The sequence below is a fragment of the Aythya fuligula genome, chromosome 1, assembly GCF_009819795.1.
Source record: "Aythya fuligula isolate bAytFul2 chromosome 1, bAytFul2.pri, whole genome shotgun sequence".
Taxonomy (NCBI): Eukaryota; Metazoa; Chordata; class Aves; order Anseriformes; family Anatidae; genus Aythya; species Aythya fuligula.
The window spans coordinates 93,767,816-93,838,911 of NC_045559.1; the positions used below are offsets into that span (position 1 = coordinate 93,767,816).

At 39.1% G+C, this 71,096-nt stretch overlaps 3 protein-coding genes and 1 non-coding gene across 5 annotated transcripts; 2 read left to right on the forward strand and 2 right to left on the reverse strand.

The window, feature by feature from the left end:
* Positions 1–1,763: 1,763 nt before the first annotated feature.
* On the reverse strand, positions 1,764–1,870 carry LOC116485220. The gene has a single exon (XR_004252822.1). It is a non-coding gene; the product is annotated as a U6 spliceosomal RNA (small nuclear RNA).
* Positions 1,871–7,162: 5,292 nt separating this feature from the next.
* Positions 7,163–14,074, reverse strand: CGGBP1 (CGG triplet repeat binding protein 1). 2 transcript variants are annotated; one of them, XM_032191978.1, is made up of 2 exons: positions 14,022–14,074; positions 7,163–11,824 (listed from the first exon to the last, which is right to left on the reverse strand). In XM_032191978.1, exon 2 carries the CDS (start codon positions 11,792–11,794, stop codon positions 11,291–11,293), a length of 504 nt encoding a protein of 167 aa, XP_032047869.1. In that variant the 5' UTR covers positions 11,795–11,824; positions 14,022–14,074; the 3' UTR covers positions 7,163–11,290. The 2 variants fall into 2 exon arrangements, with proteins under 2 accessions (XP_032047869.1, XP_032047859.1); XM_032191968.1 differs by lacking the exon at positions 14,022–14,074 and adding an exon at positions 13,460–13,746.
* Positions 14,075–14,320: 246 nt separating this feature from the next.
* Positions 14,321–46,453, forward strand: ZNF654 (zinc finger protein 654). The gene is made up of 9 exons (XM_032189951.1): positions 14,321–14,474; positions 25,283–25,428; positions 29,937–30,018; positions 32,067–32,202; positions 36,098–36,300; positions 37,053–37,192; positions 41,599–41,740; positions 43,284–45,585; positions 46,016–46,453. The coding sequence occupies exons 1-9, from the start codon at positions 14,355–14,357 to the stop codon at positions 46,021–46,023; spliced, it is 3,279 nt and encodes a 1,092-aa protein (XP_032045842.1). The 5' UTR covers positions 14,321–14,354; the 3' UTR covers positions 46,024–46,453.
* Positions 46,454–51,784: 5,331 nt separating this feature from the next.
* C1H3orf38 (chromosome 1 C3orf38 homolog) lies at positions 51,785–58,257 on the forward strand. The gene is made up of 3 exons (XM_032194793.1): positions 51,785–51,947; positions 53,544–53,764; positions 56,696–58,257. Exons 1-3 carry the CDS (start codon positions 51,815–51,817, stop codon positions 57,269–57,271), a joined length of 930 nt encoding a protein of 309 aa, XP_032050684.1. The 5' UTR covers positions 51,785–51,814; the 3' UTR covers positions 57,272–58,257.
* The last annotated feature ends 12,839 nt before the right edge of the window (positions 58,258–71,096 follow it).

Here is a 71,096-nt window from a genome sequence, read left to right on the forward strand (position 1 = left end):
GAAACAGCTGCGTCTAACTGACCTAGTAATTTGTGTCTTTAAAGCCAAATATTTGGGTTTTCCTTCCTAGGCAGATGCTCCAGATGTTCATTTAACCTTTCCTGCAAGTATTTATGATGTATTTTATTCATAAAAATGCTATTTGATGCTATAGGTTTGCACAGTCAGTCATGCATGTCAACTAAGCTTCACATAGCTTGTTCAATTTGTTTATGCAATTTTAATGGTGCCTTATAACAGATGTTATTTTGATAACTGTATTGTTTGATACACCTGAAATGTACCAAGAGCATCTGAGTGCGTCCATGCCAGTAGCTATTATCATATGTATATGGCTCCCTTTCTTTCAATAGTATCATTTATGTCTCCTGTATGAGAATAGCATGGAAGAACTTGAACCAATATAACCTCTGCAATAAAAATAAAACTGGGAATAAATTGGGCCCAGTGTAGTCCTCACATCAGTCTGAATTAGGAGAACCTTTCCATTTAAAAACTATGAAGGTTTGAATTTGAAAACAGGATCAAAATTAAGACTGAGCTAAGCTAAACAACCAAAGGTATTCTTACTTATCTGGTAAGGACAATTTGACTGCGAACTGCATCTGGTTTGGAGCTAGCTGAAATCCTGGATTTCAAGTAAATGCTTGAATGCCGTGGCCCCTCTTGCAAGCAGAGCCTCTGGTCATGAAACAAGATGCATTCAGTCCTCAAATACAAGAGTTCTGGTCTATCCAGGTACATAATATTTCAATTGCTGTCATAATCATCTCTAATCACATTAGACGTCTCAGACATAGCAAAAAAAATAAGACAGAGATCATCTCCAAGGTACGTTAAGCATTGCTTTGGTTTCTGTTTTTTTCCCCTCAATGTTTAGTAACTACAAATACGTTAAATTATAAGACCTCATCTTACCGTAAACTTGATAGTTGCTTTGAGCCAGCATTACTAGAAGGATATAGGGTAAGATACTTTTTATCAGCGTGACTGGAGACTTCATTCTCTGGGCATGGTAGATGAGAGGTTCCTGTAGGTTTAAAAAATGCAGTTCAGATGGCCCCCTTGCATCCTGTTAGGTTTGAGCTGATTCCCTTTTCTAGCTCTTCTGTCAAGACAGTGCAGAAGAAAGGGGTGGGGAAGCAATATAGTATGCAAAAATCTGATGGGTTAGGCGGTAGGGTTTTTTTTTTGTGGCTGAAATGTGAACTGCTTGATCATTTAACAACATATCAGAAGCAATCTGCAATTCAAGGCAAAGCATCTTAGACTGTATGCAGAGCCAGAGAAGGGCGAAACAAATAGAGCCAGTGATTTTTAGTTTTAAAAGATGCTCTGCACTTGAGACTTCGATTTTGCAAGCAACAATATACCAGAAGTAGAGTATGCATGGTAGTATATTAAACTAGTTCAGTCTTTGTGTATTACTCTAATTCAGTCTTAGTTTGATAAAAGATTATCAAATGAGGAAGCTGAGCTGTTAGATGTCAGAACCAGATGTCTGAATGGTTTTAATTTATATAAATTTATGATAGCCTACACTATGAGAGATTGAGTCAACTATTTCCAAGCCTTAGCATGCTCATGATGTTAAAGCCAAGTAATGAGGGTTTGGATTTTGTGTGCTCTTTTTCAGCACTCCACACTTTTCTCTCTAAATATTTATAAAACACCTGAAACTTCTCAAAACTTCTAAAATTACCTAATGCGGAGGTTCTTCATAAAGTTAGAAGCAAACAAAGGTTGAACAGGAATGTCACATACAGCAATTGGAATGCTTCATGAATTTGTATGTCATCCTTGTGCAGGGGCCATGCCAATCTTCTCTGTATCATTCCAGTTTTAGTGTATGTGCTGCCAAAGCGAGAACCACTTCTGCTTATAATGCAAATACAACCACAAATAGAAACCAGGGAAGAAAATACTGCAGTTTTAAAATCCCATGTTAACATAGATGTTTGTTAGAACATAGTGTTTATAAGTGCCTGGTCCGGTCCATGATGTTCATGAGAATCATACTGATGGCTGTGAGGAAATAGCCTTACAAATATTGCAAGCAGGTGTAATTGAAAAATCTTTACGAAAAAAAAAATGGAGTGTAACTCCACCCACACAGCAGGAGTCCACTGAAGAGAAAAATACTAGTAACGCAGATCACAGTTCTGAATAGCAAAGACATCTAGTGGCTGAATCCATAGCCAGCTTGGACAGCAGAACTGGTCATTAAGGGATGTGTTTCTGTCAGTGTAATTTCTGGTTGTCTTAATGCTGAGTTAGGGCAAATTTTTGCCAGGAATTTCATATCAGTAGTTGATATCTAATTTTTGCTTTCTCATTAGAAAGATTAAAGTTTAATCAGGGAGCAAAACAATCATGTAAAATAATCACTCAAAAATAGGCAAATAATGCTTAAATTTCAAGTTTGTTTCTTCTGTTTTGATGAGAACCAGGAAAGACCTTGAGGGACAGGGAAGGGGATTCATTACTATGGTTCAGATACTTATCTTGATAAATAGCCCTAGGGCATTTCTAATGTTTTGGGTTTTTTTGACCCTTGTAATCTTTTTGGAGTTTTAACCCTAGCTTTAGGTAACTCATGCTTGTGGTTTGATCCCTATTTATGCTATTAAACGTTTGAGGGGCTTCCTCAACTGCCTGAAGAAAGTGGGAGGGTAATGTGAAGGGAAAATTGGTAACCGGCTTGGGCTGAGACTTTTGCTACTGACTCGTTTTTCAAAAAGGCAAGGCTTTGTCTGTTCTCTAGGGTGTTTTGAGATTAGATCTCGATATGCATAATTGCTTCTTTGTAATGTCAGTGTTTAGAAATGTAAGATGCGCGCTCCTGTAGAATATCCCATGTTGGAAGGGACACCCAGAAGGACCTTTGAGTCCTACTCCTTGGTCTCCAAAGACACATGGTCTGGGGGACCACCCAAAAATCAGACCATGTGTCTGGGAGAATTGCCCAAACCTTGCAGGAGAGGTGAAGATGGTCTCAACTGCAGGAAGGAGCACGTGTTTCCTGTACCATATGTAGGTGATTTATGAGAATTTGTCACTTTGTATTATTAATAGTAAATATCTTAGGCACTCATCTATATTTTTGGAGCCCTTTTCTTGAAAATATTTTGGCAAACGTGACTTCTATTATCACTGCTTACATTGCATTATTTTTTATTTCCTTTCTGTTGAAGAGTAGTTTTTATTTTTTGTTTGGTTGGTGTTGTTATTGAGATTCTGCCTAAAGATGTCAAAGAACTTGATTTTTATCATATTTCTTGTTAAGACTTTCTTACCTCCTTGAGACATTCCTGGAAGCTTTTTTTTTTTTTTTTTTTTTTTTAAATGGCAATAAGTTAGAAATAATATTTTTAAAACATATATTTAAAAAGTAATTTATATTCTAATTTTTAAAATAGTCCCTTAATTTGAGGCACTACAGTACCAAGTTCTGCTTTAAGCACATTTCAGAGATTTTGCTGTATATAAAACACTTCACTAAGCAAATATAACTTAAACATAAAAATATAAAAAACTATACCATAGATATAAAAATATAAGGTAACTATTTACAAAAGAAAGGAAGGACAGTCCTAATCTGACGCTGTAACAAGGAGAGGGAGGAGCTTATGTGTTTAATTCAAGACGTGATTGTTTGAAGATGGATGAAAAAAATGTCACTAGATGGCACTGACTTCCACTGTGTGGTAACTTTGCTATATGCAAATCAGACCTCAGCTGAATCCTAGCAGATAACACATCTTTCAAGAAGGAAGATATTTCAGTGCAATACAAATGCAACAATTGACACAGTTGTGTGTGTGTGCTGAACACTTTTGTCAGAAGGGTTTCCAAGAATACAGAGTCAAGTTTGGACAGTCTTAACATCTGAGGATTGCTGTTAATAGAAACTTTCTTCACCTGATTCAGTCCACTTGGTCGTGTCTGTTTCTTCTTTACTGTACATAAACGGGGGAAAATACCTCAGTTTTCCTTCTGACAAGACAGTTTGTGTTCTTGGTTTGTTTTTCCCTTTTTCCAGGTAGTAAGGCATTGGCCTCTGATCACCTACATGGCATTTAGATAGTGGTCTCCAGTAAGTCTGCTGAAAATTACCTTCATAACACTATATGAAGAAGCTTTAGTATCTTCAAGAAATGAAATAATTTAGTCTCTCAGCAAACTTTTTCCATCCAGCTACTTGTTTGTTGCTAATGATATGCAGCTCGCAGTACATGTCTCTGCAGCCTGTTCCAATCTCGTATTACTGCAACTCACTGCTAAATGAGGGATCGGTTACTTCTTTTCTTTACCAGCTTCTCCCTTTATCACAGTGAGGCTTTCTGCATCTCCCTGCTCTTCCTGAGCAATTTCAGTTTAAGCAGATGAGCTAGGTTTCAATAAATTGGCATGTGTGTATCTTGGGTCAGGTTCTACAGTGCAGGCTGAGCAAGGGCCTGTTGGCTTTTGGCAAGGGGTGTCAGCTCTTTGTTCAATAAAGTGAAGGTTAAGAAACTGCTCAAGGTTTTGTTGTATGTAAAATGCCTCAATAAGGGTAAGCGCGGATATTCCAGCTATTGGATGCATTTTATGGTAATGACAGGTTTCAGAAATAAGGGGAGAGAGGAAGCAATTTAAGGCTAATTATGAAAGAATTAATGTAAGGAGGTCTCATTTACTGAAATATTTACTGTAGTGAAATCTAATACTGAATATGGGAGCTATTTTGTACACTGAAGGACAGATTAAAAAAAAAAAAAAAAAAAAAAAAACTCTTGAGGCAAGCAGTATATAAAGAAACCCTAACAGCCTCTAAAGGTCCCAATTATTTTTTTCTCCAGCTTTGAACAGAAATGCTGAATGATACTCTCTCTCCCCTGCATTGCTATAAGATACTTATTGGTTAACTGAAAAAAAAAAATTCCTTATTTTCCTCAGGAATATAGTGGTTCTTATGGAAGGGAAAGATCAGATCAAGTATCCACTGAGTGATGGTAGGAACTGCCTAATGAATGTGTGCTGTTATTTTAGTGCATGGAGCACATGATAATACAAGAGTACTGGTTGCTTCACTGCACTTAATTAGCCCTCTGATCTTACATCCTGTCCCTACCTGTGCAGTACTGAGCTGGAGAAGACACAGAGCAAGTACTGATATACATCTAAATAAGGAATTTAAATTGCTTGGGTCATTTGGCTCAGCTGATGACAGGCTTTATAGACCAGCTGAAACCAGTAGTCTTCCTTATGGCCTCCTCCAGCTCTAGCTGAGATCTTCTAACAAGATGGATGTTATTTTGCAAGACTAAATCTTTATTTTTTTTTCTGTTCTCTGAAACTGAAAGTGAGCATGGAGTTGGGACACTCAAAAGCTCATCTCAAAGGTAGAAGAGACCACAATGGGTATTTGGTAATCGTTTATAACTTCTATTTTATACTAAATTTTCTATTTTGTACTTAATACAATTCTATATTGTACTTGATCTGTAACACTTAGGATTGGTCTTGAGGCTGCCCTCTCACAAGCCTGAGTGACAGCTGCAGAAGCTCTCTATCCCATCTGAGTCTGCACCTTGTGCTTGTGAGATGTGCTACCCCCTGCTTTTGAATACGAAAGTAGTGTCCTTACCACTGGAAGACCCATAAATTCCAAACCCCTTGTAGTCAGTGAGAAGTTGCGGGATGGGCAGAAGAAAATCCTTACCTGACTTAAGCAGAACTTCCATAGACGGTCTATCCTCTAGTCTCTGCTGTCCAGCCTATGTAAATGACAAATGCCCAACCTAATTACTTTCAGGCCACATTTCTACTGTTAATTATCGTTTATGTAGTCCTACTGCATCTTGGATATGGGTTAAACCATGTGATTCACTTAGGAAAGTAAACTGTCATTGTAAGAATTTAGCAAGGCTGAGTTAGCAAACTCTAAATGAGTTTGCTAACCTCTAATGAGTTTGCTAATCTCAGCTGATTCTGCAGCAGCTTCCACACACATTGTTACTGATGCATTGATTCAGCAACTGTATGTAACCTTCTTTCAGAGAGGAATTACCCATGCAAGAAAACTTTACGAAAGGGTATGTTTACTTCTCTTGTGCTTTTCCATGTGGTATAAGGGCAAGAAAAAGTAGCCTGATCTAAAGGGGCTGACATCTGAACATGATTGAGAGTGGGAAATTAATGATTAATAAACTCATGAACCAAGAGGCTGCAAAAGTTTCTCACTGATCTATCATGAGATTTCATGCCAATCAAGAATTCAGGAAAAGAAACTTGAAAATAATCAACCCCCCACTTGATTAGTTTGACAGGCTGAAGTTTTTGCTTTTTTTAAGTCTGTAAGGGAGTCAGAGATCAAATGCTGACGTTTTTGCAGATAGTTTGGAAGGACCTGATTCTTCCATGTTGCAGAAGCCCTTACTGAAAAGATCTGAAGCATTAGGCAGCTTCAGGATGCTATACCTTCAGATCGCTTACTGTAATTTCAAAATGCATAGCAATTATTGCACTCAGCATTCACTTGCCACCGGAGGTGTGATTAGGGAATTTCTGTCACAAGAAAAAGTCACATACATGACTGGCAACAGGGATTCTGTACATTCAGTCCTGAAACATACTTCAGTGTGATTGTATAGATGCATCAACAGTCAACCTGAATCAAAACAGAGTAAAAGCTAGAACAATGGCATGGGCGCATCTTTCCCTTGCAATGTCACCAACCATTTCCACTGCCTTGCATTACTGTTATATTTGAACTGCCACAGTTTCTTTATCTGCTTTCTTGTTGAAATAAGAGATCATGCATAAATTCTATGAAAAAGGAATTCCTTTATTTTTAAAAAAGGACCATTTTTCCATTACCAAATGAAAACTTTACAAAGTAAAGTATTTCTCCTCCAATAGTATTTTAATATAAAAACTTAAATCACTTTCTCTGGTCTTTCTGCTCTAACAGGAAGCCCGGTGGCACTGCAGGAGACTGAACCCAGATAGTTTCAGCCCCACTCTAGTACCTGATCACAGGTTCATCACTTGTTTCAGTAAAACCAGTTCTGCGGCCACTTACCAGAAGCAAAACATCCTTTAACATCAAAACAAAAATACAGCATCTTCACTAGCCCAGAAGAGACTAAACTCTAATAGCATTATTACAATGAGAAGCTTTGTTAAAAAAAATTTATTTTGAAAGTTAGACACAACCTTAAAATTGTACAAAGACAACAAGCACTCAAATTACACAAAAAATTAGCAGTGAGTACAATGCGAACACAGTAACAGTGAGTCTTGCCTCTCTTTATATGCAAATATAAATAGAGTTAATCCTTGTCAAACTTCCAGCTTTTTTTTTTTTTTTTTTTTTTTTTTTTCCCCTCCTGAAAACCAGCTCATTATGCTGCAAAACCTAGCAGGGAGCATTTCACTGTTCAGTTCAACAGTTCAACAGAATTGTTAAAAGGGGCTCTGACTAAAAATAGTCCTTCTATCATGAGAATATCCCATACTTTGTAGAACCAAGTTTCTCTCTCAATTGAACAACAGCTTTCCCTTTCATTATGTCCAATGTGTCACCTCCTCTAAGGACCTGCCAAATTACAGGCTTCAAGTGTTTCAAAATACTAGAACTCACGTTTGTTTTTGTTTTTTTCAAGAACATGCATGCTGAAACTAACATGGTGCATACACATAAGTAGTCACAAAACAGAGAATGTTCCTTTTGTCTGGTATTTTACTCTTTGAAAGTATTGTTCTGAGAAAAGCACTTCAGAGACATTTTAGCTGTGAGTTGGCTAAAATAATGGAAGTACATGATCAGAGTAGGGTTTTTTTGTTGTTGTTTTTTAAATTACGCTTAGTTTCAAATATATTAATAAAATCACCTGGAAAAAAAAAAGTATCCCTTATAGCCTGTCCCTTTCAAATGCGCATATGACAAAAAGTAGAAGCTGCTAACATCCTCCCTTTACTTTTGAGAGTATTCTTTATATGAAATAAATGGAAAAATAACACAATGTTCTTGCAGAAAAAAGCAAAACCCCATAGAGATTGTTAATCAACGTAACCACAGCCTCTGTGGTAGGAATTTGTTATTACTTAGTTTTAGACATACCAGAAAACCTCGGCTGTAAGTCTTCCCTAAGATCAATACTAATTAAATCAAGGTTATGCTTTATCCAACCACGGCCACAGCAGCAAAATTATGGTATGAACTTGACTATTTGCAGGACTCAGTTCCAAGACTGAGTGGAACCATTTTTACTTTAAAAGAAAACAACTGTAACTGTCTTGTTCACGATTCGGGCTATGTCCATGAATATAAACTCACTTATTATTCTTTCTAGCTTACCTAGAACTAAATTATTTTCAATTGTTTTACCTCGTTATATATTGCATATAATCTGGTAATCTTGACTTTCACGAGGCTTCACAATTTTTTTTAACGTAAATATTCCACTAGTAAGACAGCACTGTCCTACAAACTGCTGTGCATTGCAATTCATTTAGTTCCATTCAAAATCCTGCTGATTTATTTCCAAGCTCTTATAAGTTGGTAGCCTATGGCTACACTGATAAGGTTCCTTACCAGGCTCATATCCTCTCCAGTAATTCTGCATTAAAAATACATTGAAGCTAGAGTAATTTCTCAAAATACTTACACAATTGTATTCTGTATGCAGAACCTAAATTTACAGACTACTTTGTAAGTTGGGAATAAGCTTTTGATAAACTAGGTGGTCAAATACTACTTTGCCTTATTGAGGATGACTGACTATTTTTTTTTATCAAAAGCTGTCGATACCACTACCTTTTATTTTCAATTTATTTCTTTATTTTTAATGTAATGGGAGGAGTATAGGTAATGTTATCATTAGGTTTTTCAAAATATCTGTCAGTTTGCGGGTCCAAGGAAAAACATACGTTCAATTCTGCCTGACATGGTTATGGGGTGTAGCCTGGAAAGTCCCATGTTCACAAAGACTGAGCTAACTAGCTCAAATCTGTATCTTTTAATCACACCATTCTCTCAACACTTTTGTTTAGTGGAAGCCTGTTTTCTCTACACTTCTTTGTTTCTTGTTTGCTTCAATTCTAAGATGGCATTCGTAAGGTGAAAAAAAAATTAAAGCAAGGATATTATTTCACTGTAATGAGACAGCAGCTGTAAAAGAACACGTTAAATTATTGTCAGGACAGAAAAGGCTATTGGCAGTGTACCTTTCACTTGGCTTAAGAAAATTTATAACAGTTCTAGCCCAAGGCAGTTCATGATCTTAAGCAAAACTCAAGCTTGTGCAATAGCAAATGATATTTGGGAAGGCATATTTTAATACCTAGGATTAGAGAAAAAAAAAAAATCACTACTGTTATTTGCCGGAAGTTCTAAACCAGCAACCAGTATCACTGACAGGATTTCTGTGACCACATCAAGTCCCACTACTTTCAACAGGGACAAAAGGTGCACTGGGGTACTGAATACCTGCGTGGTGGTACATGTGGATAGGCAGCCTTCTGCTTTTTACTTTTGTCCATTTGTTCAAACTCTTCACAAAGCAGGAGACCTGGCTATAACCTAACACCATCTGCATTCCTTCAGGAGCTAATTGCATAAAACCCAGCTGTTACTAAGTATTATAAGTTTCTTTTAATCCAGCAAAGGAGACTCTCCTCTAGAAACAGCACGGAAACAAAATGAGCAGGTCATTTTGTCTCTTTTAGCAAATACTTAGTGTTGCTGTAAATATCCTGAATAAAAGAAATAATGAAAAACAGATGCTGTGAAACTCTACCAGGGAAAGGAAGCTGACCAGTACTACTGGCTCCGCTTGAGGGAGTTAGAAGCATGCTTACACCGCTATACCCACTGAGTGGAGGATTTCTATGCTACTTAGAAGATGCTTGGCACCTCCCTGAATCCAGAGCATTTAAAGAAAATCTAGGACAGGCAGAAGTTGGTCATAATCCAACACTTTGCACAATGCTCCCTCCTTCCATTCAAAAACTTCATAGCATACTTATGTGGAGTGGACTATTTGGCATAATCACTTGGAATAGCTTAGTAATAGCTTACTAGATTTGGGAAAGAGTATTATTGAAAATTTTCAATTTACAACTGTACTTTTTGCCAGTTCAATAGCTGTGATCTTGGCACAGAGTAAGAAATATAGTCCAGGTGTACAATTCCAGTATAGCTTCAAAGTATATATGCATTCCTATTTGCTTGTACAGCTATTGGATAGCCTTCCTTTGTGGTAACTATTCTGAAAACTATTTTAATAATTTTTACCTCCTTTTTTTGAGGTCAAGGCCAAAGAAGTAGAGTACCTTCACGGAGAGCTGGAGGAGCCTCTTCTCCTGTGCACCCTAAAAAGCTCACTCAACTCCTCTATTTAGTGCCTCTCCCACACCCAATTTAGATTCGGCATCTTTTGTCCTGCTGGTAAGAAAAAGGCATTTTTCCCCTCTACTAAGATCTTGGTCCAGTGTAAGATTCATTTGACAGCAGCTGCACTGTAAACCACTCTGTTACTGGTTTGTCCATTCAACTTCCAAAGATTGGCACTGGAACCGAAGGGAACGTGTTGAACAGAGAAAAGGAAACACTGATTTAAAAGAGCAGGCATGGTAAACCTTCAAAACTCCTGGCTTTATGAGAATAGTGGAGTTCAAAGGTCAGCACACAAGAACAGCTATGTAAGCTAGATAATGAACGCATCCACAGTTCCATCAAATAGGGTAAGAATATTCTAGAAGAAAAACATTTCCTGGTTTAGATTATAAGCCAACTTGATTAGGAATTTGCAGTAATCCTCCCCTGAAAGACCAGTTATATTTAACTAAACATTCTTAGAGCTTCTTGCATTTCAAATGCGCAGCACTTCTTGGTCACTCACGGACAGGATACTGGACAAAGCAATCCACTGACATGATTAACAATTCCTACTGCGTCTTCCTCCTTGCATGCTAAGATGCATGGTTTAGGTAAGTGAGGTCCTCCATCCAAGTGCCTTTTTCTCAGCGTCAGTTACAGCTGGGCTGAGCGTAGACAGGACGTATGCCAGGCACCTTCCCCACGTTCAACACGAGTTCTACGTCAGCGTAGCTCTGAAGCCTACTGCAGGGTTAGCAACAGCCTGCGGCATACCGCTCAGTTCACAAATAGATTGTCATTTCTACAATAATACAAAATAGCTTGTAAAATCAATATGTAACACTGTATATATGCATGAATATAAAAATAAACCACACCATCAATATGTAAAACTTCACAACGATGATGAAAACAGTCTTCTTCTCAACGATCTTCGGTGTTGATGAGTTGGTTCTCATTGTCATACCCGTCAGGCAGGTATGCTTTCCTTAGCTGGTCTGACTTAGGTATCGAGCTACCATTCTTGACGTAGCGAGACAGGAAGGCTCGCACAGAAGGATGATCGGCCTTCTCGAGCGGAATATTTGCTTCCAGGCACATTTTCACAAAGTCCTGGATGACGCTGGTTTTCTCTGTTTGGGCAGTACTGTTGCACTGAAGGGATGCCGTCAGAGTCCTTTGCTTCTTCCTGATGTTCTGTTCCTCAAACTCTGCCTTCCGCTTTGTATGCGTTTTTGACTTGAGGTGGTCGTTGATTGCAGACTTGCGAACGTGATTCAGAACCACATTGCAGGAAGTACAGAAGAGTTTTCCTCCATCCTCATGAAGCTCGCTGCCAAACTCGGTTACGCGATCCTGAGGAGTTACATAGAGAGCAGTCTTCGAGCGGTTACGTGATGGAGCGGACTTCACTCCAAACCGTTCCATTGCTGCCTGCAGTGAGCTCTACCCAAAAAGCTGAAAAGAATAACATAAAACGCTGTTAAAGCATGCTGATGATTTCAATCAAATAGTATTAAGTGCAGTCTAGTCAATATCCAGCATAGTGCTCGTTGCCATCTAAAAGCCAATTACATGTAAACCATTTGTGAAACTATCATTGAACAGTTCTACAGGTCTCCAAATAACTTTGGAAAGGGAAGTTTGTCAGGGGTCAGTGTAAAATATTTTTTAGTTTCTACAGGGACAGAGCTCAATGGAATCCTTAAACTTAATTTGTTCCTCAATAAAAGTCACACAAATTTAATGTTTTTTTCATCAAGGTGGTTTTATCCGTTATTTTTTGAGAAAAATGGTGCTTTCTCAATGTTTAAACAAATTTAACAGTTTACTAGTTATGCTGACTCACTATTTTTCCATTGACTTCCTGAAAATCTATGTTACTTCTGTTAAAAAAAACTCAGGTGTCCAAGTATCAGGCAAGAAGTCCACTCTGTCCCTTACAAAGACCAGTAAAAAGACCTAAGCTTTGATGGCACTCACTTGGGAGTACCCTTCAATTTTGCCTCTGCCTCAACCCCTAACTAAGACTCAAAGACTAACTTAGAGGCCTAACTTAGAGTCAAAAGTGAATCTTCTTGTCACTGCAACCAGAGATTGCAAAGAAACTGCAACAAAAGCAGCCTACTGTGAACAGAAACTTGAATATGCACATTTCAATTCCAAAGGAAAACCATTTTTTTCCAAAGAAGACAACAACTTCTCTATGAAAGGTAACTGATGCATAGACGAGACAGCTGGACTGTTTTGAACATCACTTTAAATTATGTTATTATCTAAGCAAGCAGTAACCTAGACTAATGTACTAAAATCAACCAGGACCTATTTCTTTTCTTTGTTGTTGGAAAACGTAGGAGCTGGTATAAATCTCATCCAGGATAATTTAAATCTTTTTTCAAAGTAAAGCTCTGTTCAGGTTTGATTTTTTTTTAAGCAAAATAATAATTGACTTAATTTTCTACCTACTTTCTACTAAAAAAAAAAAAAAGGGTTTCTTAAGAATTCCATGGCAAATATTCTGAGGAAACATAACACGATGGCCAACATTTATTTATGGGTATGAATGACTTCAAGGAACTTAGTATTATCTGTGTTGATTACAAGAAGGAATGAGCATCTGAATACCTCTAGATGTGCTACTCTCTGCATTTACTTTGTTACACACATGCTGCTGTTGCAACATTTTAAAAATCCGCCTTTAAAAGACCGAATTTGCCGACTAACTTGTTGACTAACAAGTTGAGCTTGTCCATCTTTAAGGATTGAATAGTTTTTGCTGTTCAGAAGGCCATTCGCTTGCTCTGGGAAAAGGGTAAACAAACAGAGAATTCAGTCCTCAAGACAACAAGGACACGCATCGCTCCACTAAGAGATGACAACCTTTAGTAAATGGGAGCCAAAGACCTTGCTCTTCGGTATTTTCTTAATCATTTTTTTTAAAGTAATTTGCAACTTTCCAGGACCATCAGCCTTCAATGACACTGCATAATGAATGTGAATGTTTAAGATAAGTTTTTACATTCTTTTGGATCTATCCACGCAACTTTCACAGACAACCTAGTTTCCTGAAATCAAAGTTTCAACAAGCCTTACCCCAAAATAACGCTGCCACTCAGGAGTTTGACATGTCAGAACGAATGATCTCCGAAACCGGGTGCCTGCAGTTACGCTACATCCAAATTAAGAACGGCAGTTCTACGAATAGCTCAAATAGTAAAAAGCGGGATATTTTTTTCCAGATCTCAAGGCTTGGCGTGGATTCTCAGGTATGACTGGGTTCCTGCGCGGGGGGGAAGGCGTGCACCCAGCCGGCCTATTCCCCACCTATTCCCCGGTGCACTGGGAACCGCACCGAGGCTCCCGGCAGCAGCAGGAGCCCCGCGGGGAGCCGCGGACCCCGCTCCCCCGGCCCCACTCGCGCGGGCGGCGAGGCGCTGCTGCGGCTGCGGGGGCTGCACCCCGGGCACCCCCCGGGGGACGGGGGCGCCTCCTCAGCGCCGCGCCCACACCGCACACACACGGGTCTCTGTGTATACACCCCGTAACCGCACACCCAGCGCCCCCGCCCCGCCCCGCGCCCGGCCCCTGCCTCCCCGCTCCCCCTGAGCGGGGACCTCGCCCGCCCCCCGCCGCCCGCCCCCGGCCCGTCCGTTACCCGCCGTTAGCGGCCGTTACCGCCGCGGCCTGCCCGCCGCCGCGCAGGCAGCCGGCCCTACCCAGGCTGGCGGCCGCGGTAGGCGGGCCCTAGCAACCCGCCTAGCAACCGCCGCCGGGGAGGGCGGGGCGAGCAGGGAGGCCGGCGCCGATTGGCTGGCGGCGGCGGGGCGGCGGGGAGACGGGCGGCCGGCCGGCCCAATAGCGAGCCGGGAGCGAGGAGGCGGGGCGAGGAGGCGGGCGCGGCCGGACGTGAGCTGCGCGGCGGGGAGGGCGGCCCTTCCGGCGGGGCAGGGAGGGGGCCGCTGGGTACGCGCAGGGCGGCGGGGGCAGCATGGCGGAAGACGAGAGCGACCAGGAGGCGGAGCGCCTCAGCGAGGAGCTGGAGGCCCTGGCGCCGCCCGGCCCGCCGCCGCCGCTGGGCAGCCAGGCCTACTGCCGCCGCTTCTGCCAGGTGGGCGGCAGCGCTCGCTTTGGGGGGCTCCCGGGGCCGGGGGGGAGCCCGCACGGCCCAGCCCCGGGGTGAGGGGGGTGGGGGGGGGGGGAGGGGGTGCTGGGCCCTGGGGTGCGGGAGGGGCCTGAGGGGGGGGGGGCGCCAACAGGTTGTGCTCCCGGCCGGTGCCGCCGGCAGGGTGCTGGCTGCACACGGGGTGGCACCCGGGGTGTCCCGGCCGCGGTGCCTGCTCTTCGCCGAAGCACACGGCCTGGGCGATGTCGGATGGAAGCGCCTCGTTGCCTCAACTCCTCGGCCGCTTAGCGCTGCGCCTGTGTTCTTCCATTTCAATAAAGGGGCTTCTCCGTTACTGTTTTCTGTTCTTAACCCGCAGTGGAACACTTAATTGACAATTTGCTTATTGCGGTTGGCATCTGGAACTCTCAGTGTGCTGCTCAGTGAGTCTCCAGGTTGCTTTTTGGTTTCATCTCAGTCCTCTAAAACACATTTTTGAACAGACAATAATATCCATTCTGTACGGGCTCAACACATCCATTTTGACATCTGTAAGGCCAGTAAAAAGAGCAGCAGAGGTTTTTGGAAGTATGGGGTAAATCACAGAATCACGCGGTGGTTCTGTAAGTCACAACTGCATTTCATGAAGTTGGCAGGTCGGAAGGGTACACAGGCTTCTGTCAAGATTACAAATTCTATCTTAGATTTTTCAAGCCATACTTGCTGCATGTTGAACTCATGCTGACAAGGAAGTGGAGGCAGGGTGGTAGTTTCATATATAATGCCAATCCCATGTCATGGACAAAACTAGGAATTAGTGGGGAAGAGGACAAGACCCGGGGTTAAATTTCTCTATGAAATGGTTGTAGCACAGTTATTGATGGTAGAGTATCCAAGTCACTTGACCTTGACTTCTGCAGTTTCTTTTGTATAGCAAGAGCGCCAGGCCCTCTCCCCTACTTTGTTTTGCTTCAGGCAGCCAATGCTCAGAGTTTATAAAGGCGTCTCTTTCTTTTGTTTTAAATTTATTCTAAACAACACGTAGTTGAAATAATCCTGTTGGAAGTGAGATAATACACTAATACTTTGTCGTCAGGGTGTTTTCGTGTTGGAATTTGGCCTGGTGATCAGCAGTCATGTGCTCACTCAAAATACGGTCTTCCATGTTTTGTTTAAGCATGTTTTGTAAGAATATATTCCTCTAGTGAATTAACTATGTAAATGCAGGGTCTTAACTAGTGTGCTAGCATAAGAAGCCTCTATCTGCTTGTAACTTCTCATGGTTTTATACCCAGTGAAGTTCTGAGTCCTCTATGTGAGCTCATTTACTCTGAGGTTGGCAGTGGGATATTTGTGTCTATCCACACCTGGATGTACAGAGGGCTTTAGGCCCTCAGCGTACTCAGGAAGTGATGGAATGTGTTTGTGTTTACTTTTTGAGAAAGTATTGGAAATGTGTGTCAAGTTTAGGTCACCTCTCCCTTTTAACATTTCTTATAAAGGATGATTTCTCATTTAAATCATGTTATTTGATTAGGTGTGGCTTTCATTTTTCCAGGTATGTCTCTTAGTTTTTTCTCTCTGCCTCTATAGTATGTTGGAGCATGTTACTTTGTACTTTCCTATATGGGTCTTCTGAAATCAGATATTCTGACTGTTGTACAGATCAAGCCTCTCCACCTCATTCCACTCCACACTGATAACACAATTTTGCTTGTCTTAATGTTTCTTTGGCGCTAATACACGTCCCAGTTTGGGTAGTGTGTTCCTTTTGTTTTGTGTCAAAAGTTGAGCAACAGTTATAGAGAGTTACTTCGCAATAATACATGTGCTCACACTACCTGAAAGAAACATTTTTATTGTTCATGTTAACTGTTGGTGTTAGTAGCCAGTAGTTACATGTATATAGTTCCATTACCTGTAGTTACATTGCTGTCTTAAACATGCCTGCATCCATGCTTCTTGGAGCTGCAGCAAAAGCGAAACAAGGTGTCATTTAATGAAGGTGAAAGCAAAGACCTTTTGAGTGATCTTAGAGTGAGAGATGGACCTAGACCTTGATAAGCGTTAATGTGCATGCCTTTTGTTTCAGGAGTCTGTTAAAAAGGTGAAAAAAGTCTGTGAACAGCCAGTTGAGTGCTCTGGAGGCCTGGAGTATTGCAGCTGAACTTCGCTTTCAGATAGTTGATGAAGTAAGAGTTGCCAAAGGTGACTCTGGATTATCAAGGCATTTTCCAAAATGTGCTCCTCATCGCAGTTCAGCGATACAAGAACAAGTCAGAATGTGGTGACTCTAGAGCCATGTCTGTTTTCTGGGGGTCTGTTTCTGTGTTGTAGGCGGGCATGGCTGCACAGTGCCATTACACCCTGACCCTTCCAAGGCAAATGGAACAAAATGTTTTCTTCGGTTACTTGAGGTTGATAACATGGGGGAGACAAAATCAAGATTCCTGTGGCTGGGAATGAAGAGAGATAATTGGAAGATAAGTGCCCAGTTGATGCATCTGTGTTTCCTTCTAAAAATTGGTGATTTGGCATTTCTTCATGTTTGTAAAGTTCACTGTGTATTGAAACAGTGGTTTGGAAAAACAAGGTTAGTGTTCCCGGCTTTGGGAAGCAAAGGAATGAGGCCTCTGTGACTAGTTCGATAGAAATTTGACAGGTGGCACCTTAAGGAGAAGCCCCTTAGTCCAGACATTTGCAAGAGTTTCCTGAGCTCAACTGGTTCTGTCACATGCAGAATTTGTAATTCTGTTCAGATTTTTTAGGGACTCCTGCCCTGCCTCTGTGACCCGAGCCCCTGGGAGCTTCCTGCATGAGGGAAAAGAAATAAAGAGGGGCAGATGAAGTAGTGTAGGCAGTTTCATTTGCTGTGAGGGTGGAGGGAGTGCTTCTATAGTTAGAAGGATGGATTTGACTTGAGAACAAACCTTAAGAGCCAGATGGGAAGGGAACATAGCTTGTTTTGTTGCACTTAAGGTGGCTGTAGCTTCATCAACTAGATTATTCTCTACAGAGACTTCTCTCATAACATCAAGATGTATCAAAATGTTACAACTTACACCCAGCATTTCTGTAGTTGTCCACATGGCTGCATAACTGTACCAGGTGTTGATTTCGTGTTGTTCAGTACCGACTCAAACACAAGGTGATTCTGGTGTAAAGTAATGCTGCGAGGGCTAAATGCTACTTGATCTTCTTTAACTGGGGCATCAGCTTACTGCTTTCCAGTACGCGCTGACCTCCTGAAATAAAGGTTGCCTGGTTTGCTTACGTGAATTGGTGCTATCTTGAGTCACAGCTAGAATAGAAATTCTTGGGTTTTTAAGTTCAGAAGCTAAGAAGTAAAACGTAATAAGTAGACAGTAGAGAAGATGGTGGTTCCTGGATTTATTTTAGTACACACACACACAGAAAGAAACGAAATAAGTGGTATATGGCTTAACCACCATCTATATCGATACCACAGTCTATGTCTGTTTTGGTGTCTTCATTACGTTGTGTGGACAAAGGTAGTAAAACAGACACATCTTTGAATGTACTTCCAACTTTGGGAGTAATACACTTCCACACTTGTTGCCATGTGCTTAAATTTGATGGTATTTGTGCTTGATACTTACTTTGATCTTCAAGACAATAGTTGTTAAATTGCTCTTGTATTTTATACAGAAAAGGCTTCAGGTTTTGCCAGACTTCAACCATCATTAATTTTGGACTGTTGGTTTTTGGGATACATTTGATATCAATACACTGTTTTGAAGAAGTCTTGCCGAGCGGAGTGCTAGTAATGGCAAGTGATCTCTTAAATTTGTTTGAACCTTTTTTTTCTTTGAAAAGGAAAAATTTGAGCCAGTTGTTTCCTCTTGCAATAAGGTGTGGTGTTCTAGTTTTTTTTTTCCTGTAGCTTTTTGAATAAAAAAAAACCTTTATAGTTAGTGGGTCAAGTTTTGAGAGCACCATTTCAAGTCACATTTGTCTTATTTGACAGACATTTTTAGTTTTCATAATGTGTGATATTGCTAATTAAATTAAAGAGCAAATTATGCAGTCTGTAATAACTAAATTTAAAAAGCATCCAAGAATACCATATTGATTTGAAACACGTAAATTTGAAAGTTTGTGTGTTCTTTTTTTTTTTTTTTTACTGTGTCTTTCTCCTTTTGGCTGGGGAAGAAAACAAATGTGTTCAATTTGTTGAACACATGTAGGCTTCCAGGTAGCTGCTTAGTATTGTGCTGCTTGAGATGCAGGATGAAAAAGAAATCTTTACAAACTACAAGTGGTAAGCACCATCTACCCAGAAGTTGAATGCCAGATGTAAGCTTCAGTTCTGTTAATGATGACATGTCTGCAAAGAATGGTGGTGATGGCACTGTTTCCTTTCTCACTTGATAAGAAACCTGATAAGCCACTTGTAGCGTACCTGGTTGTCATCAGTCAACTTTTAGGGAGAATTCAGGACAGGAGCAGTTGACTTAGAGCCTCTTTATTTGCAGATTGATTTATTTGTACGCTGAAGGAGGCAGTCCTTAGTGCTGCTTAGTGGCCTTCCCACTAACATCATGAAGTCTTTTCTTATTCACATACTGATTCCCTCTTTGTAGTCTCCTCAACCTCCTGTCTGCTTTATCTTGAGAAATCACCTCCAGTGCTGTAAATATTAACCCCTTCTTTCAGCTTTTAGAAAAAGGATAGGTTTCTGGGATTTTAGCATTATTTTGTTTTCATTCCTTTGTGCCTGTATACTTTTCAGCATCATGGTAATGTTTTTCTCTTCCAGTTCTCTGGAACTTGTTATGACTCAGTCAGCAGCTTCTTTGTGCTGCTTCTTTTCCAGTTTATAACACCTTCTCTCAAAGGTTAGCTTTTGTATGAAAAATAAGCTTGCCAGTTTTGTATGAAAAATATACCAAGATTCTTGTAATGTAGAAGTTGCAGGTTTGTACACCTAAAAAGAAGCATGTCTTTTGAATGATGCTGCTGCAGCATAGTCTGGCAGATTACAGATGGTTTCTTGCTCAAATTTCTTCAAGTAATAAAAGGCAGATTTATTTTAATTAGGTAGCATAGAGATAAACAAAAGGTAGCACAGAAATTAGGAAAGGCCTGTTTTAGATGGCAGTTGTTCAGATGAGAATAAATCCTTGTGTTTTTAACTTGAAACTCACCTTAAGTTGTGTCCTGCTAATATCACTTGTGATCTGAACTTGTGTGTTGATGCGTCAGTTTGCATGTCAACTGTCTATGTGTGTAATCAAAACAATTCCACAAACTGGTTGATTTTCACTCTAGGAGGGACTAATTGAAAGGTGAGGAGAAATATTACACCTTCTTGTTTCATGACTGAAAGAAGTATTTATATTGAAATCTTAAACATGTACATTAACTCTGTGCTACAGGGAGTCAAATCTAGTTTTCTAGGATTAACGTATAATTTCACTGCTGTTCAAATGACAGATTGTAAATATGGATGGAAGCTTGCTCTTTGGTTAGCTAAATGTAAGGGATATGTGGAACGCTGCCTTAGGTAGTGTTCATACTTAAAGCAAGCTGCGCCAAATCCATGAGCTTTCAGTGGCTGCGGGTGGGGGGAAGCATTTAGCTTTGAGGGTAGAGCCTTGGCAGAAACTTGCCTTTATAGAATGTGTCATACTGTTGCTGGGTGATCTTTTTTCTTTTGCCAGAAGTATGGTTATGTTTGGTTACTCCTTATGTAATACTCACATGTGAATTGCAGTAAAGCCATTACTTAAATCCATCTTTTAGTTAGTGATTCAGAATGGTTTTGTGTGATGTATCGATTAAATAATGTTTTATGCAGCCTGAAAGTTTTTAAGATCTTTCCTACTCCTATTTGGCCGATTAATCCCTTTCTGTAAGGATACAGTTAGCTTGACTGTATGTCAAAATGTACCAAAATCATGGCCATTGACTCAATAAGATTAAAAAAAGTAAAAGGTTTGTTTATTTTTTTTCTGATGATTCCAGGTAGTATACTCCATGTAGAATACATCTGGCATTACTCGCAATTTACTTGTACTCTTCTAGAACTGAACTTTTATATCTGAGCTGCGCTGGTACTTCTGGGGTAGTCAGCCAGTGTTAGCTATTGCTTTTAATGATGGTCTTTAATTTTCAGGAAAGTCATATTTAAACAAGCTTTTTTTTTAATATTATTTTTTCTTTGACACTTTAAATCCTTTTTGGTTGATTTTATCTTTTTTCTGTACCAAGCACCGTATTTGTTACTTCATTTTTTGTGCCAGCTAGCTTTCTTGATAACTGTAAACAGCAGTACTCACAGAACTGTTGTGGCTTTAGTCCCACGGTGACATCCTTCACTGTTACATCTCACAGGAAAGAAAAAAACAAGTAACTTCATTTAAAATGATAGTCATGACAAAACTTCGCCATTTCTTTTTGTTGTTGCGGAGAGGGACAGGAAAAGTTGTAGCAACCTCAGGCCTAGAGTTGCAAAAAACCTTTGCTTCACATGTCTTACAGATTTTCAAATAACACAGTTACTCATAACATTTTAATTTCTTTACGTGTTTGGCGCATATTCCAATCGCTATGCGCTTAGTCGCTTATACACAAGGGTATAAGAAAAATTGCACCCAAACAGAGCTCAGGAAGGGAATTGCTGCAGAAATTCATGAAAAACAAACCAACTACCTTCTTCTGTCTTCCTGCACTGTATATTGGACAAAGAACATGCCACTCTTCTGGCAGTGTTATGTGCTTCTTGCTTGGCTGGCTTCATTAAATCAGAATTATTTTTCTTGTTAAAAATGTGCTCATGAGCATGAACTTGAAATACTTAGGCATTTAGCATTCAGTGTAGTTATTGGATTTTTCTGAGGTGTTAATGATACAGCTTCTCAAGATAAGGGTGACCATATGCATGTCCCTTAGAGTTTTGTTTTCCTTTAAGAATATCAGAAGTGATAAAGTTAAGGATTTTGTTTTCATTTGGGGAATTCTCTTGGTTGTTTGTTTTAAACTTTGACTTATTTGGGTTACAGTCTCATTTCAAAGCATGGCACCAAAAAAAAGGTGTTCCTGTTAAAGAAAAAGCTATTGCATGAGGGTGCTTAAAAGCAGACATTGACATATGTATGGAATTGCTAAACAAACTTTTTTTTCCCTTACAAATAGAATGCGTATGCAGGGTGGCTTGGAATTTATTTCATGCATAGTTTAGCACTTCCTTTCACTGTTTTATTGATGATAGTTTTAAGTCTTAAGAATTTGACTAATTTTAGATGTATGTAACTTTTTTTCCTGGGACTGACAGATTGCATGTTTTCAGGTATCCATACTCCGAAAATAAGTGTGCCATTCATATTCACAGAACCACAGAATGGTTTGGGTTGGAAGGGACCATGAAGACCACCCAGTTCCAACCCCCTGCCATGGGCAGGGACACCTCCCACTACACCAGGTTGCCCAAAGCTCCATCCAACCTGGCCTTGAACACCTCCAGGGAATGGAGCATCCATGACTTCTCTGGGCAGCCTGTGCCAGTGTCTCACTGCCCTCTGAGTGAAGAATTTCTTCCTAGTGTCTAATCTGAACCTACCCTCTTTCAGTATAAAGCCATTCCTCCTTGTCCCTACACTCCTTGACAAAGAGTCCTTTCCCAGCTTTCCTGTAGCCATCATTAGGTAATGGAAGGCCCCCATAACGTCTCCCCCAGAGCCTTCTTTTCTCCAGCATGAACAACCCCAACTCCCGCAGCCTGTCCCACGGGAGAGGTGCTCCAGCTCTCTGAGCATCCTTGTGGCCATCCTCTGGGCCCATTCCAACAGGTCTATGTTACTCCTCACCAGTTTCAGGTGTGTCTGGGGGGGGGTGTGTGTCTGTGAATTTCTGTGGATATATTTGAGTTGCAGGCTAATTGCCTACTCCAATGCAGTGTTGCTCTTGACTAGGTCCTTCTCTATGCTACCTGTGGTACTTCATGGTCGGGTGGTCAGCCAGTTAACAAAGCCAATGCCAGTGACCGATGGCTTTGGGGAGAGCAGGCTGTTTGCTGGTGAGCTAGCCCCTGAGCTAGCTTGCTTTGGGATCAGGGGAGTCTGTTGGTGCAGCACAGGCAACTAATAAGACTGCACAGGCTTTTGTAAGGTAGGACCATGCCTGTCGGAGACTGCTGTGTCAAACATGGTTCTCAGCATGACTTTCTGTTGCATTTGTTCTGAGCTCTGATTATCTGCAGAAGCAGTAACCCTGACATTAGTACCAGAATCTTACCAGAAGTTCATATATGCCTAATTAAGGAATGAAATGAGCAAATACAGTAACTTTGATCTCTCTATATGCTTTCATAAGCATCAGATAGAGCCTTCTATTTATGTAGTTAGTACCTTTCAGAGGATATCTTTTTCAGCTCATGGGGTCTATCATCCGCAGTATCCCTTCACTGAAGAGATCCATAGCTCGATTTCAGTGTGAAAAACTACCTCTTGTAATTCTTTTTGTTCCTGTTTACCAACCTCATTGCTCCTTAAGTGAAATTTATTTTGCTACATAGCATTTGTTGCCTCCCTTCACATCTGTTCTAGTCCTACTGTGTTGTCTTTTAAAATCCGAATGGGTAGGTACCAGAATAGTGTGTGACTTGAAACGTGTGGGGATGTGCTGTGGTTTTGAGTAGGTAGCGCTCTGCTTTGCTGCCTTAACTCCTCTCCTCATGTTTAGTTTGCATTCTTGAGCACTGCGATGCACATTGAGTTGACGTTTTCATGAAAACATCTAGTATAATAACAGTCTTGCTCCAGGGTAGTAATTGCTAATTTGAAGGCCATCATATTAAATGTTTTGGCTGTTTGTTTTTTTTTTTTTTCCTCAAGTATCACTGCGTGCTTGTCTGTGTGGAATTTCATAACCTGCTGTCATAAATCCTTTCTACAGTTATTTACAGTTAGCACCTTATGCTACCAAGAAAAAATTAGTATCATAAGAAAATGTTGTTGTCTCACTGGTTGAAATTATTTACGACCATATCAGTACTGTAGCTGTCAAGCCTAACTGTTGTAGAATACCACAGTGGGAATGGAAACTTCCTCTACTTGCTAAAGCCACCCAAAGCTGTTCTGTGCTGCTTTGTTTTTCCGAAGACTTCTGTAGTTCCCTGTTCAAGGCACCTTGTTAGAAATATTAGAGAGCTCACAATAGACGGTGTCAGTGTAATTTTATTAAGTGCTTGTTCTTCCTTGAAGAGGAAGAGGATTTATTCATGAGTCTGCTAATTCTCATCCAATTGACCTAGATATTTGCTGCATTAAACTAACTGATTTTCAAACAGGAATTATTGCAATAAATTTGGCAGAAAGAATACATTTTCAAAACAGTAATCAGCCTTGGTTGTTTTTTGTGATGATAAAAGATTACCGGTCCCATTACGAATAGCTGCTTTGCGTTAGAGCAGCTCTAACCAATCTGTCAGGAATGGGACACTGGCCTGTTTGTGTTGCAGAGCCCAAACTTAACTTAGCTAAAGCTTTTAGCTTTTTAGCTTTGGAGCTAAAAATATTGGCTGTTCAAATTGACTTTTAAATCCTTTATTTAGCTGATAGGCAACAGGACAAATCTGAGAGGGATTCACAGACTTGAAGTCGAAAAGAAATCCTGAAGGAAAATATATCTAATTTTTGTTTCAATTTATTCCTTGAATCACTCACTGGTTCCTTGTGTGTGCTTTAGCTTTTTCTTTGTAACATGATTGATGGCGTTGTGTTCCCTCAGCTTCTCACATCCTAAGGGTGTAGGAGATCTCAGTGAAGTTTCCTCAGCAGGAGTGGAGTGCCCCAAGCCCTAGCGCCCAGCTCGGTCTCTCTCTTCTGCTTCTACTGAAGCTGTGCCATTGCGATGGAGAAAAACGAGAGAACAATAAATGAGCAACATGCCAAAGCATGAAGGAAACTGGCCCTGTCAGTCTTTGCCGGGTGCTGCCTGTGACCTGCATCTTGGCTGTTGGTTAAAAGAGTGGACAAGACCCAAAGCCCTTGGCCTCCTTATTGCTGTGGGACAGCAGTGTAATGACCAGTCTGCTGCAGAGTTGGTGCGTGCTTTTACCCATGGATGTTTTAGTGCTGAGCTCGACTCAGTGCTGTACTCATGGAGCAGCCCAGAAACATGGGTATTCTTGCACTTAATAATACAAGTAAAATTGACTAGATGACTAGGCAAGGATTTAATCAGCGTCTCTATTAAAACACTTATTTTTCACCTTCGTATTGCTTTATAAATAGCGGTACAGTTCCATAACTGTTGATCAGGGCACAATTTGCTTTAAGTTCTGTCATGCACATAAAAAAGGCCAAACTTAGTTATTTTTTCAAATAGGAAGGAGTGACTGTACCCTTTTCTGCTGACATGAAGACTAGAAGAGTGCAGGCTAGTCATTTTCCTCTCTGAAAGTTTGTTTAGAAAAGGCTGTCTGGGTATTGTTACAGACACTCTAATTGGTATTCTGTTGCAAAATAAAAACTTAAGTTTAAATGCAGAATGTAATAACTACTGTGATACTATATTAGAATAAAGTATTTCCTGGACTTACCCTCTGAAAGGACTCAGTTGAAGATTCTTTATGGTACATCTTTTATAATGTAAGTCATAAAGTTTCTATTTTTTAAAATCTGGCACAGAAAATGGTTGGTGTTCCGTTTTTGTGGAATGAGACTTTTTGGGGTGATGAAACCCTGTTTCTGAGGAAGGAGGGGAAACAAAGGAGGTACAGTATTAACTTTTTTTCTAATTTAAGAGGATGTTTTTGGTTTGTAATATAGGTTTCAATGCTTTGTCATTAGGTTGTTGAAGACTATGCTGGAAGATGGCAGGTTCCTTTGCCTCAGCTTCAGGTGCTTCAAACGGCGCTCTGTTGTTTCACGTCTGCCTGTGTATCATTTCCAGCTGAATGTGAGCACGTACAATATGTATTGAGTAGCCTAGCTTTGTAAGTACATCTTATTTTTTTATTATTATTTCCCATAAAATGTGGAATGTCAGTGTTGCACTTCTATAATAGCGATAGGTTTTCAGAGGTCCTCAGAGCTTTTTTAAGAGCAGTTTTGCCAGTTTACTTAGCTGTGTGGAACCAAGTCACATGTGGTCAGAAAAGAACAGCTAACTGTGGATATGAAAACTAATTTAGTTAAGTCATTTTATGTAATTAAGTATTGAAGCTGCATATTCCAGTATTGTGTCATAAGGGTTTTCTGATGAAATTAATTATCTGAAGAAAGAAGTTAAGTGATCACCTTACAGATGGCTATCATAGGAAAAACAATTTTTGGAGTGTTTGAAGACCAACCTTTGGCAGCACACAACTGTAAATATGTTACCAAAAGTATTTATTGTTCTACTCCAGTGATGTAATAAGCTAAGTGTTTGCTGAGATAAATTTCTTACATGGGTTAAGAAATTAATGCATTTTAGAATTTTTTTACTCTCAAGTCATGAAAATGCATATGGAAATGACTTGTTATGACTTTTGGTTAGTTAACTGTATATTCAATTTGACGGAGAACTGCAGAGTGTATAGTCCTGATTTTCTTGTGGTGGTTTTCCCACATGAAGGCTGAAAGTGTCAGGGTGATGATCAATACATAGTGAAGTCCAATTTTTTCTGCTGTAAGAACCTACTTTTAATATTTCAGAAACTTTAGTGTTCAACAGAAGAAGACAACAAAATCTTTGAGTTAGTTAGCCAAGTCACAGTGTACTTGATCTTTCTCATCAACAGATGGAGATAAAAACCCAAAAGCTTAGCTTTATTGCTAGTTCAGTTAGAGTAAAGCAGATCTATCTGTCCAGCTTCCTTGTTGAGTACTGTTTTCAAATACAGCCTAGTGTCCCAGTTCAGAGTTCATTTGGACATTTCTCATCATGCTTCATCAAGTCTTTGGAGGTTAATGTTCTCATAGGCTTTACTTTGTCTGGAGGAACTCTTTCTATTCTTCTAGAGCTATTAGTAATAATTAAAGTTTTATAGGGTATACTTGTCCAAATATCTGCTATCTTTAAATGTTGGTGAAACTTTACCAATGAGACTTACTGGGGAAAGGGAGAGGGATGCTATTTGACACGAGACTATTATGGAATCAGAAGATAATGATTTTTAAAACTGGAATGCTTATGTATCTTTTGCTAACAACTAGCAAATAAATGAAAAGATGGTGACCTCTCTATTTCACTAGTTTTCAGAAAAAAATCATTTCACGAAGGTCAAACAGCACCTGTAAACACTTCCAATTATCAGAGTAGTGCGGATGTGGGGTGGGAATTAGAAATTCAGATGTTTCTTGTATTTAGGATGGTCACCATTCCTGCTAACTTAGAACTGAACTGATTGCTGACTTCTTAATGGCCTTGTCTGTCTTGGTTTTTGAAGCTGAGTTTATTTGCTGACATTTCTTCCTGTTCTAGAATTACTGAATGAGATTTTTTTTTCTTTTGAATCAGCTTGATTGGCGATATCATAAAGGCATTCTGGGACTTAGCAGTCCAAGTTACCTAGGAAACCTTCCTCAAATCTTTCGAAAATTTCATGTGTATTAAGTCCTAGTTCTTAGACAACAAAAATCTGCTCATGTTGTCACACTTGAGTAAGGCTTCCTGGGTAATTAGGTGATGAAGTATTTACAGCAGTGACTGTTGCGTTTCCTGTATGTACTAGCCATGCTCATCATCACAACTGAGACAGCATCTGTACCACGTTAATAGCGTTTTCTATCAATGCTGTCAGTGTTCTTAGACAGTGCTGGTAACACTGAAGAAGCGATGTCAGGGAAAGTCAGAAGCACCGTTACTGTGGACAGATGGATATAAATGTGGGTGTGCAATATTGCAGACAGTTTTAAGATAGCAAGGCCAAGCTGGAATTGGCTATAGTAATTTTAATGGAATGTACATTGGTGACTAGGAAATGAAAATGCTTCAATAGCTTCGTTGATTAGTCTCAAAAGATTGTGAAGCAGGTGTGTTTATCCAGAAGAAAACTGTGGTTCATGCTTGATCACGGTTAGTTACATTTTTTTTAGTCAGGATCTTACTGTCTTTAAGTAAATGAAAACAAATAAAAACTGATGATTATATAAGTTGCTATAAACGGCTTTGTCTTAGCCAGTTATTAAGTTCCAGTGTGGCTGCTCTCCAGATTATGACATGACTCAAGCATAACCTTTACTGAGAGTCAATAGGCTGCAATTTTTTGTTACTGACATGAAGATGAGATAATGTGTTTCTGGATGAAGTACTTATTTGGTACTGATTTTTTTATTACATATTTCAGTTAAGATTCAAAGACCTAATCTGTAGAAAGATCCTGTCATGGAACTTGATGAATGTATATCTTAAATTTTCTAGCTAGGAATTGTCTAAGAGAAAGCTTACTGCAGCATAATCTAAAGGAAACTTAATTTTATGATACTCTTGCATTAGTTCCGTAACAATTCCCATAGTAAAGTTTTGAAATTTTTGGACTTCTAAAGAAAATTTTAGAAAATTGTTTATGTGAATATTTTAGTTTTTTTAATCAACAATATTTCTGAAAATTAGAGGAAAAATGTTTTGTAACTGCTCTTTACATTATTCTGTATCTGCTTTATTGAAAATGAAATACTTTGTTTTGTAGGGATACTTCGGTTTAATTTTAAATGTAATGAGGATATGAGAGTGACTTTAAATTTGGAGATAATTACAATGAATTTAATTGTTATGCAGAATAGTACCTTGTCCAGAAGTTTGTGAAAACCTGCCTTTTATTTTAAGAGATGTTGCAACAAAGGACTAAATGTGATAGTCAGGAAAGAAATTGCTGTCAGTAAGATCTTGAGTCAAAGAACAGCAAGTGGAAGAGTGCTGGAACTTCCCACAGTTATTGTCTTCTACTTCATCTTTTTTCCTAAAGAAAATGATCCATGTGTTCTTATGTTATGAGACCAAAAGCCTTTGCTATTCTGTCCTTTAAAACACACTGGATGCACACCATTGTGCTTTCCACACTGTTTCCATTCAACTTTGAATTTTCATCTTAACCTGTCAGAGTCACTCAGATACTGCCAAATAAGTCATACTTCATGACTTATGCAGCCAGCAGTTGCAGATTATGTTAATACAATACTTAATAGTTATTTTTCCTAATATAAATAATATCTCTCAGAATCTTAAGGCAGAGCAGTAGCAGGTGTGCTGGAGCTGTCTGCTGATTAGTAAGATGCAACCGCCTAGCCACTGACTGAATTGCAAGTGGCATCTAGAAGTACGCTTCTGTAAGTGAAAACTTAAAATTGTCTTGAGCTCTGAAAGGTTAATTTTTACCAACCTCTCCGATTCTGCTATCAGGGGATTGTTTTTCTCGGTCACTGCAATGAAAAAAATAAATGGAAAAAAAAAAAAAGCTAGAACATTATTTTAATACGATGGAAAACATGAAAGGCAATGTTAACATCTGAGTCAGTTGGAATCTAGTCTGCTTTTCCAAGGGCCAGTCCTGCCTTCTCTTTTATCTGCCACCTCTTTTGAGGTAACACTTGACAATTTGCATTACTACACTGGGATCTGTTTTGCCTGAAACTTTGTGGTAAAATCAAAGTTTAATCAACTCATTTGAATGCCAAGCAGGAGGTGAATGTAGTTCCGTTTACACATTTGCACAAAAGCTACTTCTGGAAGTAATCTTTAAAGGCTTTTGTTTGGAAATATGAAATTAATAGCACCGCTAAACCTGCATCTCTTTAGAGAGATTTCAGTGGGTGTTAAAATAAGGCAGGTTGAAAACGAATAAAATGCGTTAGTACAAGTTGCTCATCATACTTGAAAATATGAATTGCTGGGAATCCGCACTTACATAAAGTCAGTATGCGTTGTGTAATGTGCAGTCTTCAGTAATTGTATAGCTATTTTCTTCCTTCCTCAAAATTGCTACATGTCTGATAAATGTTTTGGTGGAAGATAACTGTTTTTTTTTTTAATGGTGAGTGGGGTCCAGCAGCATGGCGGATGTTACAGTCCTTGAGAGAGAAGTACAGGCAGGTACTGTATGTAAGTCTCTATGACCTGAACTTATGAAAACGGTGTAGCCGTGGGGATTTTAACTTGTTCTGAAGTACTCTCTGTTTTATTGCTAATTTGGATTTGTTAGATACCATATTAACAGCTATAGATGAGTTACTTGTGACCCAATGATTGGTGAAAAATGTGTTTCAGGGCGTGGGGGAAGTCTAACTGCTCAAGTCCAGCACAGAGTATAAGACCAATGTTAAATTATAGAACTGAGTAGTAGTGTTTAGAGTGTCTAGGTATTAGCCTTTACATTAGCCTTTTACATTAACTGTTCAGTGCTGGCAAGGACCCAAAACTTATGAAAATGCTATTTTGTTTTAGAGCAGTAGATTTACAGTAGTTTCATTTCTTGAATGAACGTTTTAGTGTGGTTGACTTGTCACTACTTCTGTTTTTTAGGAGTTTTTTTGAATTGCTGCTGTTCTTTGGAAAGGATGAGTTCTATGAAGATCCTTTGAAAGATATATTAGGTTCAATCCAGGTAGTGTTGCCTACTTTCATATAAACCTTTGATAATACTATTTTAGTACATGTGAAGACAAGCTTTTTTGTGGATGTGTAACCTAGAGGAAATATGCCATTATAATAAGAGATTAGTTGCTTTACTTGCAATTATACCAACAAATTTATAAAAAGGATATTTTTAAGGGAAAGCCATTTATTCTTATATTAATCATCAGTATTTCTATTGGAATTTTTCTGGACTAGGTAAAACGTAAATCTTTTTCTTTTTAAAACCATTTTTTGATTTAAGACATAATATATGGTTTTCCTATATAGAAGAAAGAAGCTTCGCTTGTTTGTGCCTAATTGGAGCTTAAGGTCATCTGCCATCCAGCGTGGTGTGTGGTGTTTTTTTTTTTTTTTTTTTTTTTTTTTACCGCCTCATGACATGAAAGGTCAAGTTTACCTCTGTGGTTTTAAACAGTAAATTTGGAATTGAATATTTCATTGAACTCTTCAGGTCAGCATGAACTGGCATTGTTTAAAACTATTACACTCTTGGCTAGGCTGGGACAATTTTTTGGTATGTCCGTATTGTACCGTATAAGAGAAATGTTACCAGATTTAACATAGATCCTTTTTTTCCACCAGATAAGGCTAGAGTTTTCATGTTTTTTGTCTTTTTTTTTTTTTTTTTTTGGACCAGGGCCAGTTTTGAGAATTGAGTTCAGTGTATGTGAAAAAACGCACTTCTGCCAACCATGAGAGAATAAACTTGATGTGGAAACAAAGGGTGAAAAACAAGGCTGCTTCTTCTGTTTAGACTGACCATGAAACCGCAGTTTGAAGAATAGCTATCCTGTGATTTTTACATTGACACCTCTGTTATCCCTGCTGCAAAGTCAGCACTGCTTACCTTAATTATCTAAACAGCAGCAATTATATTCTTACTGAGAATTAGTGGAAGAATAGGGTCAAGGAGTGGCTTAGCAGCCCCATGAATGGGTATGGTCTCTTGCAGAAGAGTAGTGGGGTGTTTCAGTAGTCCTTTGGTAAGTGCTTTTCAAAAAAAGTCTATGAACAAGAAAGAATTTTACCAAGTGTGATGCATAGCAATTTATTCTGTGTGCTTTTGTATTACAATTCCCAATTGCCTTGACTTTTAAACGATGAATATATTAAAATGCATCTTTACATAATTTTCTTGATAAAGAACATCTGAATCTGTTGTATAATCAAACTGGTAGTGAAAACTATTGTTTCATTTATTTAACTGTTCTCTACCATTGAACATATTCATCTGAATATGAAAGGAGACATTGAGGAATTGAAAACAAAAGATTTTACAGAAAAAGAACATGTGAAGAAGTTAATTGTGTATGGATAGAAGCTATTTTTCAATTGTGTTGTTAGTCATCTCAGCTCACTTTATAAACAACCCACAAGAAAGCTAAGATATCATTTTAGTTCAATTTCAAAATTAGATACTTTTTTCTTGTGACTGTTAATCGACAGTAGGATTCTTATGTTGATACTTTGACCAGCAAGTAAAAATTGGGGAAGGGAGGTATGGAACTCGGCATGTATGAAAATCCTGGGTGGCTAAAAACATTACATATTGTTGTAGGCAACCGTGATTTCTGTTAGATAGAAATTCGGATTGAAATGATTGCTTGAGGGATGGTGATTCATATGGCTTAGTTCAATTTTTCCCTTAAGCTTGGAAGAGTTTAGACTTCATCGCTGCATCACAATTCTAGTGTCAACATGCCTGAGTCTGTGCAGACTAGCATCAGGTGAAGACTTTTCCCACAGAGTTGTGCTGCCATTGTTATGCAAATGGAAGAGCCTTGCTGAGTGCCAGTTGAAAATATTCTGGCTTCCACAGTTCTGTGTTACAGAAAGAGTTGTTGCTTTAGGACTTTATGTAGGCAGTCAAGACTTCATAGGTTCAATTGTTGACTAAGGAAATACTTGAACATGAATGGGTTTTCTAGTTTAATATCATCTTGGGTGGTCTAAATATATTTTTATGCAACACTTATTTTCATCTTTCTAACTGTGTTTTTTCTTTTTTACTTGTAGGAATGTCAGAACCTTCTAAATAGATACAGAAATATGAACTTGGAACTAGTGACTCGCATCATTCGAGATGGTGGACCTTGGGAGGATCCAGTATTACAAGCAATTCTGAAAGCAAAGCCTGTATCACAGGAATTAGGTACTTAATTTACCTTGTAATTGTTATTTTTAGAGTGCTGGAAAATGTGCTGTTAGGCCTTTTTGATATTGGGATCAAGTGTTGTCAGCTGGTATTGAACACATTTTTTTCAGTCCTTCTTTTGAAAGAAAACTAGATCTCTGTGCTAGCTTCAGTCTACTTTTATAATACAGGGATCAAGTTACTCAGATAAAAGAAGCTACTGAGCATTCACTTCTAAAATGTGTTTACAACATCCATGTGTTCTAACCCAGGAAGAGCACATAGAGAAAGTTGACTTCAGTTAGGCTACTAACGTATCGTGATCAGAGAGGTCCTGATACATAGTTTTTTTCTCATGGTACTATGACTAATTCAATTTTTTCTTTTAAATTTATATACTTGGGTTTGGGGCTTTTCTTGGCTCTGTTTAGAACTAAGCCTAATTAAGCAGCTACATCTGTTTAGCTACTTTGTGTTTATGTTAGTATATATACTCGAGTTGGGTTTTAAAGAAGGATTATTTTTTTCAAACCATGCATGCAGACAAATGTAACTTGGCAGTTAATGAATGTTTGCAAGGGTAAAAATGGCATATCCAATCTACAGTGAAGTCGCCTCTAGCCTCTTCTGTATTTGCTACCAATGTTAATGGAGGACCTCTTGAGAATTGTTTCCATTTGCTAGTGATAAAAATACTAGTTCTTCTCCAGTTACTATGGTGCAGTGAATGATTCAGATTGATGACTTTATGGAATGAGCACATTGTTATAAACGGAAGAGGAAGAACCACAAGAAGTGGTTTGATAGCAAATTAATCTGATGCAGTGGGCAGTCTTTGATTGTTGCTTGTCTCTCATGTGAAGAAGTTAAACATCAGTTTACCTTTGATTTTTATTACGTATCTGATAAACTTCTAGGCACATACATACAGAAACAAAATGAAAACAAACATTATCCTCGTTTTATTCTGCATTGCATGACTTAACTGGGAGTTTTGGTAGTTATCATCTGGAGCTAGGTGTCAAATGGAAGAGAGAGTTGTAATCCAGTAAGATGAATAATATATAGTTGAACATGTAAGGAAAGAATGGAAGCATGTATGACTCAGGAGGAATTTGAAATGTTTTGTTCAGTCTCGATCTTTCCAGCAAAGATTTAGTTAATCCTTTTCCTTATTGATTTCCTTGGTCAGCATGAAGCCATTTGATTATGATGAGTAACAGTTCAAGAACTCTTCTTCAGTATTACCTGGCAGAGGAGAATGAGACTGCCTGTTGTCATTAGCTGATCAGTTTGTTTCCTTTAATGGCAGGCTACATCTCCTTCCCCTCTGCCTGTGTTTTCTTACGCTTCAAATCTGCTGATTAACTCCCCTCCACACATCTCATCTGTGATCACAAACACTGTATTTTAGATAACACCTTTTGGAAGTGTTTTCTTTTTTTGCTTCACTTCATCTAAAATCTGATTCTTATGAAATCTTAAAGCAAACATTCTGTGCTGCTTTATAGGCTGGCAATATTTGGTGTATGTTTTTGAAATTTGGCCATAGAGATCCCTCAGGGATCACTCTTTCAAATGAGGGAAAACTGGTTATTATTGCTGAGTCATCAACCATTACTCATGGAAGTCAGATAGATGAATAAATATGTACTATGTGAACAACATAATCTTGTCCTGGATTCATCAGTTACACAAAAGGTTAGGCCAAGACAAACTTTGTTGTGCCTGTCCTTACTTGAATTGTAGAGTACTTTGGGATGTTGCAGTGCTTATTGAGATGGTTGGAAAGGAAGGTAGTCTGGGGTTTTAAGGAAAAATAGCAGGGTTTTATATATGGATTGGAATTTTTTGCAGCATAGATGCAATAAGCAGGTGATGAAGAGTAGGGCAGCCTAATGTGAATGTCCAAAAGAATATTGTAGACAGGGGAACATTCAGTTGAAAATGGTTAATTATTTTTGAAACTGATGGTTGGCATCTATCTCTCCAAAGCAAAGCACTGCATATGCTGCCTGAACAAGAATAGACATTGTCCCCGGGCTGTTTCTAATATATTGCAGACTTGTGTAAATGCTACTATAGTTAGTGGTTGTCTTCTGCTTTGGAGACTGAGAAGCCTTGTAAATGCCTTCTTGGAAAAAGAGGGCATTCCATGACAGGGAGGGAGCAGAGCCCTGCATGTTGTTAAGCTGGAACTCACAGCCTGTTTAAAAACAGGGGCATACTGAGCTAAGAATTTACAGCACCAAGTGGGAATGTACCAGGAGCAGTATTGTGGACTACAATCTTTCCTTGTTGGAAGGAAGACAATGCTATAGTCAGTATACACGCATACAACATTTTCTTGAAATTAGGAGAGAATAACAGGTAACTCTTTTTGGCCTGAGATTTTTGACATTGTTGTTCAATAATCTGTTGTACTATTTGCTTAACGAACTGATGATGGGATTTATTACCTGAAGTATATTAACTCAAACGTAAGGAGAGGCGTTTACATGGCCTTAAGGATTATTCTATATGATTACTGTTTGCTGCAGTTCAGTGACCATTGTTAGACACAGTCTTTTCTTTTCCATCTTCACCTTTACTATGCTTGTACCCCAAAGTGCTAATGGGTAGTGGGAATTAAATCTTCAATTAAGTTAGAACTTAAGATAAATCTACTAATGAATCTCATCTAAAACCTTGTATCACTTTCAGTAACGCACTTGAAATGTTCACTTGCTTTCATGAAATACAGATGGCAGAGAAAATGCTGTTTCTGAACATAAAGAATGACTTTCAAATGGGAACTTAAAGTTTAAATGAAAGCTTGTCACACAAGTAATGCTTGATTTCAGGAAAACAGTAGTATTACATAGCTTGTAGTACTACAAGCTATGCACTAAAATTGTCTTTTTGGAATACTCCTCTATCTCACAGGAGTTGTGGAGAATACAAGAGGCATATTGGGCCATAGTGTCCAAGATATTACGTAAACATTAATGCACTATTAAGACCTCAAAGTGCGTTTACTTGAAAAGATACAAACAGTTCTCAAACTAAAAGCAGCATTATAGAATTTTGTAGATTCAAGTGACACTTCAGCTTGTAATGATAAAAGATGCTAGAATCTGTGTAATCTTTGAAAATCTGTATTTGTCATCTGTAATATATGTCATCTAGAAGGTGACATATTTCATTATTTTTGAATGGCTAATATGTGTAGTATTGACTGTTTCTTTCAGCTGAAATTATTTCATTTAAATGCTTAGCTTTTAGATAGGAAAAAATGAACTTCCAGCAAGCTAGGCTAATATTTAAGGGTATCTAGGCATTTAGGTGTGTGTGTGTGTGTGGGGGAAATGCCCAGCATTATTTTTAGAGGAAGGAACAGTATATATATTCCACTTCTCCAAGCAAAAACAGAAGTGTTCAAAGATATTTAAAGCAACAGCTTGTGAATTGCAGGTAACTTTTTCCCCACTCCAAGCTCTTCCATTTTAATGTGTAAGAATATCCTGAGTTGTTTTAAATATTTATAGTTACAGTATTGGAAGTGATGTAGGTCCTGTAGTTCAGACAATCATCTAGATTCCAGTGCTGAGAAAGGAAGGATTTTTTTTTTTCTTGGAAATGTTCGTATTTGCTTCTGAGTTGTATGTATTTTCACTAATCCTTTGCAGCACCTTGTGTTGATCAACAAACAAACAAATTACTGACATAAACTACTGTTATAAGAAAAATGATTTCAGAGTAAAAGGACGGATTCTTGATGATGGCATTTACTTAAATATTTGATAGCTTCTTTAGCAGAGCCTTTTTATATTTTTTGTTGACATAGCACTGTTTAAAACAACATTAAATTTAAATATATTTGGTGTTTGGACTTCATATTCTAATTGCCTTTAAATCTTTCTTTTCTGTACAGTTAACAAATATTTAAGCTCTGAAAATCCACTGTTCTTTGAACTACGTGCCAGATACCTTATTGCCTGTGAACGCATCCCTGAGGCAATGGCTCTTATCAAATCTTGCATAAATCATCCAGATATCAGTAAAGATCTGTATTTCCATCAAGCTCTTTTCACCTGTCTTTATATGTCACCATTAGAAGATCAGCTATTCCAGGAGGTATTGTCAGTATACATTTTTTTAATGAAGTGGTACTTGTTGTGTACAAATTGTTGAGAGGAGCATATTGAACTCTTTATTTTTGTAGAAGCAAACGTCGTCATAAAATCAGGCAACTACATTGGTATTGCTTAATTTAGTGCGGGCTTAAGCTCTGAAAAGATAAATGTAAGTGCCTACAAATCTTGTTGACCTGAATGAAATTATTTTGGTCAGGTTTACTTACAGATATATTCCCAAAGTAACTTAAGTCATTAAAATTTTGTAACTTGAGTTTACTGACTGTTACTTTGCAGTTGACTACTATTGGATCAAAACCACTTGAGCCTACTTGATGTTGGTCCAGTGTTTTATAGATGATAGTTTTGTCAGTTTTAAAATATCTTTAATGTTGCCACAGTATGTAAAATGACACCCTCTGTCTAAATGTGGTCCTACTTTTACCACTGATAGCACTTACTGGAAAAAATACTTTTCCTAACTTTGTTATAAGAATGAAGTATTGTAATTCAAAAAAAGGCTTTTGTGTAGTCTTTTAATTACTCAGGCAATTATTCTGACTAATTATTCTCAGAATCTAAAAGAGCTTTAAATCTTTCCTAAGTCTCTATTTGCAGACCTACACAAAAGCTGTTCTAAAGAAATAATAAGTTTCTGAAGTTTGCAGTGGTTTCTTTAATATAGTGAGGTCTGATAGGTTTTTTATTTGTATTAGCAAATTTATCTAAATTGATTTTATTTTAATTGTATAGCACTTGTTGAGGACTGATTGCAAGAGTGGAATTGAGATCATCTGCAACACTGAAAAAGAAGGGAAGACTACCTTAGCCTTACAACTATGTGAATCGTTCCTAGTCCCACAGCTCCAAAATGGGGACATGTATTGTATATGGTAAATACTTTATTTATGGTGAAGCAGCTTAGCAGATAAGAAATGCTTAATGCCAAAATGAAATTCATCTGACTTTGAGATGTAGTTTAAGTTTAAAAAACAGATTATACATGACTTGTAAACGTTCCTAGTACATCTGTTTTGCCTGTTGCCTTTTCGCACAGTCCTGTACAGTGGTGTTCTACATACTACCTAACCCTAGTTAACTGCTTCCAAGTAACGGAAGAGTGAGCCTTTAGATACACTAGGCTGTGAATAAATACCTGTAAATATGGCATTTATTATTAGCAAAGTGTAACAGTATGTAATGTGTAGGCTCTTGCAATGCAGTTATTTCCTTGTCCACCTAGTTAGATCACGGTGCTTATAATAACCAAGCTTTATTATGTCACAAATGTGTCTAAAAAGAACATATATTTCCAAAATTATGCAAACTTTAATACTGTGACTCTGTTTATGAAGTAATTCAGAGTCTTCTGGGAAAGGATTAAGAATAAAAAGGTTTAACAATGTCTTTGTATACACTGAATCAGCTTGATAGTTGGACACTTTTGTGGCTACTAAGCATGTTCTGAAGAGGTGTCAAAACAAATTTCATCATTGCCAGAACTGAAAAATGTCTGTGGAAGGTAATGCTTACATTTAGCCTGTATAATTTCTTAACCTGAAGTAACATCTGCATATCTTGATTAAAGTATGATTAATTTCTCTGATTATGTAGTTGAAGCAGAAAGGCTTAGCAAAGATCTGAAGTTTTTCAATCAACTGAGATCAAATGATTGATCTGTATAGCTAGCTTTAACATGGAGTCTAGAATCTATTCAAGTATTTCACTGTTTACAGATTTAAGGAAACTGTAGTGAGACATCTCTCTTTTTCTAGAGAAAGTAATGAAGATCAGACATGCTGAAACAAAGTTTTATTAATGAAATAACATTTACGTTAACTATTGGACAAGTAGTTGATTGCATTGAATCAACCTTCAGAAATCTCAATTATAGCAATCTAAATTTTAACATGATTTATTTGCAAAACCTAGTTATTCTGTGGCATTTTTCACTGAGTTGTTCCAAAAAAGAAAAGGTGGCCATTACTATCCCCATGAGACCAAGTTGAACCAAAACAGATACATAGCTTTTCTGAGCCAACTGACAAGTGTTATAATGTAATCCAATGTTGCTGATTCCTTCCCAAATGCTACATCTCTGGAGTTGATGCTTGTTAGGAAATTTGTGAATGTAACCTATTAGTTATATTTAGTGTTAGTTAGTTACAGTTAATGTTTTCAGTTTCAGGGGTTCAGTCTTTTAAGAAATGCACTGTAAATATTGGTATTAGACTTGCTTTTCACCTTCTGTTGTAATAAGATACATGTTAACCTTGTTCGTGCCCAGTTGATTTCCAGCCATTTTGAAACAAGATGTCTGCCCTTATGTTCCGGTAAAGCAGGTGTCAACAGTGAAATTGCTAACCAGAAGAGACTGAAGTACTATTTGGTACCTGTTTATCGAGAAAAGAATTTCCATATCTTATACTATTTTAATCTTCAAAGTAAAAACTTGTTGATCTTTAAAAGAGTTTAGAGCAGTTATGTCTAAGTAGCTAGAATAGCACTTGAGTTCTTTACATATGTTGAGCCGTATTGATTATATAGCCTACAAGAGAAGTATGGATGATCTTTAATAGGTAATCTAAGACAGGACAAAGCTTGTGTAGCAATTAAATATGACTGTACCATTGTTCAAGTTTTGTAAAAAGTAGGAGTGAAGTTAACCCATAACGTGTTTTCCCCAGAGAAGATTTTTATGTCTTCAGCACAGCATAAGTCACGTTGCCTTGTTTGGAACTGATGATCTTAGAGTTCCAGCAGCAGCCACTACTAGCAAAGATAAGATAACCAAAATAGATTAGAAAGCTGTAAATGGCAGGTATTTCTGTGAAGAAGCCTGTATGAATTAGGTCTTAAAGCTGAAACCATTTTACGATTTCTGAGGAAGATGGACTTCAAGCAGATCTGTCATAAAACGCTACAGTTTTCCAGATTCAGATGATCTGAATTATTTTTCTGAAGTGAAAGCCTGCTGATAGATAAACTGCTAACAAAAAAAAAAAGTTGTACTTGGTCTTGTTAGAAATATTTGTGTACAAAGTTACTGGTCAGAAATAAGTCCATAATGACATGATTGAAGACTATGTAGTATCAAGAAATGATCTCTCCCCAGGAAGACAGAATTGTAATGGAATAGCCGTAGCAGAAAGGCTTGCCTTCTCTGTCAGGCAGTCTTTAAATGATGTTTTGGCTGTTTTCAAGCGATTACTGTTCATTAAGTCAAGGAATTCCTTTGGACACGTTCAGTCGGTCTTTGGCCTTTAGGTAGTTTTAGTGATTTGGGTAACAGCATTCAGCATGTACGTTTCAGTAAAGTATATACTCAATGCTCAAGGAAATGGCTATCAAACTATCTGAGTCAATCTTGAATATCATTTGTAGTGTGGTCAGACATAGAAATGGAGTCCAATCAGCAGTTTAGGAATGCTTTACATAACAATTAATAAATATGAAAGTCAGAAATGTGCCTGAGAAGGCGACTTCATGTCTATGTGGAGGAATAGACCTAAAATATTTGACATCAGGGTCTAGTTGAACTGATGTAATGACAAATGTTCACCCATGGAGCTGCTCCTTCTTTCAGTTTGCTCCATTCCTTTTTCAGTTCTTTTTTTGTGCCAGCCCTCACATTGTCTGAGCAAATTGCATGACACTTAAACCACTAATCTATCATAAAAGTAACTTTGAGTTTTCCCCAGGATTAGTGTTGAGATGGCTTGTCTAAAATGGTATGAGACAAAGCAGAGGAAAGATGAGCAGCATCTGCTATTCAGTTTAATGTTAATAAGCAGTGAGTTTGAGTTGCATTACTAAAGAGCATCCTTAACAAAAGTGTTCTTTTCTTTCTTTTTGTTCTGTAAGTTGTGACTTTAACTGAATTTTTATGAAAGGTTTGGTCCACAAAGACTCTAACTCTTTTAAAACTTATGTGGAAAACTTGCAAAGAGATATCAAGAAGATAGATTATCAGCCTGGTAAAGGAAGAGGTGAGCAGTTTGTATCCTTAGCAAGCCTGTAGGACTATTTTTGTCGGTAGAACTTGTTTTGCAGTGTTTATGCTGTTTAAGCATGATCTTTCTTCCAAATTCAGTTTTCTTGGGTTCTGAATGGAAGAAAACCATTGAGATTTCATGTCTGGCTCAATTAGCACTTAAAATTTCAAGCAGAATATGGAGCTGTCCTAAATATAAAAGTGAGGTTGGTGTTCTGTCATAGTCAGTTCTGTCACTTCTCTTCGTGCAGGCGTTGACCGCACTAGGACAAGCTTAATTTCACAAAGTGTGTAAGATTTATATCTGGCACAGACTAGGGGCTCTTGAATATCAGCCAAGTATTTTGTCAGTATCTATTTGCTTTTCCTGAGGGAGGAGGTTGGTGGAAGGAAAACAATTGTCTTCCTTCAGAAGATGAAAGTTAGTTAGTCTCTGGTTTTCATTGTCATGTTATAATGGGATTTTTGCCTGGTCTTAACCTCATTGACTCCTGTGTAAAATCTTTGATGGGGTGGAAAATAACTAAAGATTAGATCTGTTGCCTGGTAAGGTCTCTGAATTCAAGAGCGTAAAGCTTTCTACAGACAGTAGATTTCAATCAGCAGTATTTTATAGACTAAACACATTGTCTGTGTACAAGCTCTGCTGCAGGAGTCTAGCAATCTATTCTTACATTCCCTTATGTCAGTTTGAAAACTTGAGTGATACAGATGTATGAAAAGCAGTAGAGCCTGATACTTTGATATAACTGCTGTGGGCTAGAAAGTTCGATGATGACAGTAGTCAGAAAATAAAATTATGTTGTAGTATGTATAACTGGATAAAAATACTTTCTGTCAGCAGACCATACTGGAGACTAGGTTTTTACAACGCTCCTGTATTCCACATCTAGCACGTCTTTTCCAGAAGGATTCCTCACTGTTAAAGTTACTTAATCCCAAAACAGATTTGGAGTATGTCTAGAGCTTGCTCTTCAGCCTCATGTTTGCTGCCGGTGGTGTGAAGAGCTGCGTGGTGTAGTGTCTGATTTTATTATGCAGTTCTCTGATACTAAACAGAGTACATTAATATGTTGTTGCATATTTAATAGGCTCAGTGATAGAAGATACCCTGAATGCTTTAACGAAGTGATTAAGTTGCATTTTCCATTGTGCACGTTGTGTACAATTATTTTGTTAATTAGATCGCTTACAAGCCCTCAAATATGAGTTTAGTTGCAGAATATGCATTGTTCTTTGTACATGCTTAGTGATCGAGTTCTTTAAAACTCAGCTTAATCAAAATATTTTGTTCTGTACTTATAGGGACCTGATCTTCATTTGGAGTAAACTACAGCTTAAATCTAACCCCTCAAAACAAGTATTTGTCGACCAGTGCTACCAGCTTTTAAGAATTGCTACAAATGTCAGAGTAATTTTTCCTTTCATGAAAGTCATTAAGGATGAAGTAAGTTTTGTTCTGTTTTCTTTCTTTCTTTCTTTTTTTTTTTACCTCTTCCCTTCCATCTTTTTGTTACTAATAAAAGTGAAGAGAAATTATGTTTTTATTGTGTAATGGCCACTTCTTGTAGAAAGTCAAGGGAGCAGGGAAAGACATAAAATTAAAAAGCTTTGTCAGGTTCTAGAATATGTGTTGATATTATGGTTGTCCTTGAACTGTAGTGCATTTCTATGACTTATTTGACTGAATTCTTGTTGAGTAAGTTTTTTCTTCTAGCTGCAGAAAATTTGAGCAATGTCATTCTGCAGGGAAACAAGTGGGGAAACGGCTAAGAAATGAGTAAATGCGAAAGATTTCTTGTCTGTTTGTTTTAAGCCAGGCTCCTTATGGAACTAGGAATTTTTTAATATCTGTGTTTTCCATCTGCTTCTCACTCTTGTTAAAAGTTCTGAATCTTTCCACCAGTTGTAACCAGATGTGAAAAAGTGCTTAATGTAACCTAAAGGAAGAGCTAGTCTAAGATGACAGTTTGCTTCAAACCAATGTGCTATATTTCAATGTAACGTGTTAGTCTTACTTCATGAGCAACTGTGGATAATGTAATATGTGATCCGTTGCGTTCAGGAGTGCTGGCTGATTGCAAGCAAATGTTGCTTTTTATTATTGGCCTGGTTGAACAGAGCTTTTCCCTATTCTGCACCCTAAATATTTGGGTAAACTAATCAGAAATTATTTTGTTAAGGGTGCTGTTCTTCAGTTCTGATCTGCTGTTGTTCAAGGTTTTAATCTCAGTATATGTATTCTAAAATGCTCCTGGTAACATGAATAACTTGATATAGTAGCTTTAGGAAGAGTTGCATCTTATTTGTATTTGCATCTCAGTGATAAAATTCTATTTAATAACCCACTATATAACACACATTTAAATGTAGGTAGATTCTAATTATTCGTACGCTTCCCTGAAACTCTTCGTTCTTTAATCTGCCATATGTTGGGCAGCATGTTTCTGAACATCCCTCCCAAATGTAAGTTCAAGAACTTAAAAATGTAATTTCAAGAGAGGGAAATGGAGCTCGTCAATTCTGAAAATTGAGGCTTGTTAAAATGCTTGGCCATGGGTTGTTATGGTTTTCTTGGTGGTAATTGTTGAATATCAAGAGCAATATTTTGTGGCTTTTATTTTTCTCCAATGCAAGTTAAGTAAATTAAAGCAGGGACAGAATGGAGAGTAACTGTAGAATTGTAGTGTGAAACAACCTAGTTAATGTGCAGATAAGAAGATACTGTCCTTCATTGTTTAAGCATTGTTTTAAAATGCACGTGACTTCAAATAATGTTTACAAGTATCATGCTTTCTGAACTCCTAAGTATTTTGTAAGTAGACAAATATAAATACATGGGATATTGATGTTGGGGCACTGTTTATACTAGCTTGTCAGCCCCCCCTCCCACCCTTAGATTTTTTTTGACTTTCAAGCTGTAGACTTCTGTAATCCTGTAAGGAAAGGAACTATATACAGTACTGCATACTATGATTTCCTTTCTGCAGGTTGGTGAGGATGGGCTTCAGATTTGCGTTGAGATATGTGGATGCGCCCTGCAGTTGGACCTCCGTGAAGATCCCAGTATGAAAAGTCTTATTTACAAAGCAATTGCTCACTTTTTGCCAAATGACTTGGAGATCCTCAGGATCTGTGCGCTTTCGATCTTTTTTCTTGAACGCACCTTGGAATCTTACTACACTGTTGAACATTTATATAAATGTGCAGATGAAGAATACAATGAATGCACTAGTTCTGTTCAAAACCGTGTACGTTTTGAATTGCTTCCAATTTTGAAAAAAGGTTTGTTTTTTGATCCTGAGTTTTGGAATTTCTTGATGATCAAGCAGAATTGTTTAGCATTATTGGGGGATAAAGCCTTTGTTGGCTTAAGTGAAAGTACACTGGAAAACTCTACTGCAAATGTAGAGAAGCTAACGGAGTACAGGGCTCTGAGTGAGGAGCAGGTTTGTCCAGCAGATGTAAGCAATGGGGAGCTTGACTCTGAAGACCTCTCTGAAGCCCACTCCAAAGGTAATGCCAAAAAGAACCATGAAGCTCTTGAGGCATCTAAAATGTTGGATAATACTGTACCAAGCCACCGCTGTGTGATATGCAACAAGGAGTTCCTTGGCGATCACATTGTGAGACATGCACAAGCTCACCAAAAAAAGGGCAGTTTTTCCTGTGTACTTTGCACCAGAAAGTTCAGGCAAAAGGGACTCATGCTGAAGCACTTAAAGAATCATGTCAGAAAGATAGAAAGGCAGCATCTTGCTGCAGTTCTTGAGGCTGATCAGCAGGCCCCTGTTTTAAACGAACTAGAATGTTCTGATGTTTCTCTCTCTCTTGAAAATGGGAGTTCTGGTGGTTCTAAAGAAGAGGAACCGGAGATGGCAGTAGCTCCAAGTGCAGTTACAGAAGAGGAGAATGCTGAACAAGTATTTGATGCAGTAGAAAACCATCTAAGTGACCAGGATGATGTTACTGAAAACAGTAGTTGTGACAGCTGCTTTAATAATATTCCTGATGCTTTAAGTACAGAAAGTTTGCCTGAAGATGATGAGAGCTCCAGTAAAGAGTCACCTATTCTACATAAAGTGAATGGAGCTTTCTGTCCTCAAAAAGACATTGATGCTATGGATCAAGAAGGAAGCTTTAAGTGCCCTGCTAATGGTTGTGCTAGAGTGTTTAAAAAGATAAGATTCCTCAATAAACACGCAAGAAAAGCTCATCCAACTGATTTGAAGGTGCAGCAACATATAATGAAATGGAATAAAGGAAAATGTCGGTTCTGTCAGAGAAAATTTGCAGATTCCCAACATTTTATAGACCACCTGAAGAGACATGTGTATCCAAATGTTTACTTTTGTTTACACTTTAATTGTAATCAGAGATTTAAGCTGTCAACTGAGCTTGCAGAGCATACAAAAAGTCATAATGTTTTTAAAGCTCAGTGTAACTTCGCAGAGTGCTGTGAGCTGTTTGAGGAGCTCCCTTTGCTGTATGAACATGAGGCTCAGCATTATTTAAATAAAAGTCCAGAATGCTCAGAAGATGCAAGTGAAAAAGATTCTTCAGATGACCCTTCAGAACTTTGTAGTTACCAAGATGATGACGAATCCACTAATGAAAAAGAAACTGTAGATTTACCAATTCCAACTTGGAAGTCAAGGAAGGATTCGACAGAACCAAAGACGTACATTCAAAGTGTAGAGAAAAAAGCAAACAATGTAATTCAGAATGGAAATGAAAGTTCATCTGAAGGGAGTGCTACAGTTTCGATAGACCAAAAGACACCTGTGTTACAGCCAAATCCGGAGAACTGTAATGCTGTCAGTGACCAACTAGTCAATGGGCATAGCGACCCAGATCAGACATCATCGAAGTCATCAGAAACACCTTTGGACAGAGTGTCGGATGAAACAAGGACAGAGAATGGGTTGGTGTTACCTGTTTTACAGAACTGTCACGATATACCACAGAATAATGCTGCTGCCTCACAATTACCTTCTAAACCAAATCAGACGACAGAGAATACTTCATATGGTGTCATCTTAACAAAACCATATGTTAGACCCTTGCCTCCAAGTTACCTTGATGAACGATACATTAGTATGCCAAAACGTAGAAAAATTTTGACTGATAAAGTAGATGCTCACTCTGAACAAGACAAATTTTGTAGCAAATCAACAGAAAGATTTAGATGTGGCAACTGCTTGACCATCTACTGTAATTCAGAAGCACTTGAGGCTCACCTTGCACAAAAGAAGTGTCAGACGCTCTTTGGATTCGATTCAGATGATGAAAGTAAGTCTTACAGTCCTTCTGGGTGGATGGGTGGGTTGGTTGGTTTGTTTGGAGGCAAATACTGACCAGGTAGTGGTCCTTGAAAACAGACAAACTGATAGGACTTCTGACAAAACTTCTGAGCAATTGCAGTATGCTACAGTTTAAAGAGGGGAACATCACTGAAATCAATAGGTACCTAAGAATTGGAACACAATATTACACCAACTTGTAAGTTCAAAGTAGACATGCTGTTGAGAATAAGCAAGAGGTGGTGAAAATTGGTGGGCGGCTCTAAGGGGAAAAAAATCTTATAAAACAGGAGTATTTCAGCATGTCTGTCTCTGTGTGTTAGAAACTACATGTTGGAACATGTGAGCCATGTTCCATAAGGAAGAAGGATTTATATGGGGAATCAAATGAAGACTAACCTATGCATTTTATTTCACAGGTGCCTGATTCACATTGTGGGAAAATGTATCAAACAAGGAGTGGTGTAAGAACACTACATAGAGAAGCAGCAGTTCGTTTCCCAGTTGGCCTTAAATCATAAAGCAGTCTCAAATTACTAAAGAAAAACCTGACCTTGATAAAGACAAAGCACATTTTCTAGACAGAACTCACAGAGGAATAATAGGAGCTCTGCAGTTTTTGAGTCCAGAAAGGTTGCTACGGAATCCCCAAAGTACCAGTTATCCAAAAAGCCACATCAATTTCAAATGCATAATTGGAGCTTCGCGGCACAGTCTTTCTAGCACAAAGGTGTAAAGAAAACAATGCATACAGCTGAGCAGGCAGAGAAAGCAGAGGTATTAATTGCCTTATGGAAACCAAAACAGCTGGTTCTTTAAGCTGCTGTAGTTAAAAAAAAAAAAAAAAAAAAAAAAAGTGTGATTAAAGGCAGTCCATCCACACAGCTTGGAAGAAATCTTTCAAGATGGTGTCACTTTATGATGAAACCTATAAGAAATTTATATGGAAACCAAACGCTGTTTTTTTTCAGAGTATGAGTATGTGATTCCATCATATGCTAAAATCAGTGGAACTTTATTAAATAAACTTGTACTCAGAATCCAAAGGAGGAATGTAGAAAGAAATCTAAGATGGATGGAAAGCTCTCATATCAAAACCAACAACAATAAATAACAAAACATAAAAAAATCTTGAAGTACAGAGCATGCAAGGAGAAAGTGCATTGATGTGTTACTTAGTGAGTCCTGCACAGTGGAAATCAGATGCATGCCAGAGAAGCCCCTTTCCAGGGCTATGGTTACAGTACACATTGAATGTCCTGTAAAACATTGGTTTTAGGTGCAGGAAGACTAATACAAGCAGTACCTGCAAAAGTTGTGTGGATATTACCAGAAGCAGACAAAAATGCATAATGTGCAGGGGGGTAGATGTGCACTACGGGACAGAGTTAAATTGATTTTATACAAATGCAGAGGTCCTTTCAGATGTTGGTATGATTGAAAGGAACTTCAGAAGGCTTATTTTATAATAAAGGGGAGGTAATGAAGACAGACAAAATCAGAGCATGCATGTCAAGTTAGCATAGACCTGGAAGAGCCTGTTTCCACATGCGTGGTATTACATAATGTTGGCTGGTCACAGCTCAGTGCTGTAACAAATTATTTACTGTCTAAAGGGAGGGAGAAAACCTATCAACTGAGCCTTAAGACATAGTACAACCCTATCTGGCAGCATCTCTTGAAAAGATAAGCTTTCCCAGAAGTTAGTGAAGGACTTACTTCAATGTTAAGCACTTTATCCAACAACTGACTGTTCATAAAAACAATCAGAAAGATGTTGTGAAGATAACAAATTTGAGTCTTTCAATGAGATCTATAGAAGAGACAGACAGGATGGTTGGAAACCAAAAAGATGCTGTTGTAGTTTTTGATTTTCATGCCCAAGAGTTGTGGCAAACATGCACATTGTTTAATTACTGTAGTAATTTATCCTCTAATAACTGTCTTATTCTGCCTTGCCACCATAAAAAGTTTGAGATCCTGTTATGTGTCATTAGGAGAAAATTTTCATGTGATTATAGCCACAAAGTCCGATGATGAAAAATGGTATGTACAGATGGAGTCATCACAGAAATGTAGGACAGCGAAGACCAACTGTTCCTGCTCAGCTGGTATGCTTACTGACTAGTTCGTCTCAATGTATGGATGGCGTAGTAGGATGATCAACTTGATTAAATCAACAGATACACAAAAATTCAAAATAAAACTAAAAAAAAATCAAGGCGTAAACAAGATCTGTTCATTGTAGCAATGGCTCATTTGTAAACCTAAGGGTTTCGTCGTAAAATAGGCTGTTAAATAGTTCTGGAACTTAATAGTTCAGTAATGCCTCTGCTAATAATTCTCTGTGAAATTGCAGATATTTGCATTAATTCTGCTTCCCTTTCCTCTCCTGAGACATAAAAATGCAAATTCAAAATCACACTTTTTCTAAATTCTAGAAATTTTTTGCCTTAATTTTGAGTTGGATTAACATAAAAGGTTATAAAATTATGATCACAGGTATGTGTACATTACATTAATACCAATGGCTGGCCCACTTTGGGAGATCTTTATGACATTTGAGGCACCAAAGAATTTTTTTCGCAGTTGCAGAAAAGTGATTTAAATGCATCATTCATATGTATTACATACACACTATATATAAATATTTACATATATAAATACATTAAAAATTTTTCAATGTAAGGGGGACCGTCTCAACCAAATGCACTTTCACATTTTTCTTGCTTCAAATTACCAATAAGTTTTTAAGGACCCAATTACCATCTTGAATGTTCCTAGGTTCCCCTTTCTTTGCTTAACATTGCTAATCAGTTAAATTTGCTTAGGTATATTTGGAAAAAAAATAAGACAATTATAAAGTATTATGGCTTTAAAAATCTGAGAACTCATTGAATAAGGTATGACAAATGTTTGTGTAAAGTCTTTTAAGTGTACCTTTTAATCTTTGGTGCTTTTTACCTTTTCCTGGAGCTCCATGTATTTGAAGATGCTTTAAAAACATGATTAAGACTTGTGTTTTTTTCTTTTGGTTTAAAGTGTATAGATAAATGCATCTATGTACATGCATAAACTGTGACCATAATTTTTTGTACCTGTATTAAACTCATTTTTGTTCAAAAATGCTTTTCTTGGACACCACCATTTGTTTATAGCACGTGTTCAGAATACACACTTGAGAGATCTGAAAACTGAGTTCTAACATAGGTGAGTATTAGGTCACCTAACACCTATCAAAAGAAATATGTTAAATTGATTTGAAGTAGGAAATGGGTTGTAACACTTTTATTTTCAGTAATGATTTCACTTCAAAAAACACTGTATTTTCTTTAAACTGTTCTTGAATACCTGTTGGTATTCTCAGATACTTTTGATATAAAGCAACTTTAATTAGGAGCAGAAAGATATTTTAAATGCGTGTGGGATAATTCTACATGCTTTCTTAGCATTCTTTAGGATGTTGAGTATCCTATTACTAAGCCTGCAACTTTTAGGGCTGAAAAAAGGTTCCAAGTCCAGAATTGAAAGGTTTTGCCCCAGGCATTAAGCAATGTGATATAATGGGAAATAATTCATCAGGTTATGTCACTTTGATTCAATGAACACTGAAGTACGTGTGTAATGTAAGCATGCAAATTCCGTAAAGTCACCTGAAGTTACACATGAACATGGGAGCTTTGCTGGATCAAAGTTTGTGCATTTCATTGCTGATAATTATGTTTTAATAATGTGCCTTCAGGTGGCTTTAACTTGGATTTAAACTTTCCTTTTAAGATTGTCTATTCTAACATGATTAGTTCACTGCAGAGATCATGCCAGTTCAAATTTTCAAAGAGTTGCCGCTTTGTAGGCACCTTTCATGGAAAAAATAAAAATTGAAAGTGGTCATATCTGTGGGGGAAAGGTCACTGGTACTTTGGTTATTTAGCCATATTCATTGAAACTATATAAATTGTATAGTTTGGATAATTTATAACATTAAACTTTGTGATTTTTAATATCACATTGAAGGTTCAGCTGTACTCATTTCTTCTGTTGTTTAACACCAGTGGTATGGACAAAAGACTCAAAGAGGGTGGTAGTGTTACTATTTTCTTAATTTATTTGGTACTGTATAACACCTTTCTGATTAAATGCAGCATATGCATTTTGGGACTCTGTTAATTTGTAAAAGCTGTTACAGGTTCAGCAAGAAAGGAAATTTGTGCTTCCTTGTTGAATGTTAAATTATTTTACTTTGCATTTTATATAAGAGTACAAATTAAAACTGAGCCATCAAACTGCAATAAATCAACAGTAGTGTTTCATTTTAAAAACTTTTTTGTACTGTACATAGGTTTGTTCAATAAAACATTGTCTTTGTTGTTGATAGAAATTGATCTTGTCCTTTGGGGAATCACTCTGGAAATACTGCTGCAATGTTTTGAAGTTGTTGTGTAATGTGTGTGTAATTGCTTATCACTTCTTTGAAGCTGCCAAGTCTCAATGTTCCAAGTGTGCAGGTATTGAGATTTTAATAGACTTAAGTCTATTCAAGAATATCCAGCAATATCAAAGATGACCAAGGAAATTAAAATAGACTATTGGTTCTAGGAAGATTGGAACCTCTAAGTCACTATTTATTTAAAAGTCTTCAAGAAGTCACAGTATTACAAGTTCTTTAGAACCGGTAGTTGCTGAAGAGAGAAGCGTGTCTGTGTGAGGGAGAGGATGAGGTGGTTTTGGTCATCAGTCTGAAATGCATGTTGCTGCAGAAAAAGCTTCAATCAGTGGTTGAACCTTATAAGACAGTAGGTAACCCACTTCTTGTAATTGACTGGGCCTGATTACCTTCAAAAAGGTTTGTTTATTTAGTCACCAAGTTCATTAGGAACAGGATTTAACTAATGCATATAAGTAATTTACTGGCATTGTGCATTGTCTGCATGATGTACTCTGACAGAGGGAATCAATCAGAATGCATAGGCAAATGGTAGCCTGTTGAGTAATTGGCCTATGAGCTCAGGGAAGGAGGGGTGGTTTTTGAAGTTTCAGACCTGGTGGGAGAGGGGTCACCCACTTAGCGTGTGTTCATGTGCATGTAGAGAATAGTGTAAGGTTGGCATGACAGATAGAAGTAGTAAAGCATGGAAGGAATATATTAAAGCTTGCAAGGGAAATTGGTGGTGGTCAAAGAAAGCTGTGGACCAGTGTTCATTTTATTTTATTATTATTTTATTTTATTTTTTTATGGTGTTGAGGGGAGAACATTCTCTCTTGGTGGACAGCGGCTTCAGAATGCTGCTGGGGAGGGTTTCCCCCTCAGCTGTTGTGCCAGTGCAAAGATCTCTGCTTCTAGTTGTCTGTTTTTCTCCATCATCAAATGCTTAAAATCCTTCAGCAACTCTGTGCTACGTGCACCAAGTGCCTCTTGGGAAGGCTGCTCGCTGTGAGTGTGGAGAGCTGAGCCTCAGCTGCTGCTGTTCGTGAGCTTGTTTGCGTCTGGTAACGCTGCTGCTAATGGGGATGGTAACTTCTGGTGTGATGCACGCCTTTCTGTTGCTCTGTTGTCTCCTTCATTGAATGCTGTAGTCCAAAGATAAAGGCAGCCTAATCACTTTTTCTTCATCTTCAGAAAAGTTCAGAACTGTCCTCTGCAAACGCTGGCTTGTTTATTATTCACTGTCCCGTAAATTCCTTGTGGGTTTTGATCTCAGATTATGACTGCCCTCCGCAAAATGGTGACTTCTGTGTAACCTTGACTGCAAGCTTCCTTTAATTCTCTATGTTGTCTAATCTTGACAAGGTCCTTGCCAAAAAAAAAAAAAAAAAAAAAAAAAAAGCGCAAAGTTTGGCATAAGGGCAAGGGTTCTCAAATCCAGTGTCATATGCACATTGCAGGCGAAATGTTTATCGAAATGGGAACGTATATACCATGTATATAAATTCCTTGCTGCGTCTGTTAGCGTACCAGCTGTTACTAGATTTTGTTTTATTGCCGTCGACACGGTGCTATTTCGGCAGGAAAGAGTTAACGGGTGCCGCCAGGCGGAACTCAAGTGCCAGCCGTCGTTTCCCCCCGGCGCCTTGAGGCCGGCGGCCGGGGCGGCGCTGGGGGACCGCGTGGGGCGCTGTACCGGAAGCGGCCGTCGCTAGGGCCCGCCGTCGCTAAGGGCCCGAGCCGGGCGGCGGCGGCGGCTGGGCCTGGTACGGGCCGGACCGGGCCGGGCCGAGCCATGGCCGCGGCGGGGCTGAGCGAGCGGGAGCAGGCCGGGTGCCGCCAGCTGCTCGAGCTGCTCGGCACCGAGGAGCTGCTGGCGCTGACGGACACCATCACCAACCGCCTGGTCCACCCGGAGAGCCGCCAAGGTGCCGCAGCCCCTCCCCGGGCCGGGGGCGGTGTGTGTGGGGGGAGCTGGGCGCCGGCGGGTGGCGGCCCTCAGCCCCCAGCCCCTCTCCGGCCGGCCGCTTCGGGCCCGGCCCCGCCTGGTCTGGGTGCGCCTCGGAGCCTGGTGTTCAGGTCTCATTCGTGAAAGTGAAACCTCTGTGTGCTCGGCTGAGGGCTGCGCAGTGCGTTGCCCTGTAACGAGCTCGCCCAAAAACCTTGCGTGTGTTTATTTCTCAGTATAACTCAAACCAGTACGATTTGTCGGGCATGTTTTTTTCAAAAGTTCATATGCCTGCATTTTTTTTTTTTCTCACGTTTTATCTACTTTTGTAGTGGTTATAGGGTAAAATAAAAGTCGAAATAATTTCGTACTTAAGCTCATGGCCTTTTCACATTTATGCAGTTTTAATATATGTGATGATAATTGTCTCACCTCAGTTTTGGTGAGAACTGGTTGCCACAACTGCCTTAAAATTGAATTTCAGCTTGTCTTCCTAACTTTGCTATGGAATATCACAGCTGGATATTTCTGAAAGTCCCATTGCAGTGCTCTGTCATTGTGTTACTGAGTATGATGTTTCTTATGAACCTGGGATTAGAAATATGACTAGTATAGAGGTAGAAGAGATTGGATTTCATTTCCATCAATCCTCTGGAGCCCAGAGGGAACCTCCTTTTCACAAACAATGCTGCCTTATCTAAAAAACTGTGAACTTATGGTACTGGAATTGTTGTTTAGTGTGTGAGTAATCAGAGGTTACCTTTCTGCATTTCTGACAAATTTCTGTTCTCAGGGAACATTTGAGTACTGGCACATTCTTCAAAATAGCAATGTTTTCTGGCCGGATCACCGAACTACCCATTTGATGCAGAAATTAAGATTCAAATTCCATATGCAGCAGAGCAACAAAAGATTTGTCTGTTTCTTCTTTCTTTGTGTAGTCCTGCCTTCACGAAGACAGGTAGATGGCTTAATGTAAAATATTCCAGAGCTCTTCAAATGGAGAATGAAATTAAACTTAGCTTCCGCTAGTGAAGTTGCTGCATGGCAGCTGGAAGGCCGAAATAGTTTCATGTTACAATCAGATCAACTAAATTTGGAAGGAGGACTAGTTGTGTCTGTGGAATTATGGGTGAAATGCATTGTGTGCAAGAATCCTTATACTTCTGGAGGCACTTGGAGTTTCTACAGAGCTTGAAAATCTCAACATACTTGAGGAATATTCATAATTTCATTTGGAAGAAAAAACTGCATCCTTTTCATCAAACTCAGATAACATGGGGTTCCAAACAATCCTTGATTCTGGTAATAGAGATTATAAGGTAGCTAGCTCTTCAGTAAAAACACCACTTGTTCTTAAACATGTTTGCAAGGCTTCAGGTGTTTATTTACTGTGTCTAATGTGATTTATATCTAGTTATTTCACATTTCAGTTTACAAATGAATTTATAACCAATTGCATTTCACTTAGGGTTGTGTTTTGTTAGGAGTGCTGGTCAGGAGCATAAGAAATAGCAGAGGTTTGTAGTTTATTGGTGAGAAAAGTAACTGTTAACTTTGTTTTCTTCACTTGCAGAAGCCATTAGTGCCATTTTGGTTTACAGCCAAAGTGTAGAAGAACTTTTGAAACGAAGAAAAGTCTATCGAGAAACAATTTTTAAGTATTTGGCAGTACAGGGAATTGCAGTGCCTCCTTCCTCTGAGAAACATCAACTCATTGCTTATGTAAAGCAGTACTGGGATGGGAAGCTCCCATCAAACGGCTCAGAGTCAGGGGAGAGACAAACACATGCAGAGGTGAGTGCTACTTTCTGAAAGACCTGTGGATGCTCAGCTTGGCTTTTGCAGAATAACTAGTGTAAATGTTCTAACCTGTGTCCAGAAGGAGGCTCTTCACATGTGTTTTATGAAGATGCTGAATCTTTTTTCTTGTTTATTTTTGTTTAATTACACTATTTAATGGTGTCTGTGCAAGTGCATAGCTTGCAGAGCAGAGTCCTCTGCTCCATCTTGCAAAGCGTAAATTTGAACTCGATGTAAAGTCTTCACACTTCTAATTTTTAAATTGTACTGGAATAGGGAGTATTGACAGGTAATTCTGTGGATTTGAGGACAACTGAGAACAATGGAAATGGTACGGAAGCCCTACATAGTCCCTTACTAGTTTTCAGTGTGGTGGATGTTGTCAGAAATTTGACGATGGGCGTAGCGTTTTCAGTCTTCACCCAGTCACACCAGGTATTGGCAGTACTATCAGCGGGGCACATCCCAGTGCGAAGCAAAGAGACACTAGAGTAGATTGTTGGGTGAAAGGTCTGTCAGTGGGGTCTAAAATGCTGTGGGGGACGGAACAGAGAGAAAACGCCTTTTTTGGAAGGGCCCTTGGTCTGTTTCTAGAGACAGTGCAATCAAAATAGCTCTGTCTGTAAGCTCTGCTCCTGATGTCTTGCAGTTAATAGGGCGCAGAATAAATTTTTGAGGATTTTCATGTCATTGAAATGTGAAGCCCGTAGGAGCGCCAGTTCCATGTCATTTTTTACTTGATCTTAGTAACACTTAATGTTGTGAAACTAAGTATGTTTGGGCTATTACAGGTTATTTTGAGGCTCAAAATAATGACATGCAGCAAGATTGCTGTGGTGTAATGAACTCTGAGCGTTCTATTATTCCTGGATCTTTACCATGAAGTTCTAAATAGCCTTGCTCTTTCAGCTATTGTATACCAGAGACATAATGGGCAACAGCCCCACCAGCTGGACTGCTGGAGCTCTGTAGCTGCTGATAATTTAATGCAGCTCTCTCTCTCTCAGGGATTAACTGATTAAAATTATGTTTTAGCTGAGAATTGCTTTTAAAACAATATTTTGTGGGCATGTTTGGAAAAAAAATGCTCTTGCAAGAGCACTTTCCAATTACTCACCAATGGTGAAGTTTTGCGATTGAAGGTAAGCAAATTAAATTCTACTAAGTAAGTACTTAAAGACAGCTGTTTTAAATTCTTTTTAATTTACTAAATTAAAATTAAATTAAATAATTGTTTAAATTCAGCTGCTTTACCTATCATATACATCTTACTTTGTCTTTGTTTTCTCTTAATTCATGTGGTCTTCACCATTTTGAAGACACAGGTAGCAGGAAGCTACCTAACAGAATTAGGAATTAAAGTTTGCTTTAAACAACTACAGAATTTCTGTAGAGAAGTCTCCAAACTTTTCATACTTAATTCTAGGAACAGGTTTTGATCAGAACAACTGTACATTTAGTTTTTGTTCAAAAATCTTTTCACCTTACAATTGGAGGGCATGTGTCTTTACACTGGAAAGTTCGAGTGATTTTTCTTAAGTAAAAAATGATTGCTATTGTAAACAAACAAAGAAGCAAAAAACAGAGGATAGGTGAACTACTTATATGTAGGAATTAAATGGACCAACAAGACTGTACTTGAGCACCTGATTCCTGCCTTTGTTACAGTGACGCTTCCTTTGGAGAGAAGTGTCTTCTCAACCAAATATGTTTTTATAACTGACTTAAAAACCTTTCTTAAATATTTAATTGCAAAGCGATTAGTTTCCTGACAGTTTATGCCTAATTTTTGCTGTTCCTCTACATGGGGCTGTAGAAATACCAGGAAGGACTGCAAGGAGTAGACTTTTTTTAGCTTGATCCATAATAGTGTTTAAAAAATACATAATGCAGTGCATATTTATTGATATAACTCTTGGATTGATTTGCAACCCTCTTTTATATGGATGATCATTGACATGATCATTGATGATTAACATGATCATTGGTTGCTAACTGATACTTGTTTATGATACTTGCCATGCATTTGGCTTTAAAATTTTTTTACCTATCACTCTTGGTTGAGTTCCGGTCTTCTTGTATATGCTGAAGGCTACAAATGTCATCTTTTGGATGATTTCGGTAATTTTACTGCCATACAGTAAATGCTAAATTCAGGCACATGATCTGGTGAGAAAGTTCTGGAATGTATCGATTGCATATTTTCTTAGCGTATTGTGCCGTCATGGTTGAAATACCCCACGAATCAGAAGTATTCTGTCAGTTTCAGGTGTTAGGTGGCTGATTCAAAAGGTGATTTCCATGTAAGTACTTTTTGTTCTTATCAGCTGTAGGAAGGTGCAGAGAACGCCACAATTTGCAAGCTTAAAAGGTAGGAAAAAAGAAGAGACCGAAGGCAAGATAAAAGAGGGAAAAAAAAAAAAAAGGTGTATTTCCTAATTTATAGGCACTTTATATTGAATTGGTATCCTTTAATATGAGATTAACTTTTAAGCATGGCTCTGTATCCTTCTTTTTCTGTAACTTCTTTTGGAAACATGAAGGCCAGTGTACTTTTTACGCAGAAGATTTTCCTCGTGGTGTGAGAACTCGGGTCTCACAGAAATTTTTTAAAAATACTTCCCCTGCCAAAGGGGGAGAACCAGGATTTCCTTCTTAGATTATAAATTGCAGACCAAGACAAAACTGAAGGACTGTTCTAACTGAATTTCAGAGAACCTACCCCGATTCTCTAGTTGTTAGGTAATTATGATCTTTAAAATACAATGAGATTTTACTGCATTTTTTTTCTTCCTTTCCATCTCAGAACATTTGAAGGAGACAAAGAATGTTTAAAAGAAGAATTAAATGAATTTTAGGCTATTCTAACTGATGAACTCACATGTTAAGACTAAATATTCTAAGAAAAAATGTTCTTGATTGCAGAGTCATGAAAAGAGGTCGAAGTCACCACAAGATGATGTTCATTATCTAGGAGAAGAATTCTGCCAGTGGTTCTTTGAACTCCTGAATTCTCAACATCCTTTGGGAGTTAAATCTGAAGAAAAATGGGGACCACAGCATTTCTGGGAGGATGCCAAACTGAAGTTCTGTTACAACACGTTAGAAAAAAACATGGAAGAATATGTTGGTGCAGAAATGGTGAGCCTTCGTCTGCTCTCATTAGTGAAAGAAGAATATCTTCTGTTCAACCCCAATCTGAATTCTGATGGACTGAAATGTGTCATGTCTCGGCATGGCTTAGTACTAGTAGCGGTGGCTGGTACGGTACATAGAGGCAACGTTTGTTTGGGCATCTTTGAACAAATTTTTGGACTCATTAGCTGTCCGATCCGGGGAAATACCTGGAAAATAAAAATTGTAAATCTTAAAATCATTGGACAGAATGCTTTGGAGCCTGGAGTGCAGATTGAAAAACCCTCCATAAAATATGAGTCAAACCAACTGCAGGAGCTGTATGATGGGAAAGAACTGGCTGTGTTTGAACCTCATAGATTCTGAGCAGCTCTTCCACAACTGAGGGACTGGTGGGAAGGGGGGGAAGCGTACAGCACTTGTTGTGCATGGTTGAATATTGAAATGATTGCAGCCGTGCGATGTTGTCTCTTTCTTGAGTCAGATTTGCCAGATGACAAACAGAGATAAAGAGTCTGAAGTACTTATACAGGTGCTGCTTTCGGGCACCTTTCCAACAGCCAACAAACTTTTCAAAATATTACTTGAGATTACTTTAGATTACTACTCACTAAAGTTAGGAATGAAATTACTTAGGTTATTCTGGCTTACAGAACATGGGTTACATTTGAATATGGGAAGGCTACGGTGTATAATGAACTGGATGACCTGGAGCTCACAAGTTGTAGGTTGCTTCTTCTCAGGAAACAAGTTTAAACTCCTCCTGAGTTGTAACAGAAAGTCATTGCTGCTGGCTTTTTGAAATTGGACCTGGTGAATGTCTAAATGGACTTCTGAAAGTCCTGAGAAAACCATCTGCTCTTTTGGAAGTTTTTGAAGGGAACAGGGAAAATAATGTGAATGAACATTGCTGCCTTTTATGTTCTGAATGTGGTTTCTTCACTAACCAGTAGTAGTAATTTAATAGGACGATGCAGGGAAGTTAGCATTTTTTAATTCTGTTCTGTTTAGGTTAATAGCTTTCCTTTCTCGTACTTAACAATTCCAACTTGGAGATGGTTTTCTAGGAATCCATTTCTAGCACTGACTCTCTTGGATCAAATAGTTGATTCCGTGACTTAAAACAGCACTGTCTGAACCAAATGCTGAGGTAATTATTTTGTATATACATACAACAGAGATTCTAATATAATAATAGTGATTTTTGTATATTTTCTCAAAATAGGAGCTTTGTCTACTCCTGGATGCTTTATTACCTTGACTAGAAGTCAACCTGTTAACAGTGGGAATTTACAACAAGAGGTGATATAAAATAAATAAATAATCCAAATACCACTTCCTAGCATTAATAATTAGCATTGTGGAACTTGACTGCTTTTTACATTCTTTTTTTTTTTTTTAATTATTATTATTATAAGTTATTAATGTTGATACCAGATAAAACATCTTTCTCTAACATTTTGCTTGGATTGTTTGGGAATTGTGTTTTAATTTTGTAGCTTCACCAGTACAAGTAGTGAAAAGGGAAATGTTCCCCGTAACATGGGAAGAGTTCTTTGTTTTTCTGGCAAACACATCAAGACAAATGGTAAAATTCTTTGTGGATGAGGAGGGAAACAAGAAGGTTCAGGTACATGATATACCAAGAAGTACCCCAAACTGATTTTTACAAACAGTCTGAATCTAAAACTCTCTTCAGCAAACAAACAAACAAAAACTAAAATGATTTCTAAGTAAAGGTTCAAATACTCTGTTGGAATGTGCATTCTCTATACACGGTTGTGGTATGACTTCTTTAGCTACTAATTAATAATAAATAAACAACAACCTATATTTAAAATATCAGAAGAAGCAGTTGCCTCATGTATTAAGAATTACATTCCTTTTAAGATGAGGACAGAAGCCTGCCTAAGGGCTTAACTGGGCACTTTTTCAACATTTAGCATGCAGATCTGTGATTCAACAATGTTTTGCCTTTTGCAGAAGTACCATTTGTAACTGGCACTGTAACCACTACTTAATGTAGTTGTGTTAAATACGATCATAATTAAGGGTGTAGTATTCATTATTCCTGCAAGTTGATGTGGTGTGAGCTGTCCCCTTCCTCTGTTCAGCTGTGTCCTTGGATCCTTGTATCAGCATTAACGACAGTGCTAACTGAACAAGAGGGAGTGGGGACTGATCCCAGGGAACACTAACATCCTCAGAAACTCTTCCAGCTGATCAGCTCCGTAACAAGGCTGGCCACATGAGTGCTAGTGGCAGCACAAGGAACAGAGATGAGAATTTCCTTTTGTGGTGCCACCCTGAACTTCTCTGGAATTGAACAAGTGATCAAACACCAGCCTTAGTTGATTCTTACATTCAAAATGTTCATTCTTGGTTACTTTGAAGTAATGAATGTGAGGAGAATTGTGCTCAATCAGCTTTTTACTAAAGGTTGCTAATGAAATTTTTCTTACTCTTTCAGTTCTCCTACCCAAAGGATGCAAAAAATTTTTGTTATGCTGTCACTGTAATGTGACCACTGTCTAGAAATTCGTGTTGTGTTATGGAGTGGAGTAGGTGCTGTGTAATTCACTGGTGAGACCTCTTGGTGCTGTTGCTGCTCTTCTGGTGTTGATCAGGCTGCTAAGAACCCACATAAGTGACAACTAGACAGCAGCGGTTATGCCAGGTTGCTGCCCTAAAATGCTTAGACCAGTTCAGTGTCTGCCCTTCTCAGCCTCACCACCTCAGGTCATAGGGCAGATGCTGCATTTGCTCTTTCAGGTTTTGTGTGCGTAGAAGCATGCTTGTTTCATGCCCCAGGAGGCTTCTCAGGTCATGGTTGTGCTGCTGCACAGCAGGATGTCTCAGGTACTTTTCTGTTCTGATTATTATTTATATTCGTGTCCTTAGTGAGAGTTCTGAATTCTTTTTAAGCATAGAATACCACTAACTGCAGGGTAGATTTGAGCAGCTACTTTTACTTTAACCTGGACTTAAAGGAAAAAGTTAGGACTTGTGTAAATGAAGTGCAGCTGAAAAAACGTACTTGAAATATTTATCTAGGTGATTTTTTCTCATGCTCTAGATGCTGTTGTTCAGTGAAGAAGTAACTTTTACAGCTGGGTTGCCTTTGGGAGCCAGTGACCATTTTAATTGCATTTAGAAGAATCAGAAAAACATAAATGAAGCTTTTTGAAAATTGTATTCATCAGTTTTCCTGTGTATCACTATTTAGTCAAGGCTTAAGAAATATTTTTGTAACATTTTCTTACGTCTATCACTATGACTTAAGCTGAAATGCTGCTGAATTTACATTTTCTAGATCTGTCTCTGGACAGTGATGTGATAGTAGGCAAAACACTGACTTGCAACAAAGCATGCAAAACTTGCTGGATTATATAATTGTTCAACAGTGGAAATCATAGCTGTCTGTTGTAATCAGCCACACCTGACTGATCTAATATTTTTGTCTCTAAAGTAGGAAGCTTGCTTATTAAACCTGTGTATGAGCAGAACCTCTGTGATTATGCAGACCTGACTGCAGGTTATGCTGTATAGGTTTGGCTGTGTTTACTCTCCTTATACAGAAAGAAGAAAGGTAAAACACAAGGAGACCTTACACAGAGTATCAAACAAGTTTTGACTTCTGTCGGTCATCTAAATACCATGGGCAGGGACACTTCCCACTAGACCAGGTTGCCCAAAGCCCCATACAACCTGGCCATAAAAAGACCAGAAGTTCAAGTACAGCCCTGCTATAGGCAGTGAGGGGAAGCAGGTGTTTCAAGGAGAATCAGCTGCTGAGTTGTTTGACCAGATTATCTGTTGTGTTTTTTTCAGAACAGGCTGTAGGAACCTATCTTGATTTAGTACACCTCGTAGGCATGGATTTAATGCTTTTCAAATAATATGAATTTGACTTTATTAGTAACCTTTTCAGTGACTTTTTCGGCAGTTGGAACACTTAATAAAATCAAGTGCTGAGTTTTGTGGTCTATAGTTGATAACTGATTTCGTACAAATTATATAATTGTTTAGCGAGACCAACAGATCTAAAGATGGTGATGGAGTAGTAGGTAAAATGTGTATCCTACCAAGTGATGTGCTGCTCTAACTGGTGGCAGAAGAAATTTTAATGTAAATTTAAATTTTAATTTGAAGAAAAAGTGAAAGAAGATTGCAGCAGCAAAATGATATGATTGCAGGGTGCTATAGGCTTACCCTGTCTGTATATTTTATTAGATGCGGAGGTCTAACATTACATATGATGGGCAAATGCAGTTGCCTTGCCAGCATGACATCGCTGGGAACTGCAGTATTTACTTGTACCAGTCTTCAGGCATCACCTGCTGCAACTTTTTTTAGCTTGTGACTGATTTCTTGATCTTGTCAAACTGAACTGAGGCAGACAGGTTTGACTGTTATGTATGAAGAACGAGAGGAGAAGAATGCTTGCTTGAAATACATATTTTTCTCTGCTTCCCAATTATTTTGGACAAATTGCACACACTTTTGACAAATCGGGTTTAAAAAGTCAGCTATATTTATTAGAGTGGAATCTACAGATGGGGAAGTAATGCCATGTTCTTGTTAGTTATTTCCTCTAATGCATGCTCATATTTGAAATTCAGTGTTGAGTACTGCAGGAGTACGAGTGGCCTGAGTAGCTAAATAAAGCATTCCAGGTGAGGAGCTTTAGTATTTCTTTATTCTGCTTTTACTTTATTTTATTCTATTCTAATTGTCTTCATTCTGGACACAAATTTTCCATGTTTCTGTGTCACGAGACCCTTCTGATGCTTTTTTGCATCGCTTGCTGTTTCTTGCAGTTCCTTATCTATCTTGATAGTTGGTGCCTTATCCCGTGTTTGAGAAGGGTGAATTCTGCAAGGCAGTCAAGCTCTCTAAAAAGAGAAACATAAGCCTTCAGTAAAGAGGGAACAAATGTCACAGGACTTCAGCTCATGCTATATACTTCAGTATTGAAAAGATTTTTTTTAGTGACTTACTGCAGCTTGGAAGTTTCTTTTTCAGAAAACCAAGCAGAAATCCCAAGTTAAATGTATTGTTTCTCGCACAGCTTGAAATCAACAGGAGCTGCTGTAAACAAGTATTTTCTCAAAACAAATTTAATTCTGAAGTGCCAGGCTCTAGCATTGAGTCTGATGAACTCTGCAACCCAGAACATATGGATATCCTACGGACGGACATAAGTTAAAGGCTCTCTCTGCAAAGGTTAATTAGCATGTGTTACCTAAGTAAACCTGTTTTGGGCAGTGTTGCCAGTCAATTGCAAAGAATCCTCTTTTTCTTACTCGTTCTCAGCTGTTAGTACTAGGGAGGAATGACCTCTTGTAACCAAGTGTAGGGTTAAACAGTGCTGTGATCATCCCTGACCCAGCTCCGGCAAATCCAGAGGTGTGATTTAGTCGGGCTCCTCTCAGCAGGCATAATAGCATTTTGGTGACATCTGGTGGCAGATTCCTTGTTTGCCCGGAGTTACTATACTTAAATCCGTGCAGCGATGCAGGCACAGCCACCTACGGCTCGCTGTGGCGAAAGCAGAGGGGCTTCTTCCCTGAACGCAATGCCTATTTTATCCCTTCCCTTTGGGGGTGATTTAGTTGCCCAACATTTCCTGTGGCTCCCTTGCCTTGATCAAAGGGAAGGCTTGAAGGCAATTCTTTAGCCCTTGATAAGGATCTTAAGGATGTTTTGAAGTTAGCAGGCCATCAGCGATGCCAAGCTGTGATACTCAGGAAACCTGTTGTTCTAGGGTTACAGAGGGAAGCATTATGGCCAATAGAAGGATTCCCTGCAAGATTTCGGTTGCCTTGTCTGGTATCTGCTCCGCTGGTTTTATTTTGTTTTTATTGTTATTTTTCAGACTGCCTTCCTCAAGTGCCTGTGATCCCAAAGGCAGCACAGCTGCAGTTTCGTAATATTGCCTGTGACTGCAAATCTTAATCACCTCTCAGATTCAAGGGGAAGAAGATGGCCCACAGTCAGCGATAGTCTGTAGCCCTCTGTGCTGTGCTGTGTTCAGTGCTCCTTCTGTTTTTTTTGTTTTTTTTTTTTTTTTTTTTGTTTTTGTTTTTTGTTTTTTTTTTTTGTTTGTTTGTTTTGTTTTGTTTTGTTTTTTCAGATTTCTCAGTCCTTACTGAACATGCTAAGAAAACAGATCCAATATGCTGGAAATTATATTTGAGCAGACAAGTTAGACAAGCCCAGCCCACCGCATTTTGCAGAGCAGAATGAGAAGAAACTTCCAACCTCCTGTGATAAATTTAGGGAGAGAATGAAAATACAAAATTTATTGGGATTATTGCCAACAATAATTGTCCTGTGAATGTCTCTTTAGAGACATGGATTTGAGCAAAGTGGAGTTTTTGGTGTGGAAAACTCTTATTTGTGTGGAGAGGTGATGGTTCAAGCTGCATTGGCTTCAGTTGTACAATTACAGTAAGAAGCATCCAGAAGTCCAGTGTCATCAGTTAAAGCAGCTGTAGTTGTTTTTCATGTAGGCAGTTGCTGAGCTTGCCAGGCAGGTTTATGTTGTTTCAAAAGAGAAGGGAGGCTGGAGTACAGCCTGAAGACGGATCCCGCGATCCTGCACTTTGGTCTGGTTGGCCTCTGCTCCGGGAGAGGCAGGCATCTGGTGGAAAGAGCAAGGGACATGTAATTCGTGCATAGCCGCCTGCTCTCTGCACTGCGAGAGTGTGCTTGTGAGGGAATAACATCGTGGTGTATGTGCAGCAGTAAATCACTCACTTTAAAACCAGTAAAAACCCAAGCTTCTCATCTAAACGAGGGTTTGGTGCCCTGCCAGTGTTTTCCCACATGAGACTAGCAAGAGAAAGGAAATGGTGATTTTGAATAACTTAACCGTGATTTAACAAAACAAAAGAAAAGCTCATCTTTTATCTCAGAGCTTTCTCCGTCTGCTGCAAGCCTAGTGGATTGTCTGAGAAACTCAAAAAGGAAAAAAAAAAAAAGTGCAGTTACATCTTTAAAACTGGGCAGGAGCAGCTTTCATGCGAGGAATGAGTGAGTAGAGGGGGCTCCTCAGCTGGGAGAGGTGATGGCAGAAAGGGGAAGGTGATAAACCCATGGGCGGCAGGGAATAATAACTCTCCCCTCCTCTGATGTAAGACCTGAGGAACTGAGAAAACCTCGCATGCAGCAGATAGAGAACAATGAGGAGATGCTTCTTCCCATGTAGTTAAGTATTGGAGAAGAGTGATCAATGTGTGTATTTTCTCTTTTAATATGTCTTCTACACTTTTCCCACTTGTTTTCTTTACCTCTCGTATCTGGTCAGATCGCAGTGTCTCAGCCCTCGGGACAGGCAGTTTTGGTCTTCAGAAGTGTTGTGACTTGTTTGAGGAGTTGCTGTAGATGCTGTACATCCGTTCAGCTACAGAAAAAGGGGGAGGGAGGTGCTTCTGGGGTAAAAATAATAATAGATCATTGGCCTATTTATGACAGCCATCTTTTGCATGTTGGCATTTCTAGCTCCTTCCTCTTTCTCAAGTTATTCCTCAAAGATAATAGGATGTGACCAGGTCTTATCCTGTTGTACAGAAAGCTTTAATCTCCTGTGGAGAAGCGTGTCCTGTGGCTAAGTGCAGATCCCATCAGGTTGTGAATCTGCTCTTTGTATCGCAACCGAGGCACCACGAATTCCTTCTGTGAAATGCCGGTTGTAATTAAGGAATGGTGAACATATGGATATTGGTGGAATTTGATTCAGTTTGCACTGGAAGTCTATAAAAAAATATCACAAGCTTAATTTAAGCAGCCTGGCTAACTGCAAGAGCCATTAATATAGCCATAGAAGTAATTCCAAAATAACAGGCCAAATGTTTGATCTTTCTCTTTGCAAACTGCTGAATGGGTATGGAAAAACATGTTCTTACAAACTGTCTTGACAGCTATTGCAGCCCGTTGGTACCTAGAAGGCTATTTCAGCTACCCCTTGTTGTCCCGCTCTCGTCTGACTAATGTGGGTGAGTGGTGTGTTTAAATTTCTGCTGCCCCTCACAGTTCTTGTCCTAGAGCAAACTGTCTGTGGTGCTCTGATTGCCTCCAATGGAGGAAGTGTTTTAGTTCAAGTCATGTGGCTGCTTTGGAAGCAAATCTCATGACTGCAGCCACGCAGACAATCACTGTGTTTTCATTCATGTTACAGAGCACTCCTGGAGCATGTATTCGGATCCCTTTTGGATGAAACTAGTGTAGAGACATGCTCCAGCACTGCCCCTAAGCTGTGCTGCTCACTGCAAGGCATTCAGTCCACAGGACCAGCCTGGAGCTAGCTGGCAGCAAGCCCCCCAAATATACATGTAATTTGTGTGCTGGCGGCACCTCAGCAACAGCTGTTTCATGCTCCTGTTGCACAGCACTGTTTGCGAATATAAACACAGCTTATCGTGTTGAAAATGGTATTACAGCCTTCTTAGGGCTAAATTAAATTAGTTTTCATCGTATTTCATTTTTAAAATGTGCATGTGTGTGCGTATGTACTTTTAACACATCTTTCTTTCACTTTCTAGCATTTCCCTCACCAGAATTAGATTTCAAATGCAGTAATTGTCAGTTCTTCTCTAACAGCAATAAGCATAAGACATCATGTCAGTTCTTGTTCATCTATTCCCTTTTCTCAGTTCATTAGTATTACTTATTGCATGGCCAGATTCTGAGTGTTAATGAATTCTTTTCAAATTTTGCGTTTTTTATTGAAATAAATTGATCCTTTTAATATCTTTTCAGTAATTAGGGGTTTAGATGTATTTGCACAGTGCCATAGCTCTAACAAGATTAGTGGTGAGAAAATCCCATTCTGCAGATTAGTGTGATGCATTGAGTTGAACTTTAGGATTTTACTCTGGTGTTTTCCTTATGGAGGCTTATTATGAGAAAACACTTTGAAAACACGTTGTCTTCAATTACTTGCTAGGTGACATGCATCTGAAAAGCTCAGCTGAATAGCCCTTTTTTTTTTTTTTCTTAATTAGAAACTTCAGATCATGACATGCAAACACTTTAAATGCTTGTCTGTGGCACATGTTGTCACGGCTGGGACAGGTTGATGGTGACCGAACTATGAGGTCTCCCAGTCCCCCTTACTGGTAGTTGCATGGATCCTCGTCAGCTCCGGTTTCATCAAGGGCTGTGCTGTGTGTGCACCCTTTGTTGCAGCTGTAGGGTCTGTGAAGACTGATTTTGCCTGTTTCACCTCATGCACTGACTACAAAGGTAATGTAAAGGAACCTGAAATGGAAACACGGTGCAAACCTGCCCGCTCAGCACCTGACATTGTACAGTGATGCATCTGTTAGTTTTGCACCTCTGTAAAAGATGCACGTGAAATAGGAGAAAATAAGCTGGGAATCTTTTAAGGTAAGGGCAAGTGTAGTTTGGGGTTGTGGGCAAAAATGTCTCAACTTGAGGAATTTTTTACGGAACTGAATTTACTGCCAGTTAACACAGAGTTCTAATCACTGACTTGGGTGTTGAGAAGAAAGAAATTAAAAAAATAGGTAAGGAAGCCCCTTTCCTGCTCTGTCTTCCCCAGGGTCAGTGCAGTCAAACACCTTGTCTGCCCTCTTCCTCGTCTCCACATCCCTTGCTTTGGCCGTATGTCACCCTCAGTCCCTCAGGGTGTCCCTGCCCTGGTGTGGTTCACCCATGCGCCATGGTCCCTCAGCTGTGCCCCCCTTCCTCACGGAGCACCTACAAGGTCTCCTTCCACCTTTCCTGTGGCACCCCCTGGGCCACCTCCAGCCCCGGCAGCTGCCTCTGCCTTAAATATGCCTGGGCTGGCTCCTCATGCTGGGTTGCCCTCACCTCCCGCAGCCCTGACTCCACGCCATGAATACTGGGGGTGCTGCTGAGCCCGTGACACAACCTGGTAGGTACCCACTGTGGCTGTGGGGCACTTGACTTCACAGGTAACGTGATAACCAGAATAATGTAATAACCAGAAAAGGCTGTTTACAGCTGCCTTCAGCTACTGCTTTCCCTGGACCTAAAGGCAAAGTATTCTGCCAGGGATTTAGTACTAGTTGGGCTTCCATGCTCTTGGCCCAAACCAGGGTTTTCTGTCAGGTTTTGCAGCTGGAAGCCAGCACGCCGTGCTCACCGCTCGCTTCAGCCCAGCCTGCCACCAGTTTGCAGCCGGATGGTAAACGGGGACTTGTGCACACAAGCGGTGTCTGTCACTAGTGCACTGAGCAGTTACAACAAAGCAGTTCATAAAAATATTCCATTAAAACACTTGAATTGAAGCACAGATGGAGGTTTTTGCACTAGGGAAAAGCAAGCACAAGCGGTTTTGCACTGGGAACGCGAACGTGTTTGTGCTTTTACATATGTAACAGGGCTTTGATTCAAAGGGAGAGAAAGTTGGATGTGCTCAGTTCTAGCTGACAAATGTTGGCAGTCACATTGTTCTTAGCTGCATCAACTATGTAATTTTTTAAACCCTGTGATGGGAAATACTGGCAGTAAACAAAGGCTCCAAAGGGAGAAACTGGTTTGGAAAAGACTCCTTCTGGTGCTCCTGTGACAGAAGAGACGGCATTGTAGCTCCTTTGAAAAGCCCACTGACCCATACCCCACCAGCCCTAGGCAGAGGTGAGTGTGTCTGGTTATCCTGGAATGCTTTTTGGGTGTGATTCCACAAGTAGAAAGTTTGCTAAGCAGAAGTGTCCTCAGCCTTTTTGTTATGTGCCTATTCCTGCATGACTGTGGAGATACACGAAGAAATACATAGTGATTTCCTGCCTCCCGAACAGCAGGAACAAGCTGCACACCTGAAGGTTTAATTAGCAAGTGCCATGTTGCAGGCGCATGGAGATGGTGCAGTTACCTATAGGTAGTGTTTTGGGACAGCAACATGTGTCTAAGGCACAGAGCACCCTAAATCAGCACTGTTTCTGAAAGCGCTTGTCATGTCCCTTGGTCTCGTGCACCTTATGGAAGGCCAGAGGATTAGACTGCTTATATTCTCCTGTCTGCTTACAGTAACTAAAGCATTCAAAGCTAGGGTTTTCCCTTTTTAGCCTAAAAATACATGGCTTAGAAATTTAGTTTTACTTCCATAGTTCTCTAATTCTCCTTCCTTTAACTTTCATGCTGGATACATTTCCAAGTTTTCTCCCCATACTATATATATTTTCTCCTCAATACAAGAGAAAGCTTTAGCTACAAAAGAAGGATGCATTAACCCTTTCATCTTGAAATCCTGAGTTCTCTGCTTCACTTACAGGTCGCTTCTGCTCCCAGTGTCACCACAAGCTAGTAACATTTTCCCTTGTTGACAAAACCCTAACACTTCCAGTATGTCAGAGGGAAACAGTAGTCCTGAGAGGCTGTTCGCCTTTTCCCATGCCCAGTAAGGTAGCTTGTCTGAAGAAGAAGAAAAAAATCTGCTTCTGTGAGCTAAATTTGCATTCCTTACAAAGGGAACATGACTCTCCCCCTCCTGCTGATGAGCACTGGGTGCTTGGGTCATCATCGGTAGCGTGGAAGGATCTCTGTTGCACCATGGGCCATAGTTCAACCCAGCAAGAAAATGGCTTGGATGTCCATCATGGATGTGTCTGGGAAAAAAAAAAAAAAATCCCCTCACCTATAAGGAGTATTCTTTTGTGCGAGAGGCAGTGGTTGCTGAAGTCACCTGCTGTGCTTCAGTCTTCGATGTCTATTTTTAATCTTGCAAATCCTAACTAGGTTAGGTGGACTTGCCAGGTACAAAGGTGAGCACTGCATGTACTACTGTCTGTAGAGAGATGCTTTTTTCAGTGCTTCTGTTTTTGAACAAAAGTAAAATTGGGCCAGAAAGGTAGAGTTTCAGATCCCAAAATGTGAAGGGCTGCTAGGTTGGACTTCTATTTGTAACTGTTTTTTACACGGTGTAGTTTGATCTCTACAGGTACAAGTTACCATGTGAACTGTGTGCTCCCTAATATATGGTATTTAATATATTTTAATTTTGAATTCTTGTTTTCTTGATTTCTTTTACTTCTGTATACGCTGCTTGCTGCTATATTTGTCTTTGGTTTTCTTACTGACTTGCATATTGTCCGCTTTCCTATTCTCTAGCTTCTATGCTCTGTGCAGTATCTCAGCTGCTGAATACACACCAGGCAATGTCCTCAGCAAAGAGGGTAGAACTGGATACTGCAAGCTCATTTTTGTTGTTGTTGTTTGTTTGTTTGCTTGTAAATCTGGAGGTGTATCACAAAACCTGAGGTGGGTAGGTGAGTAGAAGAGGAAATGAGATGGCTTTCACAGTAACACTGGTGACTGCTGCCTTGTTTGCTACTTCAAATGTTGTGCCTGAAAGCATTTGTTCTGATAGTTAATGTACGATGAGAAGTGACCCTTTTTCTTCTCAACTAAGAGAAGAGGCATTGATCGAGTCACTTTCCTCTTCCAATTTCGCTCCTACCCCTGAGCAGTCAGTCACACTGCTCTTTGCCCGACCTTTTTCTCAGGGCTGCTGATGCATCTCTGACAGCACTGCTGCCTCTGCATGTCAGGTCGGGTGGGCTTGGTGGCAACTGAGCTCTCTGCTCCTTTCCTCCAGCAGGACGGGAGCTACAAATGTTTTCTGGATGCACGCCGGGCAGCTGGGTGCACTCTCGTAATGCTTGCCAGGATCCTGCAAGATCTTTTGCTGCAGTGAAGCTGCTTTGAGGAGGAGTCTGTCAAGCCCCAAACCACCGCTTTGAATATTGAGTAGAGAGAAGTTTGTGAGCGTACAGTGCATCTTTCCTGTATGACCACATCCTAAATCCTCAAGGGCACTGGAGTGTCTTTGGCTGTGTGTGTGGACAGAGCTGTAATCCAGGGGGCTTTCCTGAGCTGCCACAGCTGTCCCAAAAGTGTCAGTGGGCTTTGACATGCAAGCAGTGAATCCTTTCAGTAGTGTGTTTATGTTGGGGGAGATGTCTTTTTATTATTATTATTATTTTTATTTCTTGTCGTCTTTTAGGTATTGTTTCAGGCCAGGATGTGGAGCACTCTGCCTCATGCAGCTGAAAACTGGTGAGTGCTGGCAGTTTTGGCTGCCTCTCTTGGTCCTTGTTGGGGAAGTGCTGAGCTGTTTTCTGAGGAAACAGATTTTTTCAGACCAAGCACTGTAGGAAGGGCTGTGATTTACGATTGCTGAACTACAGCAGGAGCTCTGATCTATGATGTTTTATCCCAGTTCAGTCAGCAGAGTCTAGCCAGAGGAAGGTGGTAGTTCTTCTCTCCACTGGCATGTAGGAGCAGAGAAGAAATGTTCCTTCTTCTCCACCTGCAAGCAAAAGTGGGATCAGATGGGGACAAAACTGGCTTCTTCTGTAGCTATCAACAGCACAGTACTTTTGCTGTGGTCCAACCTGCTTTCGTATTTGTGCAGATTAGAGGAAAAAAAAGGTTTGAATTTGGTTTTGGATTATAGATGCAAAATTGTAGCAGTCCTATTATGGTGATAGAAGGTGCGTGGTTGTTGTGAGGAAAACTCTCATAAAAACCTCATGCTTGAAAAATGAGGTTTGAAAATGAAACCTCAAACCAGTGTGAGTGGCTGTGTATAATGTAGCTGTAACTCGTTATGAAGAAAAATTAGTACATAGGGTTATTAGCTGATACTAAAACATCTCATATAATTGGACATGTTTCTCTTACGTTGCATTTGCTTTGTAATGCATATGAATGAATTCTGGTGTCATCAAAGACCTGACTCAGAATTTACACTGTAAATTGCTGTGCAGTGTAAACACTCCTCCAGCCTGCTTCCTTTGTCGGTAGTTGGTGATGGGTCACAAAATGATATAAAAAAAAATAATTTAGCCATTTGCCTGGCAGTATTAGGCTGCTTTCTGCTCCTTGAAGCTCACTCTTATGGCTGTGGTTTCAGTGGCATTAAATGTGGCTCCTGTGGCCAAAGTAAGGGAAGCAGGAGCAGCAGCAGTGCAGCGGGTTGATATTGAGGGGCTGGAAGGAGAAGAGTAGGAAAAGATGGCGGAGCTGGAAAGAGTCAGGCACAAAGAAGTCGCACTTTGCGATCAGCCTGAGGCAGGTGTCAGCGGTTGTGGTACGGTGGGCAGAAGTGATGGTTTTCTCAAAGAGGGCAGCTTCCAAAAGATGGTTGGAAAAATATTCAGAGGTAAATAGCAGAATCCTGGCCTGCCTTCAGCTACAG

What these genes read in the sequence shown, in the direction of transcription:
- CGGBP1 (XM_032191978.1), bottom strand. Translation starts at nt 11,794, where the DNA reads ATGGAACGGTTTGGAGTGAAGTCCGCTCCATCACGTAACCGCTCGAAG.
- ZNF654 (XM_032189951.1), top strand. Translation starts at nt 14,355, where the DNA reads ATGGCGGAAGACGAGAGCGACCAGGAGGCGGAGCGCCTCAGCGAGGAG. An exon ending in GCCTGTATCACAGGAATTAG is followed by an intron (nt 32,203 to 36,097) that starts GTACTTAATTTA and finishes TTTTCTGTACAG; the next exon opens with TTAACAAATATTTAAGCTCT. An exon ending in GGGGACATGTATTGTATATG is followed by an intron (nt 37,193 to 41,598) that starts GTAAATACTTTA and finishes CTGTACTTATAG; the next exon opens with GGACCTGATCTTCATTTGGA.
- C1H3orf38 (XM_032194793.1), top strand. Translation starts at nt 51,815, where the DNA reads ATGGCCGCGGCGGGGCTGAGCGAGCGGGAGCAGGCCGGGTGCCGCCAG. An exon ending in CCACCCGGAGAGCCGCCAAG is followed by an intron (nt 51,948 to 53,543) that starts GTGCCGCAGCCC and finishes CTTCACTTGCAG; the next exon opens with AAGCCATTAGTGCCATTTTG. An exon ending in AGAGACAAACACATGCAGAG is followed by an intron (nt 53,765 to 56,695) that starts GTGAGTGCTACT and finishes TCTTGATTGCAG; the next exon opens with AGTCATGAAAAGAGGTCGAA.